At 50.4% G+C, this 62,563-nt stretch overlaps 2 protein-coding genes across 3 annotated transcripts; both read left to right on the top strand.

The window, feature by feature from the left end:
• Positions 1-10,045: 10,045 nt before the first annotated feature.
• On the top strand, positions 10,046-52,757 carry FAM117A (family with sequence similarity 117 member A). Of its 2 annotated transcripts, none has more exons than XM_087854485.1 (8): positions 10,046-10,286; positions 34,586-34,755; positions 43,094-43,189; positions 45,066-45,176; positions 45,642-45,776; positions 46,865-47,066; positions 48,468-48,618; positions 51,551-52,757. In XM_087854485.1, exons 1-8 carry the CDS (start codon positions 10,091-10,093, stop codon positions 51,849-51,851), a joined length of 1,362 nt encoding a protein of 453 aa, XP_087710611.1. In that variant the 5' UTR covers positions 10,046-10,090; the 3' UTR covers positions 51,852-52,757. The 2 variants fall into 2 exon arrangements, with proteins under 2 accessions (XP_087710611.1, XP_045669694.1); XM_045813738.2 differs by lacking the exon at positions 10,046-10,286 and adding an exon at positions 31,363-32,357.
• Positions 52,758-54,837: 2,080 nt separating this feature from the next.
• On the top strand, positions 54,838-61,049 carry SLC35B1 (solute carrier family 35 member B1). Its single transcript, XM_045813771.2, has 9 exons — positions 54,838-55,256; positions 55,901-56,004; positions 56,570-56,700; positions 56,977-57,007; positions 57,578-57,735; positions 58,746-58,872; positions 59,623-59,729; positions 59,889-60,042; positions 60,793-61,049. Exons 1-9 carry the CDS (start codon positions 55,045-55,047, stop codon positions 60,843-60,845), a joined length of 1,077 nt encoding a protein of 358 aa, XP_045669727.1. The 5' UTR covers positions 54,838-55,044; the 3' UTR covers positions 60,846-61,049.
• The last annotated feature ends 1,514 nt before the right edge of the window (positions 61,050-62,563 follow it).

Here is a 62,563-nt window from a genome sequence, read left to right as displayed (position 1 = left end):
GCCTGGTATTCCCAAGTCCACAGCAGGGAGGCCATTAGCCCTGATCCCAAGAATCCCTGCAAGCAGCATCCCTGGCTTTTAGCCCTCCATCCCTGGCACTTAACCCCCTGGCCCCTTAAGCAGGGACGTTTCAGATAGTTTTTCTTGGAGCCATGGAGGGTTCAAAAGAATTCTTGTGTATGAAAAAAATAAATCCTCTAAAAACAGCTATTGAGCTGCTCGACCTCACTGATTTCTCCCCTCGCCCAGCAGCATAAGGCTTACAGAAGAGGCTGCGGATGTGGATGTCTGTCCATTAGTCTCATTCCAGCCAGTTCCAGGGGTCTCAACCTAGATGGTACCCGAGCCTTGGGCCCCAGGAGGGGTGAGGGCTGTCTCTTGAAACTGAAGGCACAGGCATCAAGAAAATACTTTGACTCTTGTCAGTGGTATACTGGTGCGTCATGGAAACTAGTCCCAGGGGCTTCCCCTCTCCGGCTTCCCCCCTCCCCTTCCAGCAGCCTATAAATCACGGAGTATTAAATACTGTCTGGAGGACCCTTTTTACCCCACCCCTCTCTGGGGCTCCCTGCCAGGCAGAAGTTTGCAGCAAACTAAGCAGAGAGAAAAGAGAATGGGCAACAGGCAGGGGTGCTCATCATTCATCAGCCAAACACGGCGGTCAGGCACCCTTCCCCACCGTGCTCGGACATGCTGGGCCAGTGTAGCACAGCCAGTGTTTTCTGGCCTCGGAGAGCACAGTCCAGCAAGAGTGCACCTTATTTGCTGCCCCGCCCCAGAAGTGGGGAGATAGAGTCAAGGGGTGAGTCCCTTCCTTTTTTTGATTATGGTGGTTTCAGAATTAAAACACACTTTTCGGTCCTGGATCAATTCTTCCCTCCTTGCCAGCCTCCTCTGTCAAGTTTTCCCTAGGGCCTCCTCTTGTTGCCTCCCTTTCGACCCCACGAAGAGCTTTCTCGCTTTACCTGCCACACTACGGAAATGTCTTGCGTCTTGGCTCCAGAGCTCTGGCGGCCTTGCTTAGAGAGCAGCACTAACCCTTCCACCTCCTTTCTTTTTCTCTCGTTTCTTCAAATGGAAATCCCCCAGCTTCCCCATCTCTCTCTCCTCCCCCAAGCTGGGAAGCTTGGAGGAAGCAAATGGATTTGATCCTAGGCTAGTCCACTGAAGGAAAGCCATGCTTTTACTAAGGAGAAGTTCCAAAAAATGTTCAACTCCCACACCAGGAACAGCTGGAACCTGCCAGACTCACCTCCATAATTTCTGAGCACCACTTCCTGCAATATAAACAAGTCAGAACTCTAGAGAGTTTAGGGCTGGGGAAGCGGCAGGGAGGCAGGGGAGTGGGTGGTCTGATGGGTGGCATGACTGGTCTGGCCTGTATTCCTAACCCCCCCTTCCCACGTAGTGGTTATACACACAGTCTTTGAAAGCATGTGGACCTGTCACTTCAACCCATTTCCTAACCTCTCTGAGCCTCAGTTTTCTCACCTGTGAAATGGGGATAATTACACCTACTGTATAGGGTATAATAACTATGACTGAAGATTCAATGAGACTATGTGTGCAAACTGCATAGCCTATAGTAAGCATCCAGTAAGTGGATGTTTTCTTCTAATGCTGTGTAGCAGGGCCACATGGCGTTTGGCATCCTGATTATATTACTTCCTTCCCGGGGGTCTGATGTTACTGTCTGCGCAGGTGGTGCAGACTTCTTGGGCATTTTGAGGAATGCAGGCCCACCACTGGTTCAGGGATCCCAGAATTCCCAATCTGTCTTGGGAAGAATTTAGAGTTGAATGTATAGGGCCAAGAAGTTGACAGGGCTGGTCTCTAAACCCTGGCTTGACAATCTGGGCAAACACCCAGGAGGTCAAAGAATTGGATAGAGCTTCTGGGTGGGACTTCCAAGGAAGGTGCCAACTTGTGTGATATTTTCAGAGTGGCATGGAAGAAGCAAGGCCAAACTGCTTCCTACCCCAGCAAAATACAGGCTACTTTGTAGACTACCAAGCCTTTGCCCAAGTTGTTTGGAAGCAGGGGTCACAAAGGCCACTGGTGGAATGTACTGGAACATTCCAGGCCCTTCCATTGTACAACAACACAACTCCTCGAGTCTTTGAGCCATGGGGGGCTTCCAGGATTGAGCATAAACTCCCCCCTCCCCTCTGTGATACACAGCAGGAGAAACCACCTGCTGTGGAAGGAGAACAGTTCTAAGTGCCTTGAAGTTACCAATGGAGGAGTGTCAGTCCAGCCCTTTGGGACTTTCTCATGAGATAGACAGACTCAGCTGCCAAAGCCATTTTGTTAAGCCAGAGCCATCTCGTGGAATAGATGTGTTGGGACAGGATATCCACAGGAAAAACCAGGAATAGACACCTCATTCAGTCAGGGCTGAAGAGTTGGACGGGATATAACTGGACTTCATTCTTTCAATCAGAAACAGGCTTACCATGAAGCTAAAGAAGCTTTAAGAATCTGAGCCCCTCACTTGCACAGAACCCTTCTAGGGCCTTGTAACCTAATTCTATAATTTCTTTACTCTTTACATTAAAGAGGATCCCCCAGATGATCAGCATTGGTCCTCACAAAACCTGGAGCCTTCCTTCCCTCCTTTCAGTAGGCAGGACTTTTAGCCCCAACTTCCAAGAGTAATTAGGAACATTCAAGAACGATCAGTTGGAGAAACATTCAATTACTTAGATAACCAACACCGACTCACCACTGCCCGGGGCAGTGGCTCACGTTAGGTGCTGACAGGAAATACGAGAGCAAGGGGCCCCTGGCTGGCTCAGTCGGTTAAGCGTCCGACTCTTGGTTTCGGCTCAGGTCATGATCTCCTGGTGGGTTGTGGATCAAGCCCGGCATCAGGCTCTGTGCTCAGTGCGGGGTCTGCTTCAGGTTCTCTTTCGCTCTCCCTCTCCCTCCCTCCCTCTCCCTCCCTCTCTCTCTCTCCCTCTCAAATGAATAAACTTAAAAAAAAATACCAGAGCAAATGGCTCCCTTTGCTCCCAACTGCGGAGAAGGGACGGACATATATAAAATGACTTAGGAGAAGCGAGAAAGCTACCCATAAGCTAGTACAAAATAATGGGCTGCAAGCTGAACATCTAAGCCGAACACCTAAGTCCTGAGGGAATCATTAGTGCCTGACGAGGTCAGTTGAGGAATGTTTAGAGGAAGTGAGGTCTAACTGGAAGTTGAAGCAGATGGTGGAGGGGACGGAGTCACCAGGAGGCGGGCAGAGAGGGGAGCGGGCAATCTCATATACCAAGGCCCAGAGAAGAAAAGTGAGGAAGAAGCTGTGGTGATATTCTGCAGTTATCTATTACCAAAGCCCTTTAGGGAGAATATTTTGAGCTCTGAAGATAAGCTCTGGAGCCTATGCCCTGGGTCTAAAGGAAATCAGACTGCAGACCAACTTTCCAATCACGCCTTCCTTCTGTTACATTTAGAATCTTTTTCCGTTGGATCTCATGATACTTGATGCCTGATTTGGTGCGTGGTGTGAGGGGAAGGAAGAGGGACCGGATGTGGAATCAGATGGAGAACGTTTAGGGTGTTGTAGCTTATTTGCTCCCAGGTAATTGTGTTTTTAAGGCCAACTTAAGGTAAATGGGAAGGGAAGAGGGAAGTCAAGGGGGCTGAGGGGCACCTGGCTGGCTCAGCAGGCAAAGTATGTCACTCTTGATCTCGGAGTTGTGATCTCGGAGCCTCACGATGGGTATAGAGATGACTTTAAAAAATACAAATCTTTAAAGATTTATTTATTTTAGAGAGAGGGAGAGAGAGCTCGCACAGGGGGAGCAGCAGAGGGAGAGGGAGAATCTTCAGCAGACTCCACACTGAGCACGGAGCCTGACACGGGGCTCGATCTCATGACCCTGAGATCATGACCTGAGCCAAAAACCAAGAGTCGGACTCGGAACTGACTGAGCCACCCGGACGTCCCCCAAAATACAAATCTTTAAAAAAAAATAAAGGGAGCTGAGAGTCTTCTGGGAGTGTGCATAAGCCAACTTGTCGTCTTCAAAGACTCTGATCTCTGAGAAGGCCTGGGTGTGGGGGGACGCAGACTGTTCCCCCCAGGGTGCTCCCCCTGGGTGTGGGGGGACGCAGACTGTTCCCCCCCAAGGTGCTGCTCAAATGGTTCTCCAAGGCACCTGTGATCATGTGACCTGGCGGAAGTCGAGTTCCTTTTTTGTGAGGCCGGGCACAGCGCTTGCTGAGTAATGAGAGTGATGACCAAGACACACCTGTTCTCCTTAGGAAACTTTCTGTTTTAGAGAGGAGGACATTTGTAACAAATGAAAAATGCCAGCCTGGGCGTTCCATAGGCCAAAGAGCCAAATCTTCTGTCTCTCACAGTGACCTTTTAAAAGGGAGATCACAGGAGTAGCTCTACTTGTTTCCTGAGACATTCCCTTAGAAGATTAGCAGGGCTTGCCACACATCTGAGATCCCTCATTCATACGCATATCTAACGCCTTTCTTTGGGAAACAGCTTGATTGAGGCATAAATTACATAGCACAAAATTTACTTATTATACGTGTATAACTGTGTGGTGTTTTGGTTTTTTTTAGTCAATTTCTAGAGTTGTGCAACCATCACCACATTCCAGTTGTGGGTCCTTTCTATCCCCCCTAAAAAGTTTCACTGTGCCTGTTTTCAGGTAATCCGTGCTCCCTGTCCCAGCTCTAGGGAAGCAGTGATCTGTTTTCTGTCTCTATAAATTTGCCTTTTCTGGACGTTTCATATAAATGGAATCCTATAATATGTGGTCTCTTGCACCTGACTTCTTTCACTTAGCATCATGTGTTAGAGGTCTATGCATGCTACGACACATATCAGTAGTTGTTCCTTTTCATTGCTGAATAGCATTCTACCTAAATTCTGTTTTGAGGCAACACTGAACAGGACGCAGGAGTCCTGGTCTCCTACCCTGTCTCTGATTTCCTGAGTGGCCTCTGGCCAGCCCTTTTCTTATGTGGGCATCCACTTCCCCATCTGTAAAATCAGAGGACTGATCAGGTCGAGTCTCTAACATCTCTCTCAATTCTTTTTTTTTTTTTTTTTTAGAGATTTTATTCATTTATTTGAGAGCGAGAGAGAACATAAGTAGGGGACAGGCAAAGGGAAAAGCAGGCTCCCCGTTGAGCAGGGATCCCAACACGGAGCTCAATCCCAGGACCCCAAGATTATGACCCAAGCCGAAGGCAGATGCTTCACTGACTGAGCCACCCAGGCGCCCCTCAATTCTTTAAAAAAAAAAAATCTACTTTGTATTTTTCATGGAGTGCCACTAGGACCGGTATTCCAAAATTTTGAAGTCTCTGATCCCACATTTACCCTTTACCTGTATTAGCACTTCCACCATACCGTATATTGTTAAGGATAAAGAATCTTCATTTTAAAAAGGCTGTAGTTTAGCAGGAAAGTTTGATTCCCCCTGAGAGGAAATGTAGAGTGAGGGAGAGAACGTCATCCGGTCCGAAAGAGGGAAAAGGAGCACGTGAGATAAGTAAGCCAGAAGACAGGAAGCGGTGGGCCGCAGCAAGGGATGAAATGTGTCAGACACAACCCCGAAGGTCGAAATCCAGGCCATCTAGTTACCTTGGGAGTAAGAGGGAAGGGATAGAGGGAGAGAGAGGCCACCAGAGTGGGAGAGATGTTGAGGGCTGGGACCCCTCCCTATTCTGTTCCCATAACCTCATTCATTCCCTCAACCCTCCTTCCCAATCCCTCTCCGGCTGCTCTGCTCCTTCAGTTCTGACCCCATTTCCTCAGGATCTCGTTCCCTGAGGAGCCAGGCCTGACATTTCAGACAGAGGCTGAGGAAAGGAGGTAGGTCGGAAAGAGACACTGTGTGTCTGCGTCATCTTATTTTCTGTTTTATTATTTTGGAACCTGAAGGCCAAAGACGTAAGCACTTAGACATTTACCTGAAATGCAGAGACAGTCCCCCAGGTACCAAGGAATATCAAGAGCTCTCTCTTCTCCGAACAATTGCTATTGAGTGTCAGGTTTTGGAGGGTAAAAATGGTGATCTGGAATTCCCGTGCCTGTTGGTAATTGTGGCATAAACGCACAGGGTGAGGGGCAAGGTGCCCTGGAAACAGGGCCGGACAGCCTTCAGAACTAGAAGGCTTCTCTTCACCATGAGGACCCCAGCCTTCTCCTAATGCAGTAAGCCAGCAGGAGAAGACCTCCCTGTCGATCCTCTGATCTGCCAGAATTCCCCACAGCCTTTCGTCCGCGGCACTCCCTCAGACTCCTGCCACTTCTAAGACCCCACAGGCCTTAGAGGGACTGCTTGGGGAGTGGCTGTTCCTCTGACTCACTCCTGCAGGAAAAATGACTCCAGTTCTTTGAGTCCTCATTTGTTTGTGACAACTGTGGACCTCCCAAAAGTAGGCTGGGATCAAGGAACCTCACATTTGCTGTTTGAACCCTCTGAGGCAACTAATTCTCCTAGAGAGGAGAAACAATTTATGGACATACTTCGTGTACATAATCCTCCCCTTTTGCTATTTTTGAGCGCCTGCCTCTGACCCAAACTCCCTGAAGACAGGAATCAAGTCATGTCTCAATCAGAATAACATCTAGCCCGGTTCCATTTCTGCATACACGGTTCAAAGCCTGCTGGGTAGGGAGCATGTCTCTGAACATTATTGTCATTCCTTAGTGCCTAGCTCTGTGTCCAGTACACAGTGGTCATGTGAATAAATTTGTGCTGGGTGAATTAATTAATGACAATCATGGTGATAAGGTAACAGGGGGAATAGTAACAAAGGGTTTGGGGTTTTTTTGTTTATTTTTTTGTGTTTTTGTGTTTTTTGCAAGCTACAAGATGCTTTGTAAGGCAAGGCATCTCCCTTAGCAGCACACAGCCTCCTCAAAGCCATGGTTTTCTTTCAGTGGAGGAAAAAGACAAGGGTTTATCTTCAGATGAGGTCTTTATCCCCACCATCAAGCCCATGCCAGGGGAAGCTACTGGTGATAGAGAAGGGAATAAGAGACAGCTGCTTGGGCATGATACCTGTGTAAGGAGAAGACAGGGATCTCCTATGCACGCTTGCCTTCTCACTCCTCTGACTAGGTCAACTCGAGTGTCTCCTGCCAACAACTTATCAGGAAGGACCATGACTCTCTGGACTCGGAAGATCCAATTCTTCAGCCCTGCCACCTCCACTGGCTCTTCTTCCACTGTCCAGGTCCTCAATTCCTGGTACCTTGGCTTTAGAACAAAATTTAAACACCATGTCCTTGAGACTAGCCACATTATCTTTCTCTCCAAGGGAAGAATGCACCTGTCTAATACTGTGCCATTTTATCTTTAGAACCACTCTGTGAGGTTAATGGAGGTGATTCTTGCATAGAGAAAGGAAGCCATCTGCCCAAAGTATTTCAAGATCCCTCTTTCCAGGGCTTTTACCGCTAACACACACTGTATGGCTTAACCAATAACAATTACCCATCATCTCTTAAGAATTTACATGTTGAGGGGTCCTAAAATGGAATATGTTGTCAGGCAAGAACAGATTTCAAGGGATCAACTAGCCATCCTTTGGCTCTTAGGTAGGCCAGTGGTCTAGAAGGTGAGCGTTGGTTGGGAAAGTACTTGAATTTGGAGTCAAAAGATCTTGGATGTAAGTCCTGGGTCTGCCATTTACTGAGTGGATGATTTGGAGCAAGTCACTGAACATCTGCGACTTAGCCTTCTATAAAATAGGGACAGTAATGTCTGTGGGGTTTTTTGGGGGGGGTTATTTTGTTTTGTTTTTACTTTACATGCCTATTGTGAAAATTAAATGAGATGATGTATGTGAAAGCTATAAAGTACCAGGCAAGTGTTAATTTTAATGTCTCAGGCAAATTTGCCTCTTTGGAGACTCTTTATGTAAAATATAAATAGTAATCCATCTGTGTTCATAACAAAGTTTTACAAGAATAGGAGTTCAGCTTTGGTGTCAGGCTGCCTGAATAACCTTGGGCACGTTATTTCTTTCTGAAACATCATTGAAGAGGAGATAATACCCATCTCATAGGTGTGGTCATGAGCATTAAATGAGCGAACGTACATACACTACTTAATATGTACCTGGCATAGAGAAAGAAACTCAGTGAATGTTAGCTGCTACCATCACTGATTTTATTAATGGAGAGGTAGGGCAGGGTGCTTCAATAAGATCTGACAGAGATCTGAGCTAGAAATCAAAAGGACTCACCTTTTTGGGCCTCGGTTTTCCTACTTGCTCTATAATAAAAATCTATGGTTTTCTTCTTCCATATTGTCATGAGAATTTAAAAAAAAAGTATACAAAGACTTTGAATTAATTGGACTTGAGGAACATTATACATTGTAAGATATTTTTTTAAAAAAACTGAATTAAGTTTATAAAGACTCTGACTTTTTATCAGTTCATCAGTTTTCGTTGATCCCTATCTGCCTGTGTTAAAGTTGTCCTCTTCATCGAAAAGGAAGACAGCATTTCCCAGCCAATAAAATAGATTTCAAATGTCAGATCTTGACATAAACCCTTCAAATCTGGTAGAGTACATACATTCTTTGCAAAGAAAACCATTCTTCAGGATGTTGCATTGCCTCAATTCGTTCTGGGTATAGGGGGTGATTTTAATATTCAACCAATTCTTGAATTTCCACTTTGGGTATTATCTGCTTTCAATACATAATCACAGAATGACCTCTCCTTGCCTTGCAGGATGCTCCCAGATTACCTCTTTTTCTCTGATTAGCTAGGATGGCTTCAGGGAATACCTTCATTTTAACATTAAAGTGGGCAAAAACAGAAATAGAAAGATAAATCTGTAGCAAGATCAAAAATAGAATTCATAGCTAAATATAAATCTGGAGGGAATTATCCAATTATTTGTATGGTCCCTTATCACAGACGATCCAGGGTTGATTGCCTTCTGCTTTTTCCTTATATAGAACAAAATAGTTAATAAATCCCAAGAGTAATACTCTTTTCTTTTGAAGAGTAATAGTTTTTAATAGTAAGTTAAATGCTGTTTTGCTTCCCAAATGTCCTCATATATATTATAGCATGTGATTTTTACAACTGCATGCATTCTCTTTGGGGACTATCTCATCTCATTTTGACTTGTAGGTCAGAGAGCACTGAACTGGGAAGACCAGGATTTGTTAATGGAGTCACTGTACAAATTTGGGCAAGTTTCTCAGTCACTTTGTTCCTTCCACTCTGCTGAGCTAGACTTGGAATGGATGGCTCTGAAGGGAAAGTCCCTGCTCCTTTTCAGTCTCAATATAATTTACAGGCTAGCAGCTGGGTTTTTTTTGTTTTGTTTTGTTTTTTTTGGTTGGACCCACACCAGCTAGGAACTTGGAAACGTGGAAAAGACAAATGTGGGTGTCACATGAGGCACGGTAGCCATTAAGTGCACGAATATAATGCAAACCGCATGCAAATATATGCAAACTTTGCATTAATTTGTAGAATCTTACTTTGGAGCTTGCGAGCGGCACTGAGATCCTATGAGGATTCACAACTAATATTTTTAGGTTAAATCAAAAGTAATGCTCTTTTGAAGTTATCGCTTTCTCGGTGCTTGCCGGGCTTAACTGCCGAAAGTTTGACACTCCTCCCTACCCCCCATAAAGATTTCACTAGTGCTTGATTCCATCTTACACCCGGCCCCACCCCCGCTTAGCCTGACGTCACGTGACAGTGTATTTGCATACTACCTGGGACTGGGTGTGACGCTCCCCTTTTCTGCGTCTTCTCATTGGCGGCACCGGAGAACCAGCCCTCTTCCGGACAGACCAATCAGCGCCCACTCGGATGAAGGAAAGCGGGAGGGGGCGGGACGAGGGTGGGGTCTTGGGTCGGATCGCTAGGCATATCGACCAATCATCCTCTGGAGTGGGAAGAACAAGCCGCGGATTGGTTGAGAGGCGGGGTCTGGGGCTCTGTAGGCCAATGAGAGTTCTGGGCTGAGGGGGCCGGTCTCCGCCCCGCAGAGCAGATAAGCAGCCGCAGCGGGGGTTGGGGGGCTGTGTGGGGCTCGCTGTGGGGCCGAGGCAGGCAGGCGGTCGGGCGGGCGATGGCAGGGGCCGCAGCGGGCGGCAGAGGCGGAGGTCCCTGGGGGCCGGGGCGCGGAGGGGCCGGGGGGCTCCGGCGGGGCTGCTCTCCTCCAGCCCCCGCCGGCTCCCCCCGGGCTGGGCTGCAGCCGCTCAGGGCCACGGTCCCCTTCCAGCTGCAGCAGCCGCACCAGCGCCGGGACGGGGGTGGCCGCGCAGGTGAGCGGGGCCTGGAGCGGGTACCGGGGGGAGGAGCCGTTGGGGGAGGGGGGGGGCGCGTGACGGGGGGGAGGGGTACGAGGAGAAGCTTGAGGGGAAAGTGGATGGGGGCGAGGGAAGAGAAAAAGGGTCGCGCAAAGTCTGTGAGGGCGGAGGGAGCGAGAGCGAGGAGCGGTGAACGCTGGGTCCACGGCTGGAACAGAGTGTGCAGGGAGTCGGGGCCGGGAGGTGAGGGGAGGGACATGGCAGACGGAGGCTGGCATTGGGGGCGTAACCGAAAAGTGGGCAGAGGTGTCGTGTGGGGGTGAGTGGAAGATGCAGGGGTGGCAGCGAGGTGTGAGGAAGGAGTGAGTGGCGCGTGATGGGGGCGCCCTGTGCTGGCTGGCGCTGGAGCGAGGAGCCGGTGGGCGCTGGACATCTGCACGGGGAGGGGGAGGGGCATGGAGGAGAGCCCCGTGGAGCCATGTGTTACTTCTCTAACTTGAGTTTGGCCCCAGCATCCCGCTCTACGGCTCTGGAGTTCCTTCCCCCCCCCCCCCCCCACTTCACGTGCACTTCCTTTTATGCCACCTCCCGGAGCTGATTTCTTCCGAGCCGTTGGAATAGGTTGGAATAAGTTAGTTTAACGGCTTTTACTACGGTACAAACGCTCCGCTCCGATTCCCTGCATTCCTCTTGGTGTAGCCCAGAAGTTGTATGTTCCCAGATCATTGACCTGCTTAATATGGCTGGCTCATTCCAACCATGGTGTGCGTGTGTGTATAGGGCCTGGGCAGTTTGCCCCCTGCCTTTCTCTCCTACCCCCACCAAGGCTGTTTAGTCCCGGGCATTGCCAGCCAACGTGGCAGTGGGGTGAGGGCTACAATCAAGTACACTGTGGCAAATACCCCCACTTTCTGAACAGCCCTGAAACGGTGTCTTAATAGCAGCTTGATGTGGTGAGTGTGGGGAAACTAGGGAGGAGCAAGATTAACCTTGCTTTCACACTCAAAGCTGTGATGGATCCCCCACAAAGGCAGGCAGTGAGGAATGGGAAAAAGAACCTACTTGCATGAGGAGGTTGGCAATAAGTTGAAAGTGAGGCTTGCATTTGATTCACACCAGATGTGAAAAAGATCATCGTACACTTCCAAAGCCTCGGAGTCTACCAAATGTACAAAAGTCATGGTCCCCGCCGTCTAATGGTTAATGACATTCTCTACACCAGAGTTTCTTGAGCTTTTTGTGATTGCTAGGCTTCATTGCTGCACACCCCCCTCCTGAAAGTTTAGTTGCTACAGTGCCTTTCTAGGTAGGAATGGGATTAAGAGGGTCTCTGAAGTAGAAAGTCCCAAGTCTATCTGGACCTCACTGTAAATGTTAACATTGCATCTTGGAACACAGAAACTTGGTCAAATGTGGTAGCAAGATGGTGACCAACTAGTCAAAGTATGCCTAGAATCTGGTGGTGTAGAGCAGAGCAGTGCCCAAACTCATGCCTGTCATGAGCTTTAAGCAGACTACAAGATTACAAACCTGTTGGTTTTGTTTGGACTTCCTTGGAGTCCAGAGAAGTTAATAGAACGGCAAGCACCAGAACCTTTGTCACTTTTAGTAGAAATCAACAGAAAGCCTGCCTATGCGGTAGCTGGAAATCTATTAGCAGTCATATTTTAAGAGCAGTTATTTTGCGTCTACTATAGAACTAACATTAAAGGCACAAACACTGGTGGGTGCTGTGGAATGGAGAAGAGTGTAGGTTTGGATAACTGAGTTCTTTACATGGCCTCTTCCTTTTTATAGGGCCGGAGGCCCGAAGATCCTGGTAAAAACCATAGGAAGCTAGAGTTCTGCGTAACTTGTTGGATGATTTAGGGCAAGTTGAGTGGTCTCTTGTGTACGAATTGGGCTGATGTGTTATCCCTCCGCCGTTTAGTATCCCATAGGCATTAATGAGGCACCTACCTGGTATATAGGGGGATTATCTATAGATTTTCAGTGAGGCGGGAGAGAGGAAAGATGGAAGGAAAGAGGGGTCTGAGTCGGTGGACTCCTTTGTGAGCAGACATTAAGGGAATGTACCTCGCCTTTGGTTTGGGAGCACATCGGGTCTTCTACATGTTAACTTTACTGTCTATGTGTGTTCAGATTGTTTTCATTCCTTAGACTTGAGAAGTGGCAGAAGTGGTTTCCTCTAGGCCCGTGGTGTACTTGCGATAGGAGGAAACGCCTTACGTTCATAAACCCTTAAGAGAATCCTCCAGGCTTTGGGTGCCAGGATTCCTGAATTTTGATTCTAGGCTCTGCCATTTAGTAGCTGTGTGGCATGGAAGTTTCTTAACTTCTGTGCCTCAGTTTCCTCATCTGTTAGAAGGTGAATCATAACTATATCCTGAGTTAACAGTTACAACGTGCGGAGGCACCTAGAAGGTGCTATCAGCGTTTATCGTTAGCCTTCCCCTCCACCCAGCCAAGGTGAGAGCACTGTTGGCCAAAACCCATTGCCTTTCAGGCTTCAAAGAGCAAACCCATATTGGTCTGAAACCAGTACTGCAGGTTTCAGAATTTCAAGGCCTCCTCTTGCACTTTTATTCCCTCGTCTTTTAAATGAGGTTTTCTAAACAGGGCTCCAGAGCCCAACTGTTTAAAAAGGCATGTAAACTGGGACTGGGATTCAGGGACAATTAGGTGCTGTCACTGTTTCTTTCCCATCCCAAAGTGACGTAGTGTTCAGGGCTGTGCCGTTATCTCTCTACCACACACCCTGTTGTGTTCCTGACAAGATATATGAGACCTTGTAAAAACAGGGTGATGGTGTAAAGAACAGGATTTACCTTCTGTGGCCATTCATCCATGAGGGATGTCTTCATAAAGTGAGGAATGGCTTCATTTTTCTGAGCCTGGGTTAGGGGTGTGGAAGGCAAAAGAGAATAGTGAGAAAAATGAAGATCAAGTGTAAGAAAGCTAAGCTCCATCCGTGGGGAATAGCAACCCAGGGTGCATTTCTTACGGCAGTTCCCCCTTTAATTAAATTCTCATTTGTGTCTTACGTCAGTTGGAGGCTGCTAACTTTTCTGTTCTTCCGGGACTATTGAGGGACAAAATGGGACTGGGAGGTGAAATGTTCTGGGTTCCAGTCTTAGGTCCAGGTCCACATCCTGTTTAGTATCTCTGTCTCCATATCTCTAGAATGAAGATAATGTTTAATCCAGCTTTGCAAATTCCTCTGTGTGGACCAGCCCCACAGGGGTCAGCTGGGTGCTGGGGGAACCACATGTTGCCTCTGTACCTCCTCTGCCCACCAGAACCTTCTTAAACCCAGGGTTGGCAATTATGGCCTGCAGGCCAAATCCAGGCCTCTGCCTGCTTTTGTAAATAAAGTTTTATTGGAACACAGCCATGCTCCTTCATTTAGCATTGTCTGTGACTGCTCTTGCACGACAGGGACAGAGTTGAGTAGTAGTGATAGAGACCATAAGGCCCACAAAGCTTAAAATATTTACTACCATGGCACTCTACAGAAAAAGTTGGCCTACCCGTGTCTTAAACAATGTTCCTTACCATTATTCCTATATAAAGATCCGTTTCATTGCGTGTGGTGTACATCTCCTCAGAAAATTCTAAGGGAGTAAAGAAAAGTAAGCCTGTATCCCCCCTCATGTTTTAGGCGAAAAGAAAAGGGGGGGGGTCATCAGCTTCCAGTCAGTTCTCAGTCTTTGTGGAGGATCAGCACATGTGAATGGAGGCTGCCTCCCCCCCCACCCCGCGTTGTCAGGTGGCATGTGTTCAGTAGACATAAACTAATTTGGATTTACATAAAAGCTTGACTGTTAGGCAAATGTGCACCCCCTCTCCTCATAACCCCTCCCAAACCACCCACAACTCAGTGAACACAGTTGGAAATGGCTTAAGGTTTATCTCCTGTTTGGGATTTTTCTGGCTACTTTTTATTTTTCCAAACAGATCACTGACAGCTGGCAGTAGTCGTGGCTGCCTTAAAATACTGCCTTCCCCACAGGGACATAGGGTGGGTTTATTTCAAACATCCATTGGGTTCTCCAGGATGGCCGTTGCAGTGAATAGAAGGCGGCATTGTTATTAGCAATGCTATTGGTAATTATTAAACTCCTTTCCTTGCAATGCTTTGAAAACTTAGTCCTTGGGGGATGGGTATTTAGATAGGTCTCGAACCCCATAAAGAAGGTCCCTTATTAGGGACCTTGAGAGAAAGCCCTCATCAAATCATGATGCTCCTGGACCCTGGTGCCAGAAGTAGTCCGACTTCTCAATGCCAAGGAGCCATCTTGCTATAATGAAGCCTGGGGGTGCAGTTAAAATCCCGTAAGATCTATAACCATCCTTGAGCTCTCTGTGATTGAGGCAGCTTCTGTTTGGGAAGCATTAAACACCGCTTAGCCTGATGCTGCTAACTTGCTTTTGACAGCTTTGCTTGCCCCAGGCATGTGCTCCCCAAAATATACTGCTGAAGTCTGTCTTAAATATTATCACCAGAGACAGCACCCTTGAAATTTGGGGGCCGCAGTGCCTAACTGCTTTATCCCATCGGTACCTAAAGGAGCATGGGTCCCTGTGTTCTTCCATGTTTTGGGTAGCAAAGGATTATATATACATGGGAAGTTCTCCACTCGTGTAACATAGAGCTAGGATATTTTAAACCATTTGAGGTCAGTGGAGGAGGGGTGAGAACAAAAGTGGGTGTGGTGGTAAGAGGACATCATTCTCTCTGGTTCCAAATATAGATAGATCTCCAGAAAATTTGGGGCAGGATTGCAAAACTTCCAGTTATGGTGGCCATGTGAATGTTGCCAGAGTGGTTGGTGGGCTTTAATAGCAGAGAACACTTTACCCATATTTTTGGCTAGTTTATACTGAATGGTGCGATGGGCACCCACGCCACACTATTCTTTGATCTTGTTCTTTTTTTAATTAAAGCATAATTAACATACGGTTTTATATTAGTTTCAGTTGCACAACATAAGGATTCAACAATTCTGTACGTTACTCAGTGTATTCCTTGATCTTAATGGAACTGTGAGAAATCAAGCATCCTCGTGCGCTCAGCTGGCTCAGTTGGTAGAGCACACAACTCTCATCTCCAGGTTGTGAGTTCGAGCCCCACGTTGGGAGTAGAGATTACTAAAAAAAAGAAAGAAAGAAAGAAAAGAAAAAAGAAAAGAAATCAAGCATTCCCCTCTGGATTTTTATACCTGTCCCATAGACCCTTTGTGCCATAGGATTCACACTTTAAGGTGTGACATGTTCTGGAGACAGGTCTGGTTTTGAAGTCTTACTGACACTATCACAGCGATCAAATGCTATTTGACACCAGCTCCAATGCTTTCCTGGGGCTTACCCTTAGTCTACAGGCAGTTTGGAGCCTTTTCAAGGGGCTGGAAGGGGAAACCTTGTGTTTGCTTTCCAGTTCAGTGTGAAGGTGGGTGCCCACCAGCACGTTTGTTGAGTGGGAGTGGACAATCTCTTTGTGGCTTAATAAGTTTTGCCCCACTTTTAGGTGGATAGAAGAGGGGCCAGGAAGAATGGAAACAGACAAAAGATGAGCGAGAAACCTGGACACCCACTTCTGCCCCGGCTGAGGGCTGAGTTGAGTCTTCGTAGAGGGTTCCATTATTTGGTTTGCAGGGTTATGAATTAACCAAACACAAGCCGAGTCTATTCACATTGTTAGGTCAAAAACAAATCCTGCGCTCTGAGAGAAAAGAGTTTTGGATTATATTTGAAGTTATAAATTATCCGTGCTCCAGTTCCTCTCCAGCGGTGTAGAGCTTGTGAACGGGCCGTTGTTCTTGGGAACAGCTGGATGGAGGGAGTTTCTCTACAGCTGGCTGCCCACACTCAAGCCTCCAGCTCAGGGTCCCCACCAAACCTCCTGGTTTTGAAAAACTCTTCCTGGCACTTCGCTCTCCTCCTCCACGCTTTTCCTCAGGGTCACTACAAAGCTGCATGCTCAGCTTGGAGTCATTTAAATGTTTATCCTCAGGCCCCGAATAAGCCTCAGTTGACTTTTACTGTGTCAGAAAACCACAGCCAATCAAGGGTGGCTTTAATGAACTGAAAAGAATGCTATCAAAGTATTTCGTAATAGGGACTCTTTTAGCTCCAGCCCTTGGGGAACCTGGAACTGAAGTGGGGGCTCTGGACACCTAACCTGCCCTGCTCCCGAGCTCCAGCCAGCTGGTATTGGGGATGGATGGAGTGCCTTGGCTCAGCACTGCCTGCACGGGAGCGGTTTCTGTTTCCAGCTCCCTAAGAAAAGGGGTGGAGGTTGGGGGAGGCCTGGGAAGATTCCTCTGAGGGCTTTGGTTGATCCGAAGCAGCAGGCCTGTGATCAGGAGTGGTGAAGTTTTCTCCGAGGCCGCCTGGATGTGGCTTCGTAGAGTATTCGGCAGGGCAGAGCTGCAAGTCCGGGATGCCTCTTCTCAGACCCTGAGCACCCTATCCTGTGGATGGAGGGTGGGTTTTCGACCTGGAGAGAACTATGCTAATAAGCCTAGGTCTGGTCCCTCCCCAGCTCTGTTACCTGAATCCCCTGTCATCTGATCCTCAATGAAAACATTCTAGAGAGCACTGAGGTCTCACCTCCTGAAGAGGGAAAGGTAGGATAAACATGGGTCTCTAGAAGCAAATGACTAACACGTCCACAAGTGAATAAAACGGAATTCAAGCTGGAGGAGGCATAGAATAAAGGAATATTTATTCCTTTCGTGTTAGGTAGGGTTAATTGGAGAATTAACCGAGATATTTCCAGTAAGTTTGTTTTTTTGTTTTTTTGTTTTTTGTTTTTTGGTTTTTTTTTTTAGTTGGTTGGTGTATTATTCTCCCTAAGGTTAAATTAAGTTTTATTTATTTTATTTTTTCCCTTCCGTTTCAAAAGTGACATTGGTGTGGCCCTGTCTGGTCAGCTGTGTTTCTTCACTTTCTCAGATCTCTTTAGTCCCTTCAGCCCTTGCTGCAAATTGTGTGCCTGCCTTTTTAAAAGGTAGGCACCTCATGTTTCAAGTTCAAGTGCAATGGAACTCACCCTGCAGCTTGAACAGATTTGAGTGTTTTTGCAGAGGGAGGGCCAGGGCAGATGGGGAGTGTCGTGCTCAATAAATACTTGTTGGATTGAGTTGCTGGAAAGGCAGCAGGGGTGGGGAGAGTGAGCCACACTTCCCCCAGTCTCACTTGAAATGGTTTTTCCCACTTCTGGTCCCCACACACTGTGCCCCCTTTATAATACCTCTGCAGCTACTTCCAAGGCAACCTCCCCCCACCCCCCCGAAGTGTTAGTGTTCTCTCTCTCTTTAAATCACTGGTCTCCTATTCATCCTGGTCATTGGGCTTGAAGCCCAGCTGGTGGCAAAGACGTGGCATTTCCATGGATGTCATTGCTAGGCCGGTAGGTTCCCTTCCCCTCACACTTAAAGTCAGAGGGTGAGCTTGGGCAGTTAGTTACCAGGTTGATCCATGGAAACAGCCAACATTTAGGATTTTGTTTAAAAAAAAAAAAAAAGCCAGACTACCTGGCTTTAGCCTTAGAAGTGGATATGGGTGACAGGCCAAGGAAAGCGAGATGAATACTGGGTGTCTTTTCACTAAAGGTACATTTACACCAAATTCCTAGTAGTGCTAATGTATACAAAGGGAAGCAGATAAACGAAATCTGAATTAGTGACTTTTCTAGGCTAGGGAGCAGAACTGTCTACGGGCCTGAGGGGGGCTTCAGGCTCTATCTAGAGGTGTGATCAGATTGGAAGCCCCCTTTCCCAAGCCAGGCACCATCCTGTTTCTCCTCTCCCCACACCTGCCCCCCTCCCCCCAGCAAGTTGGGAAATACTGGAAAGAGATGCTCATTAGCATTCCCCACGCCCTGGACACATACACTGTCATCCATGGAATCTACGTTGCTCTGTTGTTCAGGTTGCCAGCCATGGACCTGGTGCCTTAGATGGTTTTCTAAACCTGCCCAGCTGGGGGTAACTTTGAACAGAGTAAAATTGCAGTTGAGAGGAAGGAAAGACAGTTTCTCTTAACTCGCCCTCCCTTCTCCTCTTCCCTGCCCCACACACTGCCTTCCCTTTACGAGTTTTCTGTGCCGCTTGGTACGTGTTTGATCGCCTACACCGCTTTGAGAAAACCACCGCTGATAACACGTGTGCTCCCTGCCCCACACCTGCAAGCTGGCTGAAAACCTGCCGTGCGGCCTCTGTTTGGGGATTGTCTTTGTAACTCATACCCATCAGATATGACAAACCGGGGTTGAGGGTGGAGCTGGATGGCATTTGGCGAGACCGAGGGGATGCAGCCAGAGAGTTGTCGCAGTGTTACGGAGTCCGATGCAGAGATTGGGAAGAAGGCAGTGCAAGTCACACCCATTCTTCTATTTCTTACTGCCGAGACTAGCGCCTGGACTCTCTCTGGAACTGCGGTCCTGGGTAGTTGTGTGTTCACAGGAGAAGGCAAAAACAGCTGCTTCTGTGGAAAGAAAGAGCCTGGGGGTCCCAACAAATTTTTGTGTTTTTCAGGGAAGTTGAGCAGATAGAGAGCTTTAGTTTTAACAGTGTGTTCCATTCATTTAGCTCTCTGTTGCTCCTGGTCAGTACTCTAGAATGTTTCTCCTTCATCCTCCTGACAGTCGTGAAGGTGCAGGTGGCCTTGACTTGTTTTGCAGATAAGTTAAATGAGGCCTAGAAAGGAAGTGACTTGCCCAAGACCATGTGACTATCAAGCCCTTTTGCTCCTGATCCCAGGGCTCTTCCCACATACGTGTGGCGAATCCATTGTGAATTTCCTCCCAAGTTGGCATCCTCTCTGCTGCCTGCCCAGCCCACGCCCAGCCCGTGTTTCCCTTCTGCTTGTATGCCTGTATTCCAGGAGCAAAAATTCATCTGTTCAGTTGACCAAAAGAAAATTGGAAAGGAAAATGGGCTGCAACGAAGTCTGTTGTTTCTTCAGCACCCCGTAAGTGACTGTTCACTTGGTGTGGCTAATTGGAAGGTGACGGTTATGACATTGTGTGATACGGTGGCAGCTTTTGAGCACCTCCCACTGGTTTCAGATACACAATTCCCAGGTAGAATGAGAAGTTCACCAGGGACAGCTAGGCCCAGAAGGCAGGCATGGTTTTCCTGCTTTCGTGGGGTCATGGTCATGGTTACTGGGCTTAGAGCCATGTCAGGAAGATACCTCTAAGCTGGAGCTTATAGGAAAGCGTGTCTTTCTTATGTGTGACTGTGGAACCCCAGAGAGCACCTGGGAATAAATGTGGGTGGTGCATTCCTCTGATGGGGGGTCGGTTCAGGTGGCCTGGCATCATAATGACAGCTTATCTTCCAGTAGGGAACCCCCGGATGCAAACCACTCCCACCCTCCCTGCCATGCTCTGTTTTGAGTGTGTCTCCTCCTCCTAGCTTTAGGTTAAGGGGGAGTAGAGTCACTGTGATACATGATAATGCCTTCATGAGACAAGTGTGTGCCCAGTAAAGGGGACTGGTGGGGACTTGAACTCAGGAGAAAGCTCCATCCAGGGACTTGGTATCATGGAGAAATTGGTGTGCTTCACGGAGGTTACCTAGCCCTCCTGAGAGGGTTCCAGGCAGCTCTTACCCGCTTACCTCTCTTAAGAAATCAGATTTTGTATAGAATTCTTGAATGTCCTGATAACCATATGCTTATGTGCACCCTTCCTTTGCCTGTTACTTCTCAACTTCATAAGGCCAAATCCCGTTATAATGAACATTATAAAAAACAATTCTGTATAATAAAGCTATTTCCATGGTTCATATCAATGCTTTGTTGTTGTTTTTTTGTGGTTTTTGTTGTTTAAAGAAAAGAGTAACCAACTCTCTTCTTCCGTATCAAGTATTTTTTTCTGGTCCCTGTCCATGGAATGGTTCATCCCTAAGCCAGGGCCCCCGACCACTAGCTGTCTGCCTTGGTGGCAGGGAGGAGGGAGAGGAGCAGTGGAGCCATCACCAAGTAGCAAGGCCCCCCCTTTGTTTGCATTTCATCTCGAACCTCCCACCCTCTGGTACGTCTTTGTTTTCAAATGGAACACCACGCAGAAACCCAACAAAGGGCAGTACGTGTGTGTATCTGAATGTGAGTGTGTGTGAGTGTGTGTCTTGAGTGTGAGTGAGCATGTCGGTGCCGAGCGTGCGCGTGTGTGTGAAGAAGTGCCCGTGAAAGAAAGCAAATGACAAAGCAGGTGGGGCTAATGTTTGCCTGAAGGCAAATCTGGGTAAAGGTTCTATGGATGTCCTATGTACTGCTCGTGTGCTTGTGTCTGGAAGTTTGAAATGACTTCCAAATAAAAAGCTTAAAAATGAGTACATGCTAGGCTGACTTGACAGTACCAGGAGTTCTTGAGAGTGCCAGTTCTCTTCTCTTCCTCTTATAACGTCTCTTATTCTCCCCATTTAACAGACAGCAAAACTGAAGCCCAGAGAAGTCAAGTGACCCGAGTTCACCTAGCACACTGGGGCCAAGGCAGGATTTGGGCCCAGGTATTGACCACTGTGGTAGGCCACCCCTCAGGAGACTAGACTGCGGCTGGTCCTGACTTCCTGAGCTGGACCAGGGGGGCATCAGATGCCGGGAACGATTGGGGACCTGCTGCGGCATGCCCGCGCCCCGGGCGTGCCTGCATTGACCCAGCAGGGGGTGGGCAGGCGAGCCGCAGTCTGCCGAAGCCCGCCAAGCACCCTCAGGATGTCCAGGTACCTTCTCGGGACAGCTGCTTCCTTTTTCTAAGAAACACTCTTACTCAGCTCTTCACTCTCCACGTTTTCTTCAAGACCATGAGATCAGAAGCCTCTGGTGTCCGAGCCATGGTAGTTCCAGTTCGAGTTTTTATGTCCAAGATCAACGGGTAAAAAGCAGTCAGGTTCGGTGTAGAGAGCCAGGCCAGCGTGTGGGCCCAGGCCAGACAGCTTGCTCGGCTGTGCGCCAGTCCGTTTGCGGAGGTACAGAACCCCGAGGGAGGACGTTTGTGTGGTTGCGTGCGGCACGCCTTACCAGGGGGACGGGAGTTACAACTTCGTACGCAGAGGGAGGACTCGCTGTCCGTCAGGGAAGACTACTAAGCACGGGGCCCAGGGAGGGATCTGCTCATCCTGTTATGCTGGCAAAGGGGGAGCTTCAGACTCTGCTCTTGGTTTCCTGGCCGCTCTTCTCTAACACCAGACCACATGTCCTACATCTCTCTCTGCTCCTGGAAGGCGCTTGAATCGTTCCTGACAGTTTTGCTTCCTGATACTTCCCCCCAGCTGCCAGAATTAGGGTTAAGTGAATGAGTCTGACTCTGCTTCTGAACAGAATAATTTTGAAAGTCTTTAGTTTTAGCATGTGTCCTTTATCTGCAGTGCCTCCCGGCAGCCACCCTAGAGCCATGAGATTGTGGTTAAGTTGGCTTCAAAGGACTTTTTTTTTTCCCATGGGCTCCAGCCAGTTATGTGAAAGAGACCCGTGAGCATTTACTATATTATTACCCCAGCTTATATATACTTAAAGTGCTTATCTTTAGGCAGTTTTCATGTTATATAGGCTATCGTCATGATTCTCTGGTTCTCCTGGCTCTGTCCGATCCCAACATAAGTGCCGGATGGATGATGTCCAGGGGCAGAACAAGATGCAGGAGGAGGAGGAAAGGCTGCTCCTTGATTCCTAGTGGGTTGTGTGCAATATGGAGGTGTACAAATGGCCAAAGCTGTCTTCGTAGATGGGACGGCAGCAACGGAGCCTTTGCCTTCTGGTTCTTAGGCGTATAGATAGGATGTTTTGGTAATGACCATCCCAAACTGTTTTCCTGGATCAAATTCTCGTTTGTTTCAGGAGGCTAAGCTTTTTCCTTGCCTGACTTGTAAAAGAAGATACTAGTACTGTTGAGCCCTTGATTTAAGAGCAGACACAAAGCTCTTCATGTACTTTGTGGGAGGGGGGGTGTGACTTACCCTCCAGTGATGCATGTGATCCTGTCCACCTCTGCCTCCGGAAGCACATGGGGAGAGGTGACCCGACAAGCATCCTTCTGCTCAGGAGTCTCGGGAGTACACTGATGGTAGGAAAAACCTTCCCAATGTCATACCTTTCAAGGCTGTTCCTGGAAGGGCCATCTGATCTTGCTTTTTGGACGTGGTTTACCCTGGAGGCACTGCATAACCTTTGAGCCTCCCTTAGGAGATCGAACAACTGGCAAGATCAGGGCTGCAGCGAAGGGGCTGCCCCGGAATGCTGCCGGGCATGCTTTGGGGTTTTTCCACCAGTAGGGTGACGGCCTGGGAATTTGCCTGGGATTTTGAAGTCAGGCTGGGTCAGGTCCAGGTTGTCGGAGGCCAGGTAGGGAACCACTGGGTGGGATATAGCGGACTCTTGGGTGTCTCCCCTTTGCAGCCAGGGACACAGTAGAACTTGCAGAAAGAGATGGAAGTAACCCTCGGAGAAGGCTTTCTGCAAGTGGGACAGCATGGTCCATGCAGCTTTGCAAGGCGGCCAGGGCTGGGCAGAGTGACCCTAATAGGATTTTAGACCCTGAAGGCAAAGCAGATCTTGTGACCGTAACTTCCTGGTCCTGAATAATTGAGCAATTGCTTTTCATGAGCCCCCTTCCCCGCCCCTCAGCCCCAAGCAAAATGAACCTGAGTCAGTGTTAAGAGCAGAGAGCCTGACAGGTTCCAACCTAGTGAGGTGTAGCCAGTGAGCAAACCTGCCCTCTGAGCTCTGATGTCTGCTTGCCCAGTCATGTGATCAGCCCTTCTGCCTGTGGCTAGCCACAGGTAAATTGAGCGCTGTTTATACCCTCCTGCTTGGTCTGGGAGCCCATAGCACAGCTGTCTGATCAGCCTAGGTAAGGCAAATCTGCTTTTGAATTTGTGCCTCCCCCACCTTCCCACTGAACTTATCTCGCCCCAGGTAATAGCATGGGCCCTGAGCTTTCATAGTAGCATGGGCCCCGAGCTTTCCATTTAGCTCAATTGGTTAGTGGCCATCTCTTAATGGACCCTCCAGTAAGAGTTGGGGAATTCTAGAACTAAAGGAGGCTCAAACTCTTCTGCTGCACTTCCTTGCCTTCAGCGGGGCGGAGGTGGGCACTGAGATATCTGGGGGCATGTCATTCTCTCTCCCCAGAGCTGTTCAGGGGCAGACTCTATATAGTCTTCCTCATCCGATTGGGATCAGCAAGAAGGTCTTCCTTTTATCTAGCTGATCTCTCCTAATCTAACTAAAGTCTGCTTCCTTCCTTTCATTTTTGCATCCACACAGAAGAAAACTGATAAATTCTAAGTCCTTTCACAGTTCCCGGCGACCTACCTACCTTCCTGTCAGCCATGTTTACCCATCTTTCGTGAGATCTCACTGGTTTCTGCATTCCTGTGGTAGAGCAATAATGGCAAATGGATGCCCAGAGCTAACTTCACTGGGCATAGCTGAGGTTCTGTCCAGTTCCAGCTGTGTTTCTGGACCTGTAGGAGCCCTTTCATTCCACCCACAGTCTTGGTCTTGCTCCCAGGATGATGTGACCTTTCTTAATTTAACATCGCCTCCTTCATTCGGTATCTTTATTCTACTTCGTCCTGATTTACATCTTTCAATTCCTTGCCTCAGATTAAGCTTTGTTCACTGTTTCGTTTCTTCCTGCCCACCTTCCCTTTCCCCAAATTAGAAGTCCAGAGCAGTGACCCAGTTGAATTTGACTACAACCTGCCAAGATTGAAATGCTAGAGGGTTCAGATCCTTGCTGAGGAGTGAATTGAATTTCCGTCTTTCCAAATTAAGCCAGTTCTTTTTTTTTTTTCTCTCTCACAACTTTATTTTGGAAGAATTTCAAACCTACAGAAAAGTTATAAGCACAATGCACACCCCTTTATATTTCACGTAGACTCACCGATAACTTTTTGCTGCAATTGTCAAATCTCTCTTCTCTCCTTCTGGGTATTACACATGTGTGTGTCTAGACTTGTATGTGCATCCATTTGCGTGGTTTATTTGTTTTGAACTATTTGAAAATAAATTGCAAATAGCATGACACTTTTTGCCCTTAACCACAGTGGTATCTCCTGAGAATAAGGCCATTCTTCTACATAATCATGATACCATTATTACCCTAAAGAAATTATCTATAATCCCATATCATCTAGTATCCAGTCCATTTTCAAATTTCCCCTCTGATTGCTCTTTTTGGGGGGTTTGTTTTGTTTTTAAGATTTTCATTTTTTAAGCGTGTTTTTTTTGTTTTTTAGATTTTATTTTTATTTATTTATTTGACACAGAGAGAGCACAAGCGGGGGGAGCGGCAGGCAGAGGGAGAAGGAGAAGCAGGCTCACCAAGCAGGGAGCCAGACATGGGACTTGATCCCAGCACCCTGGGATCATGACCTGAGCCGAAGGCAGACGCTTAACAACTGAGCCACCCAGGCACCCCAGGTTTTCATTTTTTTTAAGCAATCTCAACACCCAGCATGGGGCTGGAGCTTACAACCCTGAGATCAGATGTTGCATGCTCTACCGACTGAGCCAGCCAGGTGCCCCTTTTTTTGTCTTTGAGCCAGAATCCAATAAAGACTCTCATTTGGTTATATCTTTTTATTTTTATTTATTTTTTTCAAAGATTTTATGTATTTATTTGAGAGAGCGAGAGAGCACAAGACAGGGAGTGGCAGAGGGAGAGGGAGAAGCAGGCTCCCTGCCCAGCATGGACCCAGATGCGGGGCTCAATCCCAGGACCCTGAGATCATGACCTGAGCTGAAGGCAGACGCTTAACCGGCTGAGCCACCCAGGCACCCCAGTTATGTCTTTTTAAAAAGTTTATCTAGAATTCCCCTTCCACTCATGTTTTTGGTTTTTGGTTTTTGATGACTTTGAAAAGTGTGGACCAGTTCTGCCTTCTAGCTGTCCCATATTCTGGATTTTTCTGGCTGTTTTTTCATGGCCGCATTTAACTTGTTCCTCTATCCCCTGTATTTCCTGCAAATGGAAAGTTAGGTCTGGGGCCTGATTTTGATTCTGGTAAAACATTTCTAGCAAGAACGTTTCACGGCTGAAGTTGTGCACCTTTTATCATTTTAGGAGGTATATTAGTCAGAGTGTCCATTGTAGTAACGGTTAAACGTGATCACTGAGGTGGTGACCACCAGATTTCCCATTGTAAAAATACATTATTCTTTTAATAAGTGGTTTATGGGGTGATACGTTGGCATTATTTAAATATTCTGTTCCCTGCAATGTTTCTTCCAGTGGTGTGGAACCCACTGATGACTCTTCCTGACTAAGAGATGACTTTGGAAGTTGCATAAAGCTAGTTCTGAATTAGCACTTACGGATGTGAGTATGGACATGAGAAGTTCAAAAGAGGAATCAAAATTTTTTTCTTTGGGTTTTGAAATCATAGGTGGGGGGAAGGCAACAAAATGGGGTTAATCAAATTATGTCAAAGACTGGGTATTCTGTATGACTTGGTATTAATATTAAATTGAGTAATAGTTGCTTACACATCTGTTGCTATCTGGCAGTTTGCTTCAGGTCGGGGAAGGCAGGCTGGAGGGAGCTAAAAATAAGTCCTAGTTGGTTCACAAAGCAGAAATTATTTTGACTATTTGGGAGTTATGTGTAATTCTGTTCTCATTTCCTTTTCTTTCACACAGTTTCCACCCTCCTCATTAGAAAAGGAATTTCTCATTTTTTAAGTGTCTTCTTCTCCCCCTCAACCCACCCAAGATGGGTAAAACGGTGTTCCTGAGACCCAGGTATGGTTCCTAGCAAGGGAAGGGACTAGAACCCTTCCACCTTGGACTCGTTCCTGAACCAAAGCAGCCAGGCGGTCGTGACAGTTGAGTCTGACAGTGGAACACAGGGTGGAGATTCTGTTCTCACAAGTCTTTTGGGGAGAAAAGATCTGCATCTCAGTTTGCTCTGTGGCACTGGAGAAATCAGTTCACCTCTTTACATGGGCACATCACAGGCCCCCACCTGTGACCCCTCGGAAGCTCTGCGTCCTCTTCCATAGACGAGTTCAGGAGAGTAGAGGGTGCACACCTTCAGAGCAGAAGTCGGCAAGTTGCATTCACAGGTGTCCCCTTACAGGGTTTATTGTAGACGAACCCTCCTCGATCGCTGGCTCTTTCTCTCCCTTGCTTATCTCACAAGACTACCTGAGAGCTGGCTGGAGGTCGTGATTTCTTCTTGACTTGATAGGAAGCAAACTGCTGGGAGAAGTGGAGATTCTGAAGGGTTTATGTCTGTCCTCTGAGTTTATAGGCCACCCAGAGATTCGTCACTCTCAAATACACATGGGTGGGGATTTTTTTTAAGACGGAGAGGGCTAGACTCTGTGCTTTTTATGCAGTTCTTGCAGAGGCCAAGTGGCTCCCCAAGGAAATCATGCTCCAATCCCTAACTGCGAGTATTTTGTTTTGTTTGAAGAATGTTGAAATCCTACAGAACTCTTTAGAGAATTCAGATAAAAGGTGAAAAGTTCACACCACTTCCTTTTCTTCTAACTGCAGCTTCTTGAGGATTGGACAACCGTCTAAGTAACTACTGCCTACTCTTTATACACACACGCGTGCACGCACACTTGGGATCACCCTTTTCCTTCTTACTGATACAAAGAGTCGACGTATTCTCTATTTTTTCCCCACAGTGACCTCTCTAGATGGGTTTCTTCTGGCCCTTCTCTCCAGCTTCCCATAGATGTGGTCTGCATGCTGGGAAGTCAGACACACAGCCAGAAATGCACACTTACCCATGGAATTAGGAATTAATTGAGGGTCTGGCTGAGTAGTTTTTCATGCAGATACAACTATCATCACTCTTCTCTCTTTAGACAAGCCTCCTTGGTCAGGGAAATGTGATGTTCCTCTTCTTTCCTTCTTTCTTTCTAACTCCAGTTTCTGTAGCTTCTCCCTGTTGCAACTGAAATGAGCTATCTGCTTGGTGTTGAAAGTGTTTAAAGCCCCAGGTTTAATTTTCCCAGCTGGGATGGATGATGGGGTCTCCTTGGGCTTTCCAAGGAGGGCTTCTAACTCTTGTGCAGTCATATTGGGGATTTCAGTTTGACCACAACTTCCCTCCAAAACCCAGACGTCCCTGAGTGAAGCAGTTCAACAGTGCCGGACCCCAGGTTGCTCAGAAGACTGCCCGCCTGCAGTGTTTAATCCCAACACACGGACTGAAATGGAAAAAGAATCCCTGTCAAGCTGCTAGAAGGAACTTCCCCTCCTTACCGCCAATCTGTTATTGGGGAAATGTTTAGAAATTCTGATTCCCTGGTTTACTTTGCTTCTCTCCAGATTAACATATCCCCCTCCCTCCCTGCCCCCAGCAGAAGTGCTACGTCACAGCTGGGCGGGGTGGGGGGGTGGGGGGTGGACAAGGTGGGGCCTGCTCCCTAGATGGCCAGCCTTGTGCCGGGCCTCAGTTTCCTAGTCTGCCCCACCCCTGCCTACTCCTCCTTCTGAAGGAAGATCAGTGATGGAAATTAGCAGATTGTAAAAAAACACGAATAATAGGATCTCATTTTATTAAAAAGACACACGTACGTGCATGCATGGGGAGAGATCAGGAAGGATGTGGACAGGCGGCGATCTCTAGACCGGGGATGTGCACAGTTTTTATTTTTCAGTTTTTGCTCATCTGCATTTTCTTATTTCCTCCAGTATAGGTACAGCTTCTGTTACTGTGAGCTATCTTTCTTTAAGAGGAGAGGTGGAAGGCTAGCGCTAATAATGCTTCAAAGCCCAATGACATGAGAAAGTGACATGTAGCTCATTTGTTAGACTAGCTAGTTGTTGAGTTTGGGCCACACATATGATCTCATCGGCTGTCTTTCTGCCTTCTGCAGTCCTTCTTGGGTATTTTAGGATCACTAGGCCTTGTGGAGGGTGGGGGAGAGGAGCCTTGTTTCATTTCCCAGGCTTCTCCATGGCTTCAAAGGTGGTAACGTGAGTGACGTCCCCCCCCCCCCCCGCCCCAGATGCCCAGCTGGGACCCTTTGGCCAGCGGCTGCTTTCTCCTTGTAAGCCGCCAAACCTCCACCCTACACTCTATCTCTGGCCAAGCTGAGAAAGGTAGCCACAGAAGCCTCACTTCCTGTATCCTCTGCTGCCTTCCCCTGACCCCCTCCTGCCCTTCTTCTGAGTGCTGTCATCGTCCTCCTTTGGGTTCCTGGGGTGGGGGTTTGCTGGCGTGCTCAGGCCTGAGCTGATTTCTAGCGAGGGACGGGAGGGAACCGCAGAGATGGTTTGGTGGTCCTTCTGAAGTGGCACTGGCTGGGGAGACTCCCGGGGGTTGTGTCTGGTAGCCTGGCCCTTAGGCATTGGAGCGGCCTTGCACATTTCACCCTTGTCGGCAGCTTCGTGGCCTCCTCCTCCCGTATCACCCGTGCTCATAGACTTGGCTCGGCGTGGGCGCTCAAAATCTGCCCAACAGAGGAATCAGTCAGTCCATGGTGGTGTGCCAGGCCCCTCTTGGCCCCTCTCGGTCCCGTGTCTTGTCTGCTCTTTGCTTTCCGCCCTATGGACTATTCTCCCAACGGATAGACCCCCGACCGCTGGCCCTCTGCACTCAGAACCCCTGTCCCCGCAGCCATCCAAATGCAGCAGTTGGGAAACAGAACCAAGTGGCTCTGGAAGATAGCACCTAAGGCTTCTTATCTCCGGTGTGTGCTGTTTTGTTTTGTTCTTTCCCTTTGCTCTTGCCCAAGAACCCAAGTATCCGCCACTGCTCAGCTGCGTGGTGAAATGGCCTGGCCCCGTGCCAGGGTGCTTCGCCAGGTGGTTGGGCTGTGGAGGCCGCTGCATGCGATGGGCCGATAATACCCCACCGCGCTGTAAACAGGACACTCCACCCTCCCGCGGGCACCCAGCCGGTGCCCCGGCAACCTGCTGCTTTGTCATGGCCCGTCATGTTATGGGTGTCCTTTCTCAGATAGGGGAGCCGATTGTCCTCTTGCCCTCCCCCGAGTTTCCCAAATCTGAGAGGGGTACTTTCCAGAAATGACACCGGTTCAGCTTCCAACCACAAGCAATCGTTGTGACTTCTCAATGCTTCTTCGTTGACCATAATCACACAACGGCAGGGCAGAACCCAATCCCCAGATCTTTCCGGTATATCCATGAGGGAGAAGCTCATGAGCTCCTATTTCAACTACACTCGCTTGTGAGATTTCTTCGGGGACGTTCCCAACTGAGCTAGGGCCCCCGTGGCGGCACAGGCACAGGCAAGCAGCCTCTCCACCATTTCCTCAAGGCAGGGTCCGTGCTGGGTTGGGCTGTTACCAGTCAAGGCTTTGCCGCTAGTTGCACCTTCCCAAGGGGCAGTGTGGCTGGAACTCATTCTGTGTGTCTTTTCTGGGCTGAATCTTTTTCTAGGCTCCTTTACCCCACCTTCTGACCCAAAGACTTGTGGAGGCGGGAGGGATTAAGTGACATTAACTGGTTCAACCTCATCTGTCTAGTGAAGACTTGAAAGCAGTTTTGCATCTCACCTCCTGGTCTTTAGAGCATCCCTAGGAAGTACCGTAGGCTTGGATGGAGCTCCCGCTTGCCAGATGGGAGAGCAGGCCCAGGGAGGTTGGGTTGGCTACTGTCCCGTCCGGAGGAAGGTACAGCCTCGGTCAGAACTGGGTCGCTCACCTCTGTGCCTCTTCTGGATGTTCGGGGGCCACACTGCTCCAGCCCGTTGCCCCTTGGAGGATGGCACAAAACCCATCACTGTCTGATTCTAGCTTTGGTTTGTGTTGCTGTTGGGGGGAACTTGACATGTTGGTTTAGCCCCTCATTGGTTTCGGCGCCCACATTACCAGGTGCTCACCAAACCACTTAGGGTGATGTTTTTGAAATAAGCGGTAAGTTTTTGTTTCCTATCGAAACCTAATTTTTCAGGAAGTGCCCCCCTCATTTTCTGGGCAGGGTGGAAACATGGCATTTTACCTCTCTTCAGAGGTATTGGGACATGCCAAGAATTAGGGGTTGGGGAGGGGAAGTGGGGACTTGCTGAGGTCTCTGAGACAGAAGGTGATTCTGTCACCTTGTGACTGGTAGGAACTGTGCCAGCAGCAGGATGTGGTCACTCTAGAAATAAGGTTGAGGCGCAGCTGTCTCCTTGCAGGAAAAGAAACTGAGGCAAGGCCTCCAAGTTTGACGTCGATGCAGTGAGATCCTTGCAGGTGTGGCAGAGAGGAGGGCCTCAGGGGCCACTGGTTCTGGATTGGGGTGCTCAATTTCTCTCCATTCCTATCTCCTGCCTCCTGCCCCTGTCTTGTTCCCCCCCCCTTTTTTTAAATTGTGTTATTTTTGTTTTGTGTATGGAAGAGCAAGTCAGGACCCATGACACCCCCAGAGTCCTTGTGAATCACTTTGGTCAAAGGTAGCCAGAAAGCATGTAGAGTTGACCAAAGTGGGTGGTTGGAGTCTCACACCAAATCCCAGGATTCTGGGGCCTCCCTCAGCCCAGGAGTACTGGGAGTCGGTCCCATCTCTGCTTGCTGCCCTTGAGATTGGATTCCTACTGTAGTTCATGAGTGGGGTGGGATTTAAAGGGTAATGCAAACTGATACCAAGTGGGTGTGGTTTAAATGGTCCTTGGGAGATAGTAGAATCCCAAGGTTTCAAAGACTTCAAATAAACCCCAACCCAACCCACCCGAAAAACAGAAAGTCAGTACAGACACCTGGGCAATGCCTGCCATCAAAAGACTCCCTTCCCCGAAAAGGAGCTAAAATGATGGTCCTTCCTGCAGGTGTCTAGGCAGGTGTCCCCTGCAACCTCAGAAGGTACTCCTGATGCCAAAGGGCTGTGAGCCCACGTGGGGTGATTGAGGAGGAAAGATGCTTGGGTTTAGGCGTGGGACTGTCTCGGACCTTGTCGGCTACCAAGTCCAGTCTGAGACTGGCCCTTTATGGGCCTCAGTTCCCTTACAGTCCCCCTGAGCCCCTTTTGGGCCTGACAGGAAAGTAAAGACCCACATGAAAGGACTGTGCAGATGGGGCGAACCTGAAAAGTTCTATATAAATACCAGAGAGCCCTTATGGTCTCAGTAAAAGAGAAATCTCCAGGACGCTTTTGCAGCAGTTTCTGCTGAAGGGCTGGGCGAGGTTGTTCCCAGTGATCCCTCCTCCTCGCTGCTTTCCCCGCCCAGGAGTCGAGGCCCTCTTTCGCACAGTGATGAAGCAGCTGTCAGGATCACCGTGTTCTGGCCTTTATGCCAACCTCTTGCTCATCTGCTTCCCACCTGCCTCTCCGCCGCTCCGTCACGTAATCCCGTAAATTTGCTTTCTGGCGCTGCCGCCTGCCTCATCCCTGGCCTCTCCTAGACGGTTTCGGAGGCCCACAGGGCAGCAGTGTTGTGTCTGACCTGCCTGCCAGCATGCGTCAAGACCTCCCCAAAATATCTGGATTGCTACCTTTTGATCTGACACCCAGAATAAGAGAAGGAGTGGTTGACATGCTAGTGTGGGAGACGAAGTTGGGGCTTGAACCCAGCGTGCCTATCCCTGACTTAACTGGGTGACAAGGCACAGGGAGGAGAAGAGAGAGGCCAGGCCTTCCTAAGCCAGAGAAAGGAAGAGCCAGGCAGCCCTGGGGGCTTTACTCATGGGGAGGGGGTTGAGCATGAATGTGCAAGGCAGACAAACTTCGAATCCATGATGTAATTAGAGCAGGTGTTCCCTTGGAGTAACGATTTTTTTATTTTATGCGAATACTTAGGCATCTGCCAATCACCAGCCCTATGTTCTTGGCACTGTGTGGGGTACAAAGACAAATTAGAGACAGTCCTTGGCCACAGGTTGTTTATTATCTAGGAGTTAAAATACCCATAATCCAAGAGAGAGGATTCTAAGTACTAGAAGAGTACAAAGTGCTGGGGGAAATCAGAAAATTCTTCCAGGGAATCCAGAAGGCTTTGTGGTGGTGGAGGCGGTCAGGCTGGCCCGGATGCATGGGGCAGATTTCAACTCTGCACACCTTTGCAAAACCTCAGAGGAGGGAAGGCACAGGACATGGGTGGGAAATGGTTCACGGTACAGCTTGTCCAGGACATAGAGACCTTGAAGAGGAGTGAAATGTACAGGAAAGGTAAGTGCGACCAGAACATGAGGCCTTTGGCTACCATCTTCAAAAATGAGCCTTTGATGGGTTTTAACAGAAATGTTAAGATCTTTTAAAAGGATATTTTGTAGGTCAATATATATTATTTAGAAAAGTGTTTATGGCATAAGGTGAAAACATATTACGAGACGTTATATACAGTATGATCCCATTTTTTATTTTAAAGCGTACGTATAGCAGTCAGGCTGACAAGGGTATATCTCTCATAGTATTATCAGTGATCAGCTCTGGATATTGAGATTCGAGGTTTTTCTTTTTGTTTATGTATTTCCTGACTTTTCTGCAATTCACGCTTACTATTTTTGCAGTGTGTCGTTTTCTTTTGTTTTAAATGAGCGCATATGGTAGCTGAGGGAGAGGACTCAGAAATATGCCAGGAATTAGATAAAAACAGACTGAAAGTTATCCATGCAGTAACATCTGTGATATACAGATCATGGGCAGGGAAGCCCCTCGAATGCCCAATAATAGGGAACGGCTAAGCAGACAACTGTGTACCAACCTGGTGGGATATAATGCAGTCATTGGAAGTGACAAATACGTAGATTGGTGATACTTGGAAATGGATATATGAAATGGGTAGAACAAAGCAGAACGTAATGTATATTTCACATTGATTACAACTATGTCGAAATGTGTGTAAATACATAAACGGATTTGGAGAATATACAGTGTTGTTAGTGTCTCCTTTTCTATCATGGTAAATGCTGAACATAGATTTTACCATTTAACCATTTGAAGTTCATAATTCAGTGGCATTAAGTACATTCACGATATTGTGTGACCATTCCCACCATCCATCTCCGGAACATTATCATCGTGCCAGGCAGAAACTCTGTGCCCATAAATAATAACTCCCCATTCCCTTCTAAGTCCCTGGTAGCCTCTATGAGTTTGCCTCATAGAAGTGGGCTCGTACAATATTTGTCCTTTTGGGTCTGTTTTATTTCACTTCGTATAATGTTTTGAAGTTCCGTGGTGTTGTAGAATGTATCGGAATTTCATCCCCCTTTGAGGCTAATGACCCATCGCATGTGTACGCCACATTTGGTTTATCCATTCATCTGTCGTTGGACATTTGGTTGCTTCTACCTTTCGGCTGTTGTGAATAGCGCTGCTATGAACATGAGTGCGCGAGACCCTGCTTTCGGTTCTTTTGTATATTTACCTAGAAGCGCAGTTGCTGGATCATATGGTAATTTTATGTTTAACTTCTTGAGGAACTGCCAGCCTGTTGGTGTCTTTTTAATATAAAGCTCTTCAAGTTTATTTATACCTACGATCCCCAGTTCCTTTTGCTATGCTTAATGCACACACGAATTAGCTAGGGATTACTACGGATGTGAAAACGTTTTGCTCTGTTTGAAGGAAAGAGCCTTTACAGATCTTAAGATAGTAGAATGTTTTGAATGTGGCTGTGGAAAGCAGGGCCAACCCAGATGATTGAAACTTACAGATGATTCCAGAACCTTAACATCGTATCAACAGTCTCAATTTTTACCTTCTCCCAAAAAGCTTTAACCAAGGTAAAAATTAAATGGATGGATTTATAATTGCTTTGTTTTTGTCCCATTTAGCCAGAAGTCAGAGACAGAGGAGGGAACCAAAAGACTGATTTTCCTAAGCTGGATTTGTCCCTCCTGGATGGTTGAAAGGAGTTCTATTGTTCTCTTTGTCTCAGTCACCTAGGTTCCCTGAGCTAACCAGTCATGAAGGAAATATGAAGAGTCCTTCAGTTAATTGGGTTGAATTTGTGCAGTGCGTAGGAGCCCTGCAGTAGGTGCTGGAGAGAGGCAGGGCAGGGGATAAAAGATTGGTTTGGGGCCCCTTAGAGTTCCCTCGTTAATGGTGGGAAACAGCCCTGCTATCGGGAACTCAGTCCGACACTTAGGAGTTCAGAGCTCATAGTCCATTAGGAACAGGAAAAAGATAGAAGACATGTATAAAATAACCCCTTGTCTAAAGTAAAATGATGTAAATTGTTTCCAGTGATAAAGGCCAGCTGGTCAAGTCAGGAAAGCTCTGGTCAGACTATATTTGCTTTTATGGGCCGCTTCGAAGAATCTTTTAGGAGGGAGGTGGATACAAGTGAAGATGTGGCCATCAGGTGAGGCTTTCCTGGAGACAGAAGGTTGGTTACCTCGTCTTCTTCCTCCATGCTGATGTCAAGGTGTGTGGGCTGTGCTCTCTTCCAGCCAGCGTCCCATGCTCCGTGGCCCCAGAAAAGTCAGTGTGTAGGCCTCAGCCACCCCAGGTCCGGCGTACATTCTCCCTGGACACCATCCTCAGCTCCTACCTTCTGGGCCAGTGGCCACGAGATGCCGATGGGGCCTTCACCTGCTGTACCAATGACAAGGCCACCCAGGTAATGACGCGCTCTCCTAAGGGGATAAGGATGGGGGGAGGGAGATGGCTGAGAAACCTTTGGTCTACTCTCCAAACTCTCAGTCACTGAAATGATCTGTCCTGGGTTTTGGCTGTACATCTTCGCCATGTGGCTTTTTAGCATCTGATATTTACCAGCTTGGTTTTCTTTGTAAACTTTCGTGAAAACAAGTTTGCATTCCACCTGGCTGGTGAAAGAGAGAAGTCAATCTGGGTTTTCCAGTCTGTCTTTGAGTATTCGTGTGTGGGTAAGCAAGAGTTGACTTTGGAATCTCTTCTAGGTTTTCAAAAATGAGATTTACCTTTCTAAAATTAAGCAGGCCAACATTCAACCGAGTTTGCACTCCCCAGACAACTGGGAGAGGGGGCCAAAAAGTGTATTGAGCCCAGATAGATCCCACTGGAGCAGTAGGAGTGGAAAGCTCTCCGATAATGAAGACTCGAGCCCTAGCCAGCAGCCCATGGGAGTCCACTGGGCCTGTTCGAGTCCTTTGGAGCCCAGGTCCCCTCTGTCAGTATTTTTCTTCCCTGCAGTCTTTTCAATAAGAATCCTAAAGTTGGAAAGAATCTCTGCAGACCACCCAGCCCATTGGTTGGTTTTTGAATAAGATCGTGTTCACCTGAGCAAGGAGTCATCTCCTATGTGAAATTATACGAAGATATTCTTTTTTTTTTTAGATTTATTTACTTATTTTAGAGAGGGGGGAGAGACCTTGTGCGCAGGGGTGGGGAGGGACAGAGGGAGAGAGAGAATTCCAAGCAGACTCCCTGCTGAGCATGGAGCCCAACTTGGGGCTGGATCTCACGACCCTGAGATCACGACCTGAGCCAAAATCAAGAGTTGGACGCTCAGCCGACTGAGCCGGCCAGGCGCCCCCATACAAAGATGCTTCTTAATCTGATTCAGGACTTCAACATTCTTAGCAGTTGGTCAGAGTCTACTCTTTTCCCTTTTGATACAGTTTAAACCCGATCCTGTTCAACTTCAGAACAAATGAGTTGTTCTCAGGAAAGAGGAAACAGGGTGGGAAGAACAGGGGCTCCGAAGCAGGCCCGCATCCCGGGGGGTCCTGGGCAAGTCGGCTCTTCCTTTGCAAGCTGGGAGCATGTGCCCGCCCTGCTTGCTTGCAGGTGGGGGGACAGCCAAGCATAGAAGTGTTTCGTGCGCTCACATCCCCCCTACCTCCTCTTTTGTGCATGTCACGTTGGGCCCTTTCTTTTATTTATTTTTTTTAGTGAGATCCATTTTCAAATGTTGCTAGTGAACGTCTGAATGCGCAGTACTGTTCTCGGCATGTTGGAATGAAGGATAAGGAAATGAGAACAAGATTTGGCCTCTGTGAGTCTGGATGCCAGTTCCATGAAGGCCAGTGAACAGACAGCCAAGGGATGAGATGGGGCCAAATGTTTGGCACAGTTTAGAGGAGAGGAATTCTCATGGGAATGCCCCACCTTGAACCAACAAGAATTTGCCGCAGCTGAGATCAGTGGCCCTCTTTAGATCTGCAAACAGAATGTGAGGGGAGGACTCACTCCAGTGGGGGACGGCAGGGGCTGCTTCCTTGGAGCCCCAGGCACTGCTGTTCCCTGCGTCCTTGGGAAAGGCTGAGCAAGATGGCTTCTGCTTTGCCCTCACAGGCCTGGAGTACACACCCCCTTCTCTTTGGAGAGGAGTGTTTAATCCAAAGAATGTATCTAGTCAAGTAGGGCTTCCAGGAGGACAGGACCTGAGGCTGCTTCTGGTGTGCGAGCTCAGGAGTGTATCCCCCTTTGTCAGGTGCGGGCTTCCCACCTCTCCCTGTCGCTGTCACTTCCGGCCACCGACCTTCTAGGAAGCCTCTACTCCACTCCTTGGAGAGTGTTCTCTTTGTCAACTCAAGGGAGGGTTGGCCTCAGATGTTCCCTGGCGGGATTTAGAGGCCTGGGCTCTAGGCTATGTGTTTTTGCTCGGGCTCCAGCTGCAGGCCAGATCTTTTATATAACAGCTCTGGGCTTCTTGCCACCGCAAGACAGAGGTCAGCGATGCGCCTCTGTGGGTCTGGCAAGGCCAAGCTGTGCAGCTTTCCTCTTTTCCCGGGATGGGCTCCAGCCCTCGAGGAACTCTTAGCAACCTGTCAATATTGTGGCTGCAGTCAAGAGGTGGGAGAATTCTGATCAACGTAGGCATCCAAACCAAAATATGCACTCTGCCCATCTTTCCGTCCCGGCCTTCTGGGAATGTTTTGCTTCTAGATTTTGGGCTCCAGTCAAATTCCTGCTCGAGAGAACCCCCTGGCCTGGCACAAGCTACCTCCTTCAACACTCACGTTCCACCGGGAAGACCTGAGGCTCTCCTGACCTCTCCCTAAGTGATTGGTGTTCCTTCTCTCTAGAGCACGGGCATATCCCCAGAATGGGCTAGAGATGAGGGAGGGCTTTTATTGGGGAGATACAAGGGAGCATGGACAAGGGTAGAGGGAAGGTGGGGAGGTAGGATTTACCAAAGTCCTTGAAGGCTTTTATGTTGTTAAAAAAATAGATTGAGGCCAGCACTTTTCCCTCATTTCTCTGAGCCCTATCCCTGCCTTTTGCCCCTTCCCTTCAGGTACACCATTGTACCACTTCTGCTGTGCCTGGCAGGCCTTCACTTCTGCTCTCCTATTTGCCCTCCCACCCTAGAGCCAGCAGCTGGAGTGTGTGTGTTTGGACACCACGTCAGCCCTGGCATTCCCGGGACCATGCCTTGTAGTGAGGGCAGCAGCCTTAGTTAGGCTGACCCTCCGAGAGGAAACAAGAACCCTGCCCGTTCCAAGCAAGTTTCTGACCTGGGCGGCAGACACAGAGCACCTGCCATTTAAATAGCCAAGCATGCTGCATTCTCGAGTCTTCCTCGCAAGATGGTTACCCAAGTTATTTGGGGCAGGGGAGGAAGAGAGGTGGATAAGTCTTATTTGGGGAATCGGGTGTTCTGTGAAGTTCTGCATGTTCTGAGCCAGAAAGAGCAATGCGAGAGAGCTGACTGGATCTCCCAGAGCCAAGCTTGGTGAGCCCAAGGAAGAGCTTGGGTCGGCGGGAGCTGGGCACAGAGTAGCCAGCCAGGGAGGACTAGCAAGGTTCCTGGATGGAGTCACCATCATCTGGAGGAGGTTCTTTGTGTCTTGGAGGACTTCGTCAAGATTCTCCAGGCCAATCTGAATATGCTTTCCCCTCTCTGGACCACCCTCTCCCCAGGTCAGCTGGTAAACCCGAGCTGGCCACCAAGTGCTCTGGGCTGGCCCTGCTAGTGGCTGGGCCAGGGCGGGGTGCCGTCACCACCTCCCTTCCTGCTGTGCAAAGCACTTGTGTCTCCGTGAGCTCTTCTGCAGGGAGGAAGTGGTCTCACCACAGCTGGAATGACTGTTTGAGCACAGTTCCCCCGCTGGTCTCATCCTGCAGACAGACGGGACTCTGGGTTCCCGCTCTGCCCGGCCCTCTGTGCTGCTCATCCCAGCCCTGCTTCCTGTATGCGCTCCAGGTGAGGTGTGGAAGCTTCGAGGATGGACTCTTTACTTCAGGCTTGATTTATCCTACAAGGGAAAAAATAGCTTAAGTCCTTGACAGATCTCAGGGAGTGTCTTGTAGGCCAGAGGCAGAGCTGGCATACTCTTTTTGGGAAGACTTCCCTTTCTGTGACTTTTCCCTACTGTGTTTTCTTTCCTTTCGTTACTCTTTTTCCCAAGCCAGCGCCTCGGCGTTCAGTGACGACACACAATCCAGTCTGCCCATCACAGGCTTGCTTTCTGGGTGTGGGGGCCTGGGCATGGCGCCTGGTTTCCAAACTGGCGAGCAGGACCAGTTGGTCAGCATATGGTTTCACAGCAGCACAGAATATTTGAAAATGGGTCCACGATGGAAAATCTGAGGGTTATGTAGTCACTGGAGGGCCAGGGCCGGTGGCCTTGGCCACCTCCAGCCGGAGTTCCTGGCGCCGGCCAGCAGACCACCCTCAGAGAGTCTTTTCCTGCCTGTGTTTCGCCAGAGTCCCCCAGGGGCTGATTCCCTGCCGAATGTCATGTTCGACACGTAGTTCCTGAGCATCTGTACCAGGCCAGGTGCCACACTGTTCTTCGTCCCCGCATAGGTATACGGGACAGTGTTCCCAGGGCCTAACTGGCTCTGCCAAGGTCCCTGGACACAGCACAGCCGGGGCTCTTGCCTGGGAGTCCAGGTGTAAAGACTGAGCTGGTTGGGGTCAGAGAACTAGGTTCCAGTTAGGAGGGTTTCCGACTCCCATCCCACCCCTGCCTTCTTGTTCTATCGGGCTGTTCTTTGGAAAGCAGTCTTCCACCCCCATGCCCAGTTATCCTTCCACATGTGGCTCTGGGAGCTCAGAAGCCCAGGCAAGGCTTCCTTGGTTTGACCCACCTCCAGTTTTGCATAATGCGAGCATCGTCTGCACAGTTGGCTGATGTCGGTCATGGCTAGTACGTGGTCCTGCTTCTCTCAGCTGCTCCCCTTGGGCCAGCGTGTTAAAATAAATGGGTTCCAGTGCATGAATCCCCTTGACAAACACGTTTCGGTCTGCTGAGCTCAAGGTCCACGGTGCTTCCAGACGATCAGCTGGAGTGACTCCTTCCATTGCCGTCCTGCCACATGGCTGGACCCTTGTTGTGCCAGAAACGGGCACTCTTCGAAGGATAGCCTTCCTGAGCTGTGACCTTGGCTCAGACCTCTGTGGTGAGACCCAGAGGCGAAGCGGCTTGTCTACCCAGATACACTGGAACTAAAGGAGCAGGGCATGGTCCCCACTCTTGACATGCCCCGTTCAGTTGGAGGGGCCAAAGCCCACACTCGTGCGTGGGCTTGCCTTACAGATGCTCAAAGCCAGCATGTACATGGCTTCAAACACAGGATGACCTAATGTATTAGGTTCCTGGGGTTGCTGTGACAAATGACCTCAAACTTCGTGGCTTAAAACAACAAAACCTTATTCTCTCACAGATCAGGAGGCCAGAAGTCGAATTCTGTTTCGCTGGGCCGAGATCAAGGTGTTGGCGGGGCTTCGTGCTCTCTGGAGGCTTGCTGGGAGATCATTCCTTGCGTCTTCCAGCTTCTGTGGCTGCCAGCATTCCTTGGCTTGTGGCCACATCACTCCAGTGTCTGCCTTTGTGGTCACATCACCTTATCTTTCTCCGTATGTGTGTCTAATTGCCCTCTGATGTCTCTCTTATGAGGATACTTGTAATGGCCCAATTTGTTTGGATAACCCAGGATAATCTTCCCATCTCAAGATCTATAACTTAACCACATCTGCAAAAACTGCCACATAAGCTAACATTTATAGGTTCCAGGGATCGGGACCTGATATCTTTGTAGGGCCGTTTTTCAGGCTCTCACACCTACTGACCTCATCTTCTACTGCTTTGCCCCTTCTTCCCTCTGCTTGAGCCACCCTGGCCTCCTTCTCATTCTCAAACAAACCAGGCTCACTCCTGCCTCAGGGCCTTTGCACTTGCTGTTCCCTCCATCTGGATCACTCTTACCTCACATATCCACATGGCTCACTCCCCACCTCCCCTTCACGTTTTCCTTCAGATGTTACTTTTTCATTGAGAATGTCCCTGACATTTAAAATCAATTGTTCCCCACCCAGCATTCCTATCTCCTTTTGTTGCTGTGTTTTTCTCTTAGTACTTATCACTGTTTAAACTATGTCCCCAACTAGAACATAAACTCAAAGGGGACAAGGATCTTTGTTGTTCTGTACATTGCTCTGTCGCCAGCTCCGGAACGGTACCTGACACTCAGTGCTCATTCAGTAACTACATGTTGAGTGTGGATGATGTATACTCTGAGCCCATCTGTACAGAGGACACGTGGAGCAAAGGAGCAGGCAGTACGAGGTAGACCAGTTAGACGGGCTCCCCGAGGGGAAGGCTGGGAAGAGATGGCAGGGCAGGCCCTCTTAGCTGGAGAGGCCAGGCTTAGCGGTCCAGGGTAAGGGGAGAAAGGCAGAGCTAGGTTTGCCTGGGTGCAATGAGGGCCCAGTATGGAGGGCCCATGGGATGGAAGGTAAATTGGTAACATCTGTGACCAGGGGTTAGCTGGGTGTCGAGGCAAAGCAATGGCCCTAGTAGCACAGTTTACACAGAGGCAGCAGCGGTTGCTGGAAGATGTGGCTGAGCAGAGAGAGGTGAGGTAAGATGAATTGAGAGACGGGGTGCCTGGGTGGCTCAGTCGTTAAGCGTCTGCGTTCGGCTCAGGTCATGATCCCAGGGTCCTGGGATCGAGCCCCGTATCGGGCTCCCCGCTCAGCAGGAAGCCTGCTTCTCCCTCTCCCACTTCCCCTGCTTGTGTTTCCTCTCTCATTGTCTCTCTCTGTCAAATAAATAAATAAAACCTTAAAAAAAAAAAAAGATGGACTGAGAGGCATGATCCCAGTTTGGCATGAATTTTCACATCCTTTCTAGACTCCACTGTCAGCCCACATTTCTCCTTCCACCCCCTCATGCGTCTCAGAAAGGAGGAGGCAGTTGAAGGGTCTGGAAGAGATGTTAATAGAGCTGCTGGCAGCCTGGATGGGGCTCCTGTGAGTGCGGTACCTTCCCGGTGGAAGGGAAAAGGGCATCACCACCTTAGCCTTCCGCCATCCCTCCCCTGTGGCCTCTGCCGCCTTCCAGGGACAGCAGGCTTGTGTGGGGCTCAGCTTGGATGAGCAGAGCTGACAATCTGTGGGGTTGGCTTTGGAGCCCCGGGAAGGGAGGCGCCGTTTGTGTGTCTGCTGGGCCGAGGGGGCTCTGGGAGAGGGGGACCCCCTCCTCACTTTGCAGTAGGTGCAGTAGCTTTCCTGAGGCTCTGTCTGCCAGCACCCCAGTCTGGGGAGACGCAGGCCTTTGGAAGTCGACCAGCGATCCGCTTGCTCGCAGGACGCTGTCGCAGCCAGCTGTACCTTGAGGGCTTGGGCTGCGGCCTGAAGGATGTGCTGCCTGCCCTCTTCCTGAAGGAGGGGGAGCTGTGGAGACTAGAGCTCTGGCCCGTCTTCCTCGTGCCGCTGTGAGGGAAGGAGGGTGGGGCAGCCGTCTCACCCTGGCTGGGTCGCATGGCCCAGGAAAGGTCCTGGTCAGCAGCTGGGAGAAGGAAGAGCCAGGGAGACCCAGCCCCCTGTGGCCCCTCCATACAGCTGTCGCACAGGGCAATCTGCCTCCCACCCCCACACCCCGGCTCTTCTTCACAGCTGTTGGGTGGTGAGTGGTTGGGTTTTTATCCCCCCCCATATCCTCCCCCTTTTCTGTTTGCAACAACCTCTCGGGGGAGGTCAGCAGATCTGTTGGAGAAGACGGTTCCCAGGCCCTCATGGTTTGGCAGCTCGTGCAGAGAAGTTAGAGCTGGTTCCCCCAGAGCATTCCCCCTTGGGCCCCTCCCTTGGAATGGAAGTAGGGGTGTTGGTGGTGGGAAGCGATCTAGTCCTCCTCTGCCTCATGCTTAAGCCAATAGCTTCCTCCCTCCGGTTGGGGCCCAAGAAGTGGGTCTACAACTCCCCCTGCCTCAATCTTGGGCCCTTGACCTTCTATGCCGCTGGGGAGCAGGGAGGAGGGGGGATGTGGCCGACTCAGAGGTCTGTTCTCACAAAGGGCAGCACAGGGCCCAGGAGAAGGAGCTGTGGTAAAGCCAGGAAGGGTGAGGGTCAGGGCTGAGTTCAGAATTCTGGCTTCCTCCTTGCTGAGAATGTCCCCTCCCGTGCCTGTTCAGGAGGACCTTGGGGCCCCCAACATTCACTCCATGTGCAGGGAAAAATCATGAAACCAGCCTGAGACACTGCGCTACACGGAAGTCTCCTGCTTCGGTTGAAGATGGAGGACGAGGGACCTCTACTGACATTTTTCCTGTTTTACCAAGTAATGATTGCTTAATGGAGTCCCGTCTAGTCACTTGGTTTTCATTATGCTCCCAGGAGCCCGAACCTGTGCCGGACCCATAAAGGGTCCAAGAATCGAGGATGCTGGTGGTTCCCCGAGCCCGCGTTCTTCTGGAGCTGGTTGGGATAGGGAGGGGCAGTACTTGTCCCTTGGGGAGCATCTGGAATAGCTGGGGCCAATCCATGTGTAAAAGTCACAAGAGAGTGAAGAGCAGGCTGGCCTTATTGCCTCATCAGGGAAGGCTTCCTGGAGGACGTGGACTGGGAGATAGGCGGTGCAGGTGGAGAAGCCTCAAAGAATAAAAGAGGCAGTCAGTGTTGAGGAGGGTGATGACCAGATGACAGAGAAGGCTTCGAAGAGCCACCACCAATGTCCAGGAAGTGGCTGCTTCCCCGGAGCCTGCCCGAGAAGCTGTTCTGTCTCACCGGGTTTCTCTCCCTACAGACCCCCCTGTCCTGGCAAGAGCTGGAAGGAGAGCGGGCCAGCTCCTGTACGCACAAGCGCTCGGCGTCCTGGGGCAGCACAGACCACCGAAAAGAGGTAACTGCCCCCTTTGACTCCCTGGCCATGGTGGCTGCCTCCTGTCCACGCCCAGCGCCGGGGATGCGTCTGCTCCAAAGTGGCCTCCCATCTTCGGTCTCACTTGCCTTTTCCTAATGGGGTGGCTCCTTCAAAGCCACCTCTCAGCGTCCTGGTGGCCCAGCTTAGGAGTCCAGACACCTCTGCCTTCAGGGGCTTTGTCGCTGGCGCCCTCCAGCAGCCAAGCGCAGGGTGGGAGCCACCACTGTTCTCGCTCTGCTTTCAGGTCGTATCCAGATAAGCCATTCCGAAGCTAGAGAAAGACAGGGACTGAGTTTCTGGGAACTGGAAGCCCCCAACCTCACCTCCTACTTAACTATGCATCCAGTCTTATTTTGTTTTTTTTTTAAGATATTATTTATTTGTCAGAGAGAAAGAGCACACATGTGCGCACCCAAGCAGGGGGAGCGCAGGCAGAGGGAGAAGCAGGTTCCCCACTGAGCCGGGAGCCCGATGCAGGACTCGATCCCAGGACCCTGGGATCATGACCTGAGGCGCAGGCACATGCTTAACCGACTGAGAGCCCCCCCAGACATCCCATCCAGCCTTATTTTTAAAAGAAGAGAAAAAGAGTTCTGTGTTCCCACTTTTCACTGCCCCCTCGCCCCGCCCAGGACTCCAGGCATGGAAGTTGAGTAGGGAAAAGCACAGACGGGGATTCCTGGGTCCTAAACCAGCTCCACCTGCCCCACCAGCTGGCAGTCCCTGAGGGCCCACTCCCTTGGAGTCCCTTCGAGCCCCTCTTGTGGCAAGAACAGAGAGAAAATGTGAAGGGAATGCTCTACAAGTTAAAAGCTAGTGGGAAATACAGAGTATGTAAAGTTCCGAACGATCGGAGTAAGCAAGTTATTTACGCTAAGTGTGGAGTCGTGGTGTGAATGGTGCCCGATAGCAGATCTAAAACCACTTCCTTCTTGGCAGTGGTCATAACTCGTGTGGCTACGGGCAGCAGATCTCCTTGATGAATCCTAGTTAATTTGGGCCCATATTTAAATAGATCTGCATCTCCTGAAACTTCGCCAGTTGAGGGCGAGTAGGTGGAGAATTACAAATGTGACAGGGATAATAGTCAAAACCATTGATAATAAGGCGTAATTGTTACAAGATATGGAAGTCAGGACAAAATCTGATATTCCTTCTTGCGCGTCTGCTCCTTGCTCGGTGCAGTCTCCTTTAAAATGAGGGGAAATCCTTCCATCCTTCCTGGTCCCGGGGCCTTTGAGATAGCTGTGAATGTACTTTGAAGAGTGAATTCAAAAACATCATTTCCCATTTCTATTAATAGAGTAGTATTCCACGCCTTTGGAATTTGTGAAAGACAAAAATGGTTTTCGGCATTGCATATTTTGAGCTTTTTGGAAACAGATCCATCTGATTCATTTTTCCAACTGATCCACGGAATACGTGATAAGTCAGGAACACCAAATACCTAGTTAATAAGGTCTCCAGCTTGGGGCGCCTGGGTGGCATAGCGGTTAAGCGTTTGCCTTCGGCTCAGGGCGTGATCCCATGATCGAGCCCCACATCAGGCTCTTCTGCTATGAGCCTGCTTCTTCCTCTCCCACTCCCCCTGCTTGTGTTCCCTCTCTCGCTGGCTGTCTCTATCTCTGTCGAATAAATAAATAAAATCTTAAAAAAAAAATAATAAGGTCTCCAGCTTGCCCGGTGAGCGTATCATCAGTTCTGAACTCACCGAGGTTTCCTGGGAGGTTTTCCATCTTCCTTTTACGCATTTTCATGGGCCTCGGGCAGGAGCCATACTGGGGAGGAGGGACCCCCGGTGCCCTTTAGCTTTGCTTCACCTGTCTCTCCCCCCCTCCCATCTCTGGGCTGCCAGATTTCCAAGTTGAAGCAACAACTGCAGAGGACAAAGCTAAGCCGCAGCGGGAAAGAGAAGGAGCGGGGCTCCCCCCTGCAAGGGGACCATGCAGTGCGGGGAGCACTGAGGGTATGTGTCCCGCCCCCTCCCCGGGCCTGCTCCCCTGGTCGTCGCCTGTGGCACCCCGTGTGGGCAGGTCCTCCCGCCTCCGACAGAGCCTGTCATGCCCCATGCCCCGTGGCCACGTGGCTGCCCGTCCCATGGCCACACGGCTGCCTAGGTGGTTTGGGCTCACTGAGTGAGGCTGGAAGGGCTTCTTGCCCTTGCCGATGGCTCTCCCCCAACCCCCGCCCCCCTACAACTGATGCAGGATGAGCCTGCAGACTCTAAAGGCACATTCTAGACCTCTCTCAAAGCACTAACTTCTGGAGAAAAGCCCACTGCGTGTTCCTATTGCAATCAGTCCCTGTCCCCAGGTCCTCCTTTATTCGCTTGGTTCTGCTGTGTAGACATGCCGTTACCCGCTGGTCAGAACTAGTAACTCTATGGGGCTTAGGGGGGGTTCCGTGATCGCTCCATCTGCCTCCTCCTCAGGCATCCCCTCCCAGCTTCCCCTCAGGGTCACCTGTCCTGCGGCTCAGCCCCTGCCTGCACCGGAGCCTGGAAGGGCTGAACCAAGAGCTGGAGGAGGTGTTTGTGAAGGAACAGGGTGAAGAGGAGCTGCTGCGGGTGAGTGGGGTGCACCCTCGATGCGTGACAGCCAGCGGCTTGCTGAGTTGTGGGTGCGGGCTGGTGGCACTCTGGCTCTCTCGGGGCCCTGGGCTGTGGCCACATCGGCAGCGGGGTATAAACACCAGCCTGCACCAGGAACACAAATCGAGTTCATTTGATTCAAATGGACTTGGCCACCAGGACAGCAGAGCTGGGCGATGGATCCGGGACAGGCTTGTGGTGCTGGGTGGAAAGAGAGGGAGCCGGGCTCGGTGGAGGGGAGACTCCCCAGCCAGGAGGAAGGGCCTCGGCACCGATCTTCTGCCAAAGCACTGGCTCCCTGCTCCCTACGTCCTCATCCCCATCACCATCCCTGTGTCCATCAGCTCTCCCCCATGTCCACCTGGTCACCTGCCTTCATCCTTCATGCCCAGTTGCCCCTCCCCACGCCCCCGCCCCACTCCCAGGCAGAAATATTTGCTACCTTTTCTGCCGTCTCAGGCACATGTTTATGCTGACACAGTACGATCGGAGAATGCCAGTTGGGCAGTATTAATATAATTCGAATGGGCACACTCCTCCGTTTATGAGTTACTTGCTAGTTGATTTTTAATTCATGTATGTGTAGGATTTGATTCCCACCCAGACAGCTGCGCGCAATTCGGTGAGCTGTGGGTACAAGTACCACTGATGGTTAAGAAGCAGGGAGGGGGTATTTCATACGTGATGATGTGCATGCCTGTCCTGCCATGGCTTGCGTGGTTAGTGTCCTGGTGGTTCGCCCCCTGTCGTGCCTCCCAAATGTTCTTCATCTTTGGGTTCCCGGAGAAGGTCCCTGCCCTCGAGGCTTACAGCCTGCTGGTGGCATCACCTTGATGAAACCATACAAATAAACATGTGATTCTAGATTGGGTCGCAAGGGCTAGGGGAGAGAGAGGCGGGGCTCTCCCCTAAATCAGTGACTTGAGAAAGCCACATCCTGGTGTCACCGTGTGTTAGGGATAGAGGCCAGAGCAACAGTGAGGGGAGGAGCTTAAGGGTCCCTGCCGCTCTGCTGGCCTGAAGAGAGGGGCCTGAGAGTCCTTCCCCACCCTCTTCCCCGGCAGATCCTTGATATCCCTGATGGGCACCGCGCCCCGGCTCCCCCCCAGAGTGGCAGCTGTGACCACCCCCTTCTCCTCCTGGAGCCTGGCAACCTTGCCGGCTCTCCCTCTGTGCCCCTGGCATCCCCCCAGCCTTCGGGCCGGGCCAGCCGCGAGGAGCAGCGGGGTGCAGTCGAGGAGCTGGCATCCATCCCCAATGACAAAGGTAAGCTGAGGGGGGCCAGGGCAGCAGGGCCCATCTGAGGTACAGGGAGGCCTCCATGCCCTTTCCCCCTCTAATCAATTTCAAGCCTGAGAGTCCTCCTTACTAACCAACTAGAATATCTTCATGGGTCGTCTTTACTGTATATGCGATACTAGCTGTGGTAATGGTCCTTCGCACAGATTCTGATTTATAATTTATATAAAGTCTCCGCACCTGCACTTCTGTTCTCACTGGGACCCAGGCAAGCAGTGCCTCCCATCCTCCTGTCTTGGCTAAGGCTCAGCATGCTGAGTAGAAAGCCTGGGGGTCTGTCCAGCTGGCCCACTGCACGCATGACCAGCCCCAGGTCTCACGGTGGTTGGGAAAGATAGACAATAAGCGAATGTGGGCTCTTGCCCCAGGGTCACGCTTTATGACCCGGATTGAAACCCACGCTTTCCGACTCCCAAGTCTCTCCTTTGTCCTGTGCCTTGGCTCCTTTATGGGAGGATGAGACCCGAGCCCTTCCTCCTCACGATAACGATCGTCCTGTTCTAGAGCTTTGTGGCCTGCCGCCCCGAACTGGCTTCTCACAGCGCCCTGTGAGGTAGGCTGGTCAAGGGCATGATCTCACAGTACGCAGAGGTAAACAGAGCATAGAGTAATAAGGAATAAATGTGAGATAAATACAGATAAAGTCAATATTTGCAGCCTAGGCAAAGTACATTCGCTGTGTGTGGAAAGGGAGAGGGATTTTATCCCACAAGTGGGGTTGAGTAAAGACTGCTTCTCTGAGTCAGTACAAGAGCTCTTCCTGGAAGAAGGGCTAGCCTTGCAAGACGGTGGAGAGCACGATGCTGTGGTATGTTGGCAACGGGGCAGTGCGGGCTGGGAAGGAAGCAGGGAGACAGAAGTTAGGATTCCTTTGAGTCAGACTTGGAATCCCAGTTGTAGTCTACCTCCTGGGAATACAGAATTGCTATTAGACCTGATTTTTCCATCAATTCAACCATATTTTTTTAAAAAGATTGATCGATTGATTTGAGAGAGAGAGAGCGAGCGCACAGGGGCAGAGAAAGAGGGAGAGAGAGAATCCCAAGCAGCCTTCCCGCTCAGCAGGGAGCCCAACGTGGGGCTCAGTCTCACAACCCTGAGATCATGACCTGAGCTGAAATCACTGCGCCACCCAGGCGCCCCTCAGCTGTATTTTTTTATCCTGTATAATGAGGTATAGATTTTTGTAAGCCGCCTCAAAGCTATTTTAAGGTAAAGCATGGACAAACAACCTGGATTAGCATCAGCACCGCCAGCCCACTCACCACGTGTCCCAGTCTCGCCCCTTTATACTGAAGCCTGAGCTCGGGAAAGCGGGGAGCCTCCTTTCCTTCAGCTCCACGGGCCTCAGCCTCGCTCTGTTTGCAGCCTCCTCTCCGGGCCGCCCAGCCTGCCTTGAAGACAGCAGCCCATCTCCGGTCCTTGCCTTTGCCGCCTCCCCTCGGCCCAATCACAGCTATGTCTTCAAACGGGAGCCCCCGGAAGGCTGCGAGAGAGTGCGTGTGTTCGAAGAGGCCGTGTGAGTACCTCCCGTGGACCGTGGACCGTGGACGGGGCGGGACCGGGGATGGGGGTGAGCCCTGCGCTGTCCTCTCTGACAGGCCCGTCTTCTCTCTCGGCCTGGGGGCCGTTGTCAACTTCAGATGATCGGAATCGCAACTTTTTCCACGATCAAACTTGTTGACATTACCTACTCGGAGCCCTTCAATCTTTGCTTATCATGATCTCTATGGAAACGTGCTCTGCCCACATGCCAGCCACAGGTGCTGCAGGAGCTGGAAAGGAAAGAGATCTGAAACCCGAACCCTTTGTTTTTTCTATTTTTTTCCATCCCTGGGGAAGGTGTGAGTTTGCTAGACGGTATCGGAGAGAGAGAGAACATATTAGTAGTTCTCTTCAGGCAGAGATGGGAAGTGTCTTGTCCCCAGTGGAGTGGCGGGGGGACCCGAACAGCTTCCTCACTGCTTCTGAGTCAAGTCTTCACCCTGTTGCTGTAGGTGGTTCAAGTGTCATAAACTCCCAGACAGAAATTTCCAACTAACATAACATAATGAAAAATTATTAAAAAAAAAAAAAAAGAAATTTCCAGTCCTTACAAGGAAGGACTATGGAATATTCCCAAACCAGGTGGGACAGTTCAGAAGCCGTTCTGATGTTGTTTGACCTCTTTACCACAGTTCCCTCCCCCGAGCAGAGAGGATCGAGGGCCGAACCTTTCCAAATGCCCACCCGGTCCCCCATAGCAGGCATCCGAAGAGCTCATCCCCACCCCCCCATCCCCAGCTTCATAGCGGGGCAGATTCTCAGCCAGGAAGATTTGGTCCTGGTGTGTGAGCTGAGATGTAGCTAGGACAGGGTTTGAGCCTTGAGAGCTGCATTCGTGTCACAGGTCAGGGAGAGGACAGTCTGTGGTAGCGACAGAGGGTACAGCTGGAGGGCAGAGTGGGGTGAGGGAGAAAGCCATGGCCCCCGCGGTTTTTGTCCCCAGCTTCGCTGTTGCCTGGTAGCTCTCCAGGAACGCTGGGCCCGCAGGGGTGGTGTGGAGGAAAAAGACCAGACCTTGCAGCTTAAGCGGACCGGGCTCTTGTGACTTTCCTCCGTCCACGTTATGCTTGAGTAGCCGCAGCCTGGATTGCTCATGGAGATGAGGCTCGTCCCCGTCCTGATTCTTCCACAGACTCATGAAGCCAGCAGGGGTCTTCAAGCCATCTCCTCCGGCTTCCAGCCCCGGCGGTAATCCTTGAAGAGAGATGGTGACTCTTGGGGCCCTGGGTGGCTCAGTCAGTTAAGCATCCGACTCTTGATTTCGGCTCAGGTCATGATCTCAAAAAAAAAGAGGTGGTGACCTACAGATTGCTTTCCATAGAAAGGCCCTGAGAGAGCAATTCTCAGCTCATTGGGGCCTCCTTCCTTGTATCAACTTGCCCATTGGGAAGTTCTTGTGTTTAGCAATTCTTCTGTCACATTTTCCCCTTTCCTAGCTGCTAAGCCTATAAGCTGGCCTGGATTTCCCAGGAGGGGAATCAAGCCATTTAGGGTCATGCCGTTTGCCCTCATGTCCTTCGAGTGGGGCTTGGTCTCCTGGGTCACCTTCCCCACGTGGGCGAGCACACACTGAGAGCATTCCCCTCTCCTGCCCCCTCCTCACCGTCCATAAGGTGGGATTCTTGTAAAACCCTCCTTGTTCAGAGACCTTGCCGCTGTGGACTCCGCTGGGACCCCAGACCTTCCCAGATACACCCAGCACATGGGTCTTCCCCTCTTTCTTCCACCTCTTGCTCTGGGCTCAGCCCTGCCCTCCTCCTGTCTCGCTCTTCTTCCTGGGTTTGGAATTATTAGAATTCTACAGTTAGAATAGTCATCAGTTTACCACGCTATACGCCAAGTGCAGTTTTCTGTCTCCATATCCTATGTAAAGAGGAAGGCAGTCGAGGGACCTGCTGGGAGCAGAGCCTCACCATCGCACCACACATTTGCCTTCTCCCCAGGAGCCCTGGCAACCAGTGGTTTCTTAGCTGCCTCCCCCTCAGACCGTGGCCAGGCACTCCTCTCCTTTATCATAAGGATTCCTTACTCTAGAGCTCCCTGACCTCACTCCTTTTATCCTTCCATTTCTTCCATATGATCAGAAGGGTGGGGATGGTTCTTTCCACATTAAAGGTGAGGCGGATGGGTCAAGATCACATGGTGAGTTAGAGCCCAGACCTCCTGTTAAGGTCGGCTTGCCTTCTCGCCGTGGTTGTTACCCTTGCCTCTCAGCAAGGGCTTTGAAAAATCACACCCTTCAAACTTGTTCAAGAATGAGACTCTTTAGGTCAGTAGATTTCAGTGGGGGACATCCTCCCCGCCTGCACCCCAGGGGACATTTGGCAATGTCAGGAAACATTTTTTGGTTGGCACAACTTAAGGGGGTACAGGTGCTCCTGGCATCTAGTGGGTAGGGGCCAGGGATGCTCTTTAGTATCGTACAATGCACAGGACAGCTCCCCACAACCGAGAATTATCCATCTCAAAAATGTCAATAGTGCTGATGCTGAGAAACCCTGCTTTAGGCTACATGAAGTCTTGGGCAAGTGGTCTGTCCTCGGAACACTGTTTACTGCTGAAATCTCTTAAATGAAAATATCCGTTGGTCTCCTCTTCTAAAGTCACCTCGTCAGGAAGTTCTCCTTCCTGTCTAGCTTCAATCCCTCCTGTTTCTAGCTGGAGTAGATTTTCTGTTGGTTAGCCATAGTCCCAGTGAATGGATTGCTGAGGGCCTGGAGACTGGCTGTTACCCAGCAGCCTGTAGTGTTTCAGTTGAGTTACTGTCCTATTTGAAGAGACCCAGCTCCCCTGCTCCCCCGATGCCATGACATCTCCGATCCCTTCTCACTGGCTGTTTTTCTCCGTGTGTGTGTGTGTGTGTGTGTGTGTGTGTGTGTGTGTGTGTTTCTCTCTCCCTTCTCCAGGTCCCCAGGCCCTGACCTGGCCTTCCTGACTTCCTGTCCTGACAAGAACAAAGTCCATTTCAACCCGACCGGCTCGGCCTTCTGCCCCGTCAGCTTGATGAAGCCCCTCTTCCCCAGCATGGGCTTCATTTTCCGTAACTGCCCCTCAAGCCCGGGGTCCCCCCTTCCCCCCGCCAGCCCCAGGCCACCACCTCGGAAGGATCCGGAGGCCTCCAAAGCCGCCTCGCTGCCGTTCGAGCCATGGCAGCGCACCCCGCCATCAGAAGAGCCTGTGCTTTTCCAGAGTTCCCTGGTGGTCTGAGGGCCCCAACCCCACCACTTCACCATGGAGACCAGCGCCTTGGCGGCAGGCCCCCCCTAGCCCCCCTGAGGTGGGGGTGAAGGGGCCCTTCCCTCTTGGCCTTCGAGCACTTTCATTTATTGTGTCAAAGCCCCGGGGAGGTCCCAACGTGAGGGGACCTGCCTTCTCCACTAGCAGCTGGGCAGCTCACAAGTCACACCTGTGTTCTTGCCACCTCTCTCACTTGGTGGAAAACTCACCCGAAGGTCTTGGGTCCCCCACCCCTGGGTGTGAGTCCAAAGGACTGTCTGTGGGGCCCTTGACCTTGTCATGGAGCAAGCTGGCCATGATGGAAGGAGAGGGTCCACCACGGATTTCCTTCCCTCTCCTCCACAGACGTGGAAGAGGAGACCTGAAGATAGATCGCCCACCCTCTCAGCCCCCATCCCCATGCCTCCCTCTCATTGGAGGAGTTGACCAAAGCAGCCCTAAAGGGCCATAACACTTGACCAATCCAGCTGCTGGCAGAGGGGGGAGCCAAGCGTTTTCCCAAGTGGCATTTTCATCTCGCTTTCACCCTAAGATTGTCTGAAGCAGCAGCCCAGCTTGCCCAGCCCCAGGTGGGTGGTGGGGGAGAGGGGGACGGCTGGCATTCCTCCAGGTGGCAAGTGGCGACTCGACACCCTCCACCTGCCCCAGGACTGGGTTGGATTAGAAAAATGCCTATTTTTCTTGTATCGATGTAGAAACTCTATTTTCTCCCAAAGACACTATTTTTGCAGCTGTTTGAAGTTTGTATATTTTCCGTACTGCAGAGCTTACACAAAATGGAAGAATGGTAATGTTCAAGTTTTCTTATCCTGTGTTTAGAAGTTGTTTTTTGCAGATCTTGGTGTTAATAGACCAAATAAATAAGTATTCCCAGCAGCCTGAGGTTCTGTTAAACATTTTTGGGGGGGAAGGGCGTAGGAGATTGAGTGTGTTATACCCATCATCCTTGTCTTCAGGAGGGGCCTTTACTTAACACGCGAGGACATGGATGTGGGTGGTACATGGGAGCACAGAGTCCCTGTCTTCAGGTCCCCAGGCTTGGATTCTTTAGATGGACACCAAGCAGTAGGTCCACAGAAAGCCTGTCCAGAATGAAGGGCGTGGTGGAGGTGGGGTGAAAGAGTCAGTGGGGGAAGTCATTAATTCTTGGATGAGTCTGGAAAAGCTCCCTAAGGGCGAGTGGGCTTCAGAGAGGAAGTGAGGGTGACCCAAGTTTGACGCTCCGGGTGCCCCTTGCACCGGCAAGGGGACAGGACCAGGGAATGGTCATCGGGTTGACTCTCTCGGCACAGTTTTAGGGAAGCGTTAGCTCTTTTGGAGTATTCTTTCCATCTCGTGAGTACCCACAACACAGAGGGGTTTGCGGCCTCTCAGCTTCATAGTGCTGCACCTGTAAGAGCTTAGAGGCTTTGGGGAGAATGGGAATAATATCCCGACATTCTCCTGGTGCTTTACGACCTACAAACATTTTCACGACCTATTATCCCCACTGTGTGGGTGAGAAGTTGACGACCCCAAGGGCAGTCATAATAACTACAATTTTATCTATGTCAGAAGACCTCAAGACAAACTCCTAAGGCAGGCCATCCCAACTACCATTCACTGGCTCGGTAAGCATCAGATACCCTGACATAAAATGTTACCAAAATATCACAACAACCCAGTGAGAGAAATGTGATAAATCCCACTGTACTGATGAGAAGACAGAAAGATTGTTTAACTTTACCCCCAAGACACAGATAGGAAGTGGGGGAGCTAAGACGGGGAAGCAGATCACTTGAATCTAGGGCCCATGCTTCTAACCACAGTGCGCTCCCGCTTGTTACTATTTTCCCATTAATTTCAGATGAGGAAACTTGACTCAGAGGTCAAGAGATTTGTTTGAAGTCCCAGCTGGTGAAGCGGCAGAGCTGGGACAGGAACCCAGGTCTCTCACCCCAGCTACTGTTCGGTGCCCAGGAATCACAGGCTGATTCAGCGGAATAAGCCACTGGGCGAGAGAGCAAATGTGGGGGCCCCATCCCCACTGATGTAAAGGACACAGGGGTTTGAGGACAGACCCTGTCTTCTATTCCTTACCCCTCCCCCTGAAAGATGTTTGGCCTACCCCCAAAGCCTTAGTGAGTCAGGCCCGGAGTGATGGGTGTGGTGCTGCCCTGAGTTTCCTTCCTTTGCCTGAGGCTGTGCCAAAGAAGTGGGCTGTCAGAAGCAGAGAAGGAGCCTCTACCCAGATAGCGGCCCAGAGTCCATTGACTAAGTGGGGCTTGGGGGTTGTAGTGGAAAGTCCTGGGGTCTCGCTGTAGCTCTTGGTGCCAGCAGGTGGAGGCCCGACACTTGGATGAGGAAGGGGTCCATAAAGGAGGTCATGAATGGGAAAGAACCTGGAGGGCAGCAGGAGGGTTTGTTCCATGGTCGGTGAGGTGTAAGACCCCGGAGAAAATCCACTTCAGTAAGCTTCCATTTCCATCTCCAGGACGTAAGGAAGTAAGATCAGAGTTGGGAAAGTGTAATGACTAATAATACCTTAAACTTGCAGAGCACACTTTACAGTTTATAAAACACTTTCACAAACCTCAAACCTGGGAAAACTGTCGCTCGGAATGTAGGCGACACGCACAGGTTACTCCTTTGGAAGCTTAGAAGGAGGACAGCTCTCAAACCCGGGCCCCGAACGCTCTTCTTGCAGAAGTTGAGGCGCTGACGCGGGGCAGCAGCTAGGGGGCGCTGAGGTTCCACTGAGACTTCCTGGCGTTAGGACCCAGCGGAAGCCTGACCGCAGACTGGGGAAGAGACTGGGATTAGCCCGGCCATCCGCACCTCCTTCCAGCTCACCTGTCGGTCTTCGCACAGCGCAGCCAATTGGTGACCTCCACATCCTCATACGTCATCACTCCCCGCCCGCGGAGCTCCTAGGCCACCCCGTCGAGAGCCGGGTCGCAGTTGTCCTTGGAGTTGCCTGATCGGAAGAGCTCGAGGGCACGGCATTAATGTCGGGGCGGGTGGCTCCCTCGGCCATCAGGGACGAAGCCAAGGTCCCAAGGCGGGTCTTCTTTCCTTTGGAACGGTTTCTGGGTCCCGAAGCGTTTCCCTCTAGGAGGCCCTGAGCTGGCAGCCCTGGCGGTGGCTGCTGGGGCCTACTAAGCGGCGGTCGCATGCAGCTCCTATGAGGCCCCTGTCGCCGGCCGGCGATGTCCGGCTGGAGTTGTCGCCGCCGCCGCCGCTGCCGCTGCCGGCCGTGAGCGGGTCTCCGGTTGGGTCGTCCGGGCGTCTCATGGCCGCTAGCAGCTCCCTGGTGCCCGACCGGCTGCGCCTGCCGCTCTGCTTCCTCGGCGTGTTTGTCTGCTATTTCTACTATGGGATCCTGCAGGAAAAGATGTGAGCGGATCCTCGGGGCCGGAGCGCACACCTGCCCCTCTCTCTCGCCCCTGTGGCCCGGTTCGCGGGCCTCCCGCCCCTGGCCCGGGTGTTCCCTCTTGCCCGCCTTCCCAGCATCCCGACACTTTTGCGGCCGCGGCTGAGCCTGCTCAGATTTCCTAAACGCAAAAGTTGGTCTCCGGATTCTCGGGACCTGGTTATTTTTCTTCCCTTGTTTTCCTCCTTGTTGGTTCTAAGGGCTTGGGTTTTACAGGCTGAGAATTGTAGCCCCCACACAGGTTTCCTTGCCTGTGCCAGCTCCTCTTTGTTACTTCCAGATGTTTGCAGGCAGCTGGTTCTTCTGCCCTCGGCCTTGCTTCTGTAGCCCAAATCCCTTCATCTGCTGCTTGGGGTACCTCGTTTCACCATCTTAATTTTCCATGTTTCCTCTAGCTCCGTCCTTTACGGATATTCTTTCCCCAGGCTACGGGATCAGCAGGCTGGGATGTCTAGCTTCTAGAGCCAATTAAATCCTTACCAAACTGCCCTTACATCCAGAGAAGCAAGATCATTCTGAAGCTTTCAGTGACTCTAGACATACTAGGTGACACTGAGCGAAATACACTAATTCTTCTCCTTTTTCCTCCTCATCATTTCATTCTTAGAACAAGAGGAAAGTATGGGGAGGGAGCCAAGCAGGAGACGTTCACTTTTGCCTTAACTTTGGTCTTCATTCAATGTGTGATCAATGCTGTGTTTGCCAAGATCTGTGAGTACCTATCTAGTAATCTGTTGTGTGCCCCCTCCCTATCCACCTTTAAGGTTTAACTCTCAACGCTCGCACTCTCTTTAGTGCTTTCAAAGCCTCTCTGTTCAGTCTGCAGAACTAATGGCTTTGGAATGGGGTGAAACCCTATTTCCTTAAATTAGACCAACTTCTGAGTCAGAACTGTGCAGAGGATGGGTCTTCTGTGTGCCGGATCCCCACCGAGAATACTTAATTTTTTTTTCTGTCTTCCCTTTGATTTTCCTTTATGTGTCCGCTTCAAACGTTTTGAGCTGCTCTCTCTGTTCCCTGGGGGCTCCAGCAGAGCTAACTAGTCCCTTGAACTGAATGAGCCCCCATTCCTGCTCTGCATGTGGTCTTGTGTTAGGTGTAGGTGAGATTGGAGTGTTGAATAATTTGCAGAGATTTCCCAGTCTAAGAGGACAGAAATATCTTGTGTTTCTCGTCTTATTTGACACATTCCTTTCATATGGCTTCAACTGTGGCTCAGTGGCCCATCCTGCCCATCCCAGCAGGTTTCTCTTATACGTTTTTTGTCTCTTCCCAGTGATCCAGTTTTTTGACACCGCCAGGGTGGACCGTACTCGGAGCTGGCTCTATGCCGCCTGTTCTGTCTCCTATCTGGGTGCCATGGTCTCCAGCAACTCGGCACTACAGTTTGTCAACTATCCGACTCAGGTGAAATCTCAGGGTGTGATGAGGGTTGGTTCAGAAGTTGTTTGAAAAGAACTAAGAATTCGTCGCTCAGGTCTGTGACTTAAATAAAAAGAGAATGTGTTGGAGAAATTCAGAGAGCAAAGAGCCGTAGACCTGCGGGCTAGTGGTGGTGGGTTGGCCGTGATAGGCTGCGGTGTCTGGTGCAGGCCTCATAGTTTACTCATCTGAACACAGCACCTAGCACAGTGCCTGGCACATCCCAGAGGCTCAGGTACTGTTTGCTGAATTTCCTTTCAGGTCCTTGGTAAATCCTGCAAGCCAATCCCAGGTAAGCGGAAGCAGATGGTCTCTCTCTACCATCCTCACTCTTCCTGTAGTAGGCTCTCTCCTCTGCTGGAGCTGTGTGTCCCTCCCAGGTTGTCATCCCATCACAGCTATCTCCAGAGCTGGCTCTCCATCTCTTCCCCCTGCCATCTGGCCTCTGTATCACTTCCACTGGTGTTGGGTGTGCATGGGCCGGAAGCTAGAGGCTGACCTAGTCTGCTTCACGTGCCAGTCATTCTGGTGTCCTGTGTGCTTACGTTGTCATTAGACACCCTGAGTCCCATTTTGATCGTCAGTTTCTTTTTCTCAACCTGTCACTCATCCGCTGTCCCCACCCTTTCCCTGTTCCTTCTTGGATCTTTCACCTTTGTTCTGTGCCTTGTCCCTGCCTTCTACCCTTTGTTCCCCCCATTGCTCAATCTCCTCTACCCAGGTGCCAACTTGCGCCTTCCTCTTAGCTTCTGTAGACCTTCCTTCTCAGATATTGTTTTCTCCCAGGAGTCTCCTAAGAGGACAGTGTTGGGTTCATCAATGCCTGTGGGTACCCAAGTTTTCCACTGTTTCTTCCCTGTAGTCATGCTCCTTGGAGTTACCCTCTTGAAGAAGAAGTACCCAATGGCCAAGTACCTGTGTGTGTTGCTAATTGTGGCTGGAGTGGCCCTTTTCATGTACAAACCCAAGAAAGTAGTTGGGATGGAAGAACACACAGTTGGCTACGGAGAGCTGCTTCTGGTATGTGATCCTGGTGGGAAAGGCAGCCTTTTCCAGTAATCACAACCAAGGAGCATCCCACCCGGCTATGCGAAAGGCCGGTTATGTGTCGAGAGAGAGATTGCGATGCTCCTTGCCCCCCATTTCTGGTCTTTGTCTCTTGCTGCGTGGCCCCTGGCTCTGCTAAGGCCATAGTGGGAAGCCTGAAATGTTGAACAATGGCTCAGCTCTCCTGGGGAAGGGGTGACTCTGAGGCCTGCGTTTAAATGCTGGTGTGAGGCCAGAGAGGCCTGAGAGCAAAGAGTGAAGGAATAGCATGGCTCTCACTGTGGCTTTCTGAGAAACCCGGAAGCCAGAATTTAAAATTAATACTATGCTAGCTCTTGCTTACTGTGTATTAGGCGTTGTTCCCAGTGGTTTTCCAATAAGTTGGTTAATTTTTACAACAATAACCTTATAACGTATATAGTATTATCTCCATTTTCCATATGAAGACACTGAGACACAGAGAGGTTAAGTCACTTGCCGTGGTCACGCGGCTGTTAAGTGACAGAGGTAACGGCCGTTAAGTGACAGAGGTAGCGGCTGAGTTTGCCCAGGCTTCTGATCCGGGCAGTGTGACCAGAGACTCGAGTCAGGAGCACTACTCCAGTTCAGGAGCCTAACAGGCCGGTACCGGATATCCTTTCTCTACGATAATGGGAAAATCTCTGGCTCAGGCAGCGTGTTCCAGGCCCCTGCACACAAGGCTTCATGGCACTGCCTTGGAAAGTGCTCGGCTTCCCATCCCACTCTGGTTACATTACTGTGGCTCAGATAGCCTAGCGTTCTAGTGCCTGGGCGGGGCAGGAGGCAGCGAGCTTGATCTCTCCTGACTCTCCGCCCAGGACCGAATGGTAGCATTTTGTTCTGAGGACTCTATCTTAAGACGGCGGCTTTGTGAGGAGTCTCAGAAAAGTGAGAGTCCTGTGTCCTGGGTTAGGGAGGGGCCCTGGTGGCCTTCTCACTGCAGAGTGCACCCTCTTTTCCAGTTACTGTCTCTGACGCTGGATGGACTGACGGGCGTTTCCCAGGACCACATGCGGGCTCACTACCAAACAGGCTCCAACCACATGATGTTGAATATCAACCTTTGGTCGACGTCGCTGCTGGGAGCTGGTAAGGAGGCTGCTGCCGTTCTTCCCATGTATCGCCAGAGGGCAGACTGCCTTCCCCCCACTGATCCCTAGCACAGATGCCATTGCTAACTTTGCCCAGGCCAAAGGCCTGTCTCGGCTCTAAGATGCCCTTCTGTCCAAGCCTTACTGGAAAAACTTTCCCCAGCAGGCTCTGCTTGCTCCTCATGACTGGCAGATCATAGGTAGACCTGTGCCAGTTTCCGTGCGAGGACACGTAGTCGTAGGTCACAGGGATGCCTTGGGAACTTGCCTTCTTCTGAGAGATGAGCTTTGGTATTTGGTGTATACTGAATGTAGTTCGGATATGAACACATTTGCTTTTAAATCCGTGCTTCCTAACCTTTTTTCAGATCTGGGCGCATGTGGGAAGTATGTTTCTGTACAGCACAGTGGGGTTAACAGAGGAGGCTGCTGATGGCTGGAGGTGGCCAGGGCTGGGGGCTGCCTTGAGCTGGGGAATGTGTGGGTCAGTGTCTCCCCAACAGCTGAGGATCTCTGCTGCCAGTGACTTTGGCAGAAGTAGCTAATCGACTCCCGGGCCTCTCTTGGAAGAGTCTTTCGTTAGTTTCTCTAATCAGAAAACTAGGAGCAGGGTGCCTGACGGGACAGCGTGAACTCAGTCCCTGCATTTTCCCATAGCCCGTGGAGTACTTTGCCGGGCTGCGTACAGACACACGCGCCGACACGGGCGCACAAGGTGTGCCGTTCCTCCTTTGCCATTTCTCCGCAGGAATCCTGTTCACTGGGGAGCTCTGGGAGTTCTTGAGCTTTGCCGAAAGGTACCCCGCCATCATCTATAACATCCTTCTCTTTGGCCTGACCAGTGCCCTGGGGCAGGTGAGTGCCTCGAGACCGGGTAGCTTGACTTCCCCCAAGAGGACTGACCTGGCTGGGAGAAGAGGGCAGCAAGACTAGCCCTGATGTCCTGTCACAGACTTTCGACCTCGGGGCACAGCCCCAAGAGCCAGCCTGACCCCACTTTCTCGGTCTCTCTAGAGCTTTATCTTCATGACGGTTGTGTATTTTGGCCCCCTGACCTGCTCCATCATCACCACAACTCGAAAGTTCTTCACCATTTTGGCCTCTGTGATCCTCTTCGCCAACCCTATCAGCCCCCTGCAGTGGGTGGGCACTGTACTTGTGTTCTTGGGTAAGTTCCCTGCAGAGCACACGTCTCTGGGCACGGGGAGCAATAGTCACAGAGCTTGCTTTTTTCTTTTAATCAACTAATTTTTTTTTTAGAGAGAGAGAGAGGGAGTGGGGAGGAGCAGAGGGAGAAAGAATCCCAAGCAGCCTCCCCACTCAGCATGGAGCCCAACTCAGGGTTCGATCTCAGGAGCCTGAGATCATGACCTGAGCCGAAATCGAGAGTCGGATGCTTAACCGACCGAGCCACCCAGGTGCCCCGTGACAGAGCTTTAGATTTTTTTTCCCCTGAAATATGTATTTATGGAAGTGATTTAGTTATTTTAGAGGAGATGTATTTAAAAAAGGAAAGGAAGCATTGCCTCTAATCCACGCTTCCCAGTGAGCATTTCATTTTAGTGATTTCCCTTCAGTGACTTGGGTTTCCTCAGACACCGAACTGGATAGAATTGTTATACTGATGCCCTGCCGATTTGTGCTGCTGCGCAGGAGCTGAGAGAACTAGCTAAGAGGTTTTGACATTGTTTTCTTTCAGTTCTACTGTATTTTATTATATATATGTAATTACCTGTAGCTTGGTGATTTTTCTCATTTGATGTCATACTTGTTCTCTGAGGGAATTCTACAAAACCAGTGTTTGGAGTTAGTTTTATTTAAAGCCCGAATTTTGGAGAACCAAGGCTGACCCCCCCCCCCTCAAAATCATTGGTAGGTTTCATTTCTCCTCATAAAGCCACCTTCTCCCTTTTCATAGGTCTCGGTCTCGATGCCAAGTTTGGGAAAGGAGCCAAGAAGACATCCCACTAGGAAGAGAGAGACTACCTCCACTTCGAGAATATTTAAGTTATTATCTCACATACGGACATCTCTTGGGCAAATGGACACAGTAGGGACAGAAGACTGGGTTCCAGTCTGTTCTTAGTTTTTGTGGGGTTTTTTGTTTTGTTTTGTTTTTTAAGAAAAGGAAGCAAAATCACATATTCTAAAAAAAGCCCTTGGATTTTAACAAGACAGAGTTGGCAGTTTCTGTTTTGGATGACCTGGAGCACAGTTCACGCACAGAGAGAAGGAGAGGAAGAGGCAAAGCGTCGTGCCCTTTGCCCAAGCTCCCTGTCTGGTGTAGGCAACCCGGCTGGGCGGCTCATTCCCCCAAGAGCCCAAGCACTGTAGGGAGGAGCTTGAATGGATTTGCAGTCGGGCTCTGGGCCTCTGTTCCCACAGGTGAGGGTCTGAATCTGCCGGGACAGGTGGCTGGCTGTGCGAGCCAGAGAATGTCAATGTCACGTTATCTTTCAAACTCTGGTGGGCAAATATTTCCTTAAAAACTCCAGATCTAGTCTTCCCTCAGGAAACCTCCCTTGAGGTTGGGGGGGAGATGAGCCTAGAGCCTCAGAGTCTGCTGTGTTTTCACACTTCCCCACGGCCTCCTCTTCAGCCAGAGCTCAAGCAAGCCCAGAGTGGAGACCCAGTGTGTGTATCACGAACAGCTTGGGAAGGTCGATTCCCTCCCTCCGTCTCCGAGTCTGTTCTCGGTCCACCTGGTCCCCTCCTGGGGAGGCTGGATTAATCCTATTCCCCTGTTCCCTTCGGCTGCTAAAGCATTGCAGTCCTGTGCCATCGTGGCCGTGCCAAGGTGTCCCCATGCCAACTTCTGCCTGTTGAAAGGGATGCTGGCGGAAGGCACGGTGGCTGGGTGCTGGCACAGAGCCTCTGTCAAGTTTCCTGGGTGGCAGTGGGGGGAGGAGGCGGAGCATGGAGCAGAGCCACCTGCCCACGGCCGCCTTCAGAGCTGGAAATCGCAATCCTCCACGGACCGAACTTTACACATGAAAGTGCATTTCCACCAGCTGCAACTTTCACTCCATCTGTTCAGCAGCCCCAGCCCCTTGGCTCTCCAGCTGGGAGCCCAGCCTCCTTCCTGAGCCGCTGCCTCGCCACCCCTCCCCAGCCTTTCAAGCCAGCCTCGCTTGCGCTCGCGTCGCTCTCTAGGGGCCCCGGTGCCGCTGCAGCCCTGCCCCCAAAGGCCCCCTCTCGTTTTCAGCTCCTCCTCGAGAGGAGGTTTTAAGTACAGCTGGCTGAACTTCCTTCCTTCTTCACCCCTTTCCCCTCTGTTTTTTTTCATCCCAAAGTTCGCATCAATTAGCCCCTTCCCTTCTGGATTGATAGTTCTTCCAAACCGTCTTCTGTGGATTGGATAGGTGGTTAGAGCGTGTGACCAGTGCTAGGGACCCACAGGCCTGTTCTCCCGACCATCGGACCAGTCCCCTCTACCTCCAGCCCCTGCCCTTCCCAACGAGCTGTCTCGCAGATGCCTAATGCTGGGCACCAGGAGCGAGACGGAATCTTCAACAGCCCGGCGTGGCTCCCGCCTGCCACTAGCGCAAGTCTGTCTACCTACGGGGTGCCAAGAACCCGCTGCCGGCGTATCTATTTAGCCCCCCGTCTGCCCGTCTAATCCATCACCTCTGTGTGCCACGGGCCGTGAACTTGCTGGGAGTTCAAAGCCGAGTAGGACCAGTGGTACT

This window comes from Ursus americanus, chromosome 23, assembly GCF_024610735.1.
Source record: "Ursus americanus isolate L20-20 chromosome 23, mUrsAme1.1.p, whole genome shotgun sequence".
NCBI lineage: Eukaryota > Metazoa > Chordata > Mammalia > Carnivora > Ursidae > Ursus > Ursus americanus.
Note: the sequence above shows the minus strand (reverse complement) of the source record. Positions and strands in the feature narration are given on the sequence as shown.

Bases quoted from the DNA above. Each gene is read 5' to 3' on its own strand.
- FAM117A (XM_087854485.1), top strand. From the start codon at position 10,091: ATGGCAGGGGCCGCAGCGGGCGGCAGAGGCGGAGGTCCCTGGGGGCCG. The intron at 34,756-43,093 runs GTAATGACGCGC...CTCTCCCTACAG, and splicing joins CCAATGACAAGGCCACCCAG to ACCCCCCTGTCCTGGCAAGA. The intron at 45,777-46,864 runs GTGAGTGGGGTG...CTTCCCCGGCAG, and splicing joins GTGAAGAGGAGCTGCTGCGG to ATCCTTGATATCCCTGATGG.
- SLC35B1 (XM_045813771.2), top strand. From the start codon at position 55,045: ATGAGGCCCCTGTCGCCGGCCGGCGATGTCCGGCTGGAGTTGTCGCCG. The intron at 57,008-57,577 runs GTAAGCGGAAGC...TCTTCCCTGTAG, and splicing joins ATCCTGCAAGCCAATCCCAG to TCATGCTCCTTGGAGTTACC. The intron at 58,873-59,622 runs GTAAGGAGGCTG...ATTTCTCCGCAG, and splicing joins GACGTCGCTGCTGGGAGCTG to GAATCCTGTTCACTGGGGAG.